At 36.6% G+C, this 72,089-nt stretch overlaps 1 pseudogene; it reads left to right on the forward strand.

The window, feature by feature from the left end:
• Positions 1-15,472: 15,472 nt before the first annotated feature.
• On the forward strand, positions 15,473-41,783 carry LOC122749509 (annotated as a pseudogene).
• The last annotated feature ends 30,306 nt before the right edge of the window (positions 41,784-72,089 follow it).

The raw sequence follows: 72,089 nt of genomic DNA on the forward strand, positions 1-72,089 counted from the left end.
GAAAATGAGGGGTAATTCAGGAAATGGACCTTCACCTAGATGATTCCATTTGGAGTGTCCTCAGTGTAGCTCCAGCTGTATATCCTTCTCTTTCTGTGGCTTTATAAATCTCCTTTTGTTAACTGTTGAATGATCTCCAAGTACCTCCTATTGCTCCAATATTAAATTAACCTGAGTATTTTGTTCCAGTATTAAATATGGTACTAGCCTTCTTGTGGGATGAGGGAACCCAATTCCCAAGGAATCCTTAAACTTGATGGAGGAGGCAAAAAGGGGTTAATAGATAAACTGATGCTTGAGTCCTTATTAATAGTACCTAAAATGATTAACAGAGAAACTAAGGTTTGTGTTCTTATAGTAACCAAAAGAGCTTGTCTCTATCAACTCTCAATTGAGACTGTAACTAGGGACCATTAACCATTAATAGTCATTAATATCCTTAGATGACAAGGACACCTAGAAACCAGATCTTAAGTAAAGAGATATCAAAAACACAGAGACCCTCTGGGTCTGACAAGTTTAAGCATGTCTTTAGGAACATGCTCAGAAAGGATCAAATGTGTCAGGTTTACCTTATGATGTGTGAACCCCAAAAAGGTACCTACCTTGGGAGTTATCTTAGGACCCCAGGAAGTCCAAATTAGGATAAAACCTCCCATGAACCTCCCACAAGGAGGAGATTAAGATAATGAGGAGATATCCTACTTTTTCTCACCATAAATATAACCATTTCCATCTCCCAAATTGAGACATCTATCTCCTTTGAGTGCTTTTCCCTGTGGTCTCACAGCATTCTAATAAAACTTAGGAAACTGAGTCACTGAGTCTTGTGATTCTTTTGGGATGCCTCTTGATCAATTCAATCAATTAATTCTATCCCTACTATTACATCAAACTTTCTCAAGGGAAAAGCACCTCAGAAATGTCTCTCACCTCAGAAATGGGTATTGCCCAGCTGGACCCCAGTACACAGATAAGCAATACCAAGGTCTATAAAATGATATGCAGGATATGGATGGATTCTGCATATCCTACTAATACCCCATTATTTAAAGATCCAAGTTATCTTATCTTTCCCAGTTTTTGCATTTCTTTTTGCTTTGTAATTTCCTTCCCATTGTTTTGTAAATATACAAAAGATCAGGTCTTCTCTTATTCCAGCAGGAGAGTCTCCATTGTGATTCTATCCCTGAGCCATATATTACTCTCTCCTAATAAATCTTTTTATTTTACAAGATTACTGATGAGCCTTCAATTCTTTGGGTGAGTTACTCCACCCCCCACCCCTCCATCCAGGTTGCAAGTCTCCCTAACTGCCTGAGCCAGGCCAGGTCAGAACATCCAATGTTTGGATACTGTCTGACAAGGTTTAAGTGTTAATCCTTTTTGTTTGTTTTTTTTTCTGGGGCAATGAGGGTTAAGTGATTTGCTCAGGGTCACACAGCTAGTAAGTGTCAAGTATCAGGCCAGATTTGAATTTGGGTCCCCCTGAATCCAGGGCCAGTGCTTTATCTACTGTGACACCTAGCTGCCCCTATTTTAAGTATTAGTCCTTTACAATCCAGTTTTTGACCTTTATTGCACCCAAACTGCTCTTTCCAAAGTCATTAATGTTATCTTAGTTGCCAGATCCAATGGTTTTTTTTCTCAAATTTCATTCTGTTTGACCTCTGTACAGCCTTTGACACTGTTGATCATCTTCTCCTCTTTGATATTGTCTTTTCTAGGTTTTTGGGATACCACTGTCTCCTGTTTTTTCTACCTATCTGACTATTCCTTCTCAGTCTCCTTTGCTGAGTCCTCTTTGCAATGTTCCTTAGGGTTTGGTCCTGGGCCCTCTTCTCTTTTCCCTCTGTACTAGGTGACCTCATCAGTTCCCATGGATTTAATTAGCATCTCACTGTTATATCTTTGTGTATAAGTGTGTGTTTGTGTTATGGGAGAGAGGAGATGGTCCTTAAGTATTCCTCAATAAAAAATTATACTATCTCACACAGTCCAATTAGGATAAAAGTGGTCTTTTATTTGGTGTTAGGGAAAGTGACTGAGTAGGAAGTCAAAGACTTCACCCATCAGGAAAGAGGGCTTAGAAACATTCTCCTCCATGAACACAGGGAAGGCAAAGGCTTTTATAGAGAATAAAGAGGCTGTCCACTTGAAAACTGAAAGATCCCTTTGGGGTGGGTGGGGAAAGCTTGGATGCTTGTCATATTCCTGAGAGTCTAGGGGGATTTTTTGAAGTGATGGTCCTTAACTTTGGGGTTATCTCTGTCTCCTAGAACCTTCAGGTGGTAGCTACACTTAATTGACTTTCCTGCTATAGAATTTTAGCTCCCCTTACTTCTTTTTGTTTGTTTGGTTTTGTTTTCTTTGGTGAGGAAATTGGGGTTAAGTGACTTGCCCAGAGTCACACAACTAGTAAGTGTCAGGTGTTTGAGGTCGGATTTGAACTCAGGTCCTTCTGAATCCAGGGCCGGTGCTCTATCCAGTGTGCCACCTAGCTACCCCTCTCCCCTTACTTCTTAGTGTTATGGGGGAAAATGGGGTACAGGTTTAGGGTTAGGGGTAGGGGTTCTTATGAATTGCTCTTTAAAGAATTACACCCTCTTGCACACAAAAGCAGTTATAATAAGTTGGTAGTTTGTTTAAGGGCAAGGGAAGTAAAGGGGGGTGGGGGAGGGAAACCATGAAAGAAATCTTTGGACTTCTCATGGGGAGATTGGTACCTCAGAGTCACGTGCTTTGTTCCATACCTATCTCCTCAAGCAGGAGACTGGAAGGTACTTTTATAGAGGACTGATGGGGGGAGAGGTGACCATTTGACTTGTGGAAAGTTCCTTTAGTGAGGGAGGACCATCCACCACTGGTGGTGGCTAGAGGAGTTGGGTGAGGAGTGGAGGACCATCCTCCACTGGTAGTGACTAGAGGAATTGGGTGAGGGGTAGCTATGGATCTCTCAATCCATCTCTCTTTTCAGGACACGAAGGCTGCAGCCATACCCAAAGACATCTCCCAGGAGTAAGGGAGATCAGAATGAAGGGTGGAGGTCCCGAAGCTAGCTCAGTCCGATCTGGTTCAGCTTATCTCTCTAGGTGTATCTATCCTCTTGTTTAGTTTCTCAAGGAGAAGATTCCTCAATGTGCCCCAGAGAACTTCTGGGAAACTTTGGGCCCACATTAGTTATGTCTGTCCTGATATCTAGTTAGTCTATCTACACTTTAATAGTCCCTTGATTCCTCTATATGTCTGTACTGTTATCTGGTCAACTCTGGTTTTGCTTCCCACAGGAGAAATTTCTTCTGATTTATTCTAAGCCTCATTGTTATGGGAATGCAGTGAGACCCCAAGAAATCTAAAGATCCCTGCCCCCCAAGGCCAAGGGAAAAATAACTCTCCCACCTCAGGTATAATGTGTGGCAGGACATGACCCCATGCTGATAAGCAATACAAAGGTCTGCAAGAGGACATGCAGGTTATGATGGATACTGCATATTATCCAAAAATATTTTTTTATGAAACCCTGTGTTAATAGGAGCAAAATGTCCTTCAACTTGTATGGAGCAAACTGCCTCAGTTTACCCAAATAACTCGAGGAGACCACCAAGTCAAGCAGAGACAGATTTATTACATCCTCATGAGGACGGGCAAAACCCAATTACACATTGAAGTCTTGGAAAGATATGCCCAATCCTCTAGGTTTTTATAGTAATCTTGAAAAGGACTGTCCCCACGTACACCTAGGGTGGATGAGCTCACAATCTAACATCCAATCCTGTCTCATCCAAGGTGCGTGTTCAGCTCGTGATCAATGTATGGAGACATGCATACGTGTTCCAGGAGCAAGGGGGAAAAGGGGAGGGGGAACAACGTCAAACCAAAGGAAAAGGAAACAGGGGAGTGAGAGTCAGATGTTTCAAATCTCACAGTTCCCACTGACTCCCCTCTCCAGGCCCCTGTCTCTAAAGATAAGGATGACAGGGTTAAAATTTATCTTCGGCTATGTTGGGAAGTCAAAGAAATAATTGGCAATTAAACTTAAAGGAGACAGTGAGAATTTGACAAGCAATAAACTTCTAACAAACTATACTGGGGCAGGTCTGGGTACCTTCCAGACCCCATGGTCAGAGTTTAATCTGACTCAAATCCATAATCATATCACACAAACTGAACTCCAAACTGAACCCTGATGGCTAGCAGATAAAAGACCCTACCGAGTGACTTCTTTTCCCTCAGGATAGTAAGTCCCCATCTTATGGGGCCATCTGGGCATCCTCATTCTTGCTAAACCCCTTTTTGGAATCCTGTAATCTTATCATGATGCTTCTGTATTTCCTCCACACTTGTCATAACTGAAATTGTTAAACTGCTTTTTGCTGCTGGGTTGATTTCTGCATCATACTATTGAAACTGACAATGTCCTGTACTCAGTGGACTAAAATCTTATATACCCTCAGAAAGAGTTGAGTCCCCAGAGCTTCACTCTCAGGAGGGGAGTCTCCATATGATCATGTGTTATATATTTCTTCTTGGGACAAGATATTAAATTGTTATTATGTTTTTCCTATCCATTCTCTGATCTGGTTTCTGTGAGGTAACTACTTCTGGTAAGAGAGGCAGAAATAGCCTTCTATGTTCTGGGTGAACAAATTGTAGGAGATATTATTGATGTCTCTGACCTGTTTATTATCTTGTAGGAGGATGGGTATGAAAACTATATTTAATATTCAACAGTCCTGTGCGGTTTTCATTCATGATTTTGATGTGGGGAAATTGGGGTAGAGGGTTTGGGTAGGGGTAGGGGTAGGGGTTTGGGATCCTTAGGAATTCCTCTTTAAAGAATTATACCCTCTTGCACACAAAAGCAATTAGAATAAGATAGTTTATTTAGGGGTTTGGGAAGGGAAGGGAAACCTAGAGAGAAATCCTTGGACTTCTCATGGGGAGAAGGCATGGTACAGAGTGTGGCTCTGAGATACCAATTTCCTTGAGCAGGAGACTGGCAGATACTTTTATAGAGGACTGATGGGTGTGACCATCTCACTGTGGAAAAGTTCCCCCACTGGTGGTGGCAGGAGGAGTTCGGTGAGGGGTGGCTACAGATCTCTCAAGCCATCTCTCCTCAGGACACAAAGGCAGCAGCCACACCTAATCTTATCTCCCCAGGGTTGAGGGAGACTAGAATGAAGGGTGGAGGGCCCCAAGACAGCTCAGTCCAATCTGGCTCCACTTATTTCTTTGGGTATGTCTGTCCTTTGGATTAGTTTCTCAAGGAGAAGGTTCTTTGATGTGCTCCAGAGAACTTTTGGGGTGCTCTGGGCCCATAACAATTTCTTGAAATATAGCTCTGGAAAAAACAAGCTTTAAAAAACATGGTTTTAAAAGTCTCCAATAATTTTCTTGACCAGCCCATTTTGTTTGAAATGGAGTTACTTGACTAGCCTTTAAACCCACATCTCTCTGGCTTTCATTAAAAGGCCAATGACCCCAGCCCAAGCCTCAGTGACTCATTGTTTCAGTTCAATGGGTTAGAATGAGTGTAGATAGCAATTGTTTTGTTCTGGCCAGAAACTATGAGGGTTTTCCTCTCCCATAATGATATTTTTGTAATGGCAAATTTGACCATCTTTTGTCTTATTTCCTTCGCCCTTAGTAATTGAATGGGCATTGTCTTAGACAAACTGAGGCATTGGGAAGGACCTTAATTTGTAAAGGCCATAGTCATTATGGTATTGGGACCACAAGCAGTATTTTTGATTTTTGTTTTGCCATTGGACTTCAATGACTCTGGTGGAAAGAGTGAGGCTGACATTTTGTGCGGCTGCCTCACTTAAAACCAGTTCATTTTCAAGTCAAGACATCAGTCTCTTGATGTGGACAAACCATAAAAGCCTCAATTTCCACATCTGTACAATTGGTATAAGAACATCACCTACTTCAGAAGTTTTTTTGTGAGGATTAAATGAAACAATGTATGTAAAGATGTTGCTAAACCTTATGGCACCTTATACATGTTAGATATTAATTAAAAGAATAGTTAATGTTATTCATTATTATTCTTAGCTAAAAGAAAAGAAAACATAGACTGAAAAATAATTATATAACATGGAATAAACATACGGTATGTGAGATAATAAAAAAGCTTTAAAATCTTTTAACTCTAAAAATTCTTTTCTCTCGTCATTTTTGTTGTTATTTCTTCTTTTTCTTCTTCTTTTTTTTTTTACAAGTGTGAGAATCAGAATGCCACCACCCTCCTGAGAAAGACATTGTGAGAACCAGGGCAGCTCCGCCTTGAGGAGAAAGCATGTGACTTGGCATCTGGCAATTGCCTGGCATCCGGAAGTTATGTCTATTCATAGACTGCCTGTAAGTCATGTTAATCAATGGATCAGCCAATTAGCTTGGAGCTGTGTGTGGGAACCCCCCTCTTCTGGTCCCACAGGAAACTTTCACTGGAACAGACAGAGGATCAGCCTTTCATTTGGGAACCAGCTGTTGGTGCCAGGGGCAGGAAGAGTAGGCAGAGTAGACAGATTTCTTTCTTTCTCCATGTGTTTCTCTTTACTAACCCCTAATATACTTTAATAAATACTTAATGCCCAAAGACAGGTGCTATGAGTTTTGAATTTAAGGTGACTACACATTAGATTTTAGACATCACAGATTTTTTAACCATTACATATGTATAAGGGTATGATTATAGATCACAGACAGGTTGTGAACAAGGTAGATCTCTACTGAAAATCCAATAACATGTTTTTGGACTAACATAGTAGATGCTGGTTGGATTTATGAGTGAAGGGTGTTATGATGAATATATAAACCACCTGGAATTTGGTGAACCTGCCTTATTATCCAAAAGATCAAAATCCCCTCCAACTGTTTAACCTTTTAATATCCCTCAAGGTTCTTTTTCCTGTTTACATTTTTATGCTTCTCTAGGGTCTTGTATTTGAAAGTCAAATTTTCTATTCCATTCAGGTCTTTCATCACAAATTCTTTTGGCTGTAGTCCTAGTTCCTTTGCCCTCCAGAATATCACATTCCATGCTCTCCAATTCTTTAATGTAGAAGCTGCCAGGTCTTATGTTATCCTGACTGTCACTCCACAGTACTTGAATTCCCTTTTTCTAGCTGCCTACAATATTTTCTCCTTGACCTGGGATCTCTGGGATTTGACTATAATATTCCTGGAAATTTTCCTTTTGGGAATCTCTTTCAGGAGGTGGTGGGTGGATTCTTTCAATTTCTATTTGACCTTCTGCTTCTAGAATATCAGGGCAATTTTTCCTGACAATTTCTTGGAAGATGATATCTAAGCTCTTTTTCTGACCATGGTTTTCAGGTAGTCCAATGATTTTCAAATTATCTCTCCTGGATCATTTTCCAGGTCAGCTGTTTTTCCAAGGAGATATTTCATATTGTTCACTATTTTTTTATTCATTTGGATTTACCTTATTGTGTCTTGATTTTTCATAAAGTCATTAGCTTCTGTTTGCTCTGTCCTAATTCTTCTGCAATGATTTTCTTCAGAGAGGTTCTGTGCCTCCTTTTCCATTTGGCTGTTTTGCCTTTTCAAACTGTTGACTTTTTTTTATGACCCTTTTGTATCACTCTCATTTCTCTTTCCATTTTTTCCTCTACCTCTCTAACTTTTCCCTCTACCTCTCTTACTTTATCTTCAAAGTCCTTTTGAACACCTCTATGGCCTTAGATCAATTAAAATTTTTCTTGGAAGTTTTGGATGTAGGAGTTTTGACTTTTTTATTTTCTTCTGAGGGTGTATTTTGATCTACCTTGTCACCAAAGAAGCATTCAATGGTCTGCTGCTTTCTCTGCCTGCTCATCTTGATGACCTATTTTTTGGCTTTTAACTCCTTGTTACAGTGGAGCACTGCTTCTAGGATATACTGTCCCAAGCTACAGTTGGTATAATTTAATGAGAGGCTTGTTGTCTGCCTGCCTGGCCTGTAAGTAACCATGGCCTTCTTTCTCTTTAATTGGAAGCAGAAATCTGATTGAAATCTGATTCTCTATGGTTGGAAGCTTGGTGTCCTTGTGCCCCTCCCCCACTGTGTTGCTGCCACTTGAGTCTGCTTACTGGTTCAGAATGTGGGTGCTTCACCTTAGCTCCAGCAGAGACCACAGCTATTTCCCCCAGCCAACCACTGGACCCTCTCACAGGCCCATGAGCCAAGTTTCAAAATAGCTGCTGATGCTGATAGTTTTGAGGTTCTGGAGGCGCAGCCTGCCTGGGGATGCATCTGCACTGCATATGTTATTGTGCTCTTCTCTCAGCCTGGTTCCACAGACCTTCCCTCTCACCCTTTTAAGAAATCTTTGGCTGGAAAATGGTTTCCCTCTGTTCTTTTATATGAATTGGTCTAAGGCCATAGAGGTGCTCCAAAAGGACTTTGAGGGTAGCTAATTAAGATACTCTATATAAAACAGTTCTCAAAATGATGCATGACTTTTTAAAAAAAGAAATAAGAACCTTTTGCTCTAAATTTCTTAGATAATCAAAACTCTCTTTATCTTGATTAAATTTTACCTGGGGAGATGGACCCCAGGATGTATTTCTGGGAATACATGCACAGGTATTCAATACAATTAAATTTGGTACAATGTTAAGTACTTTTATTGCGTATCTGCCATGTGCTAGGAAAGGTTTCAGGCACTGAGTACTTTATCCAGAGATAAAAATGCAAACAGGCCCTGCTCCTCAAGGAGTTTCCATTTTATTGAGGAAAAATGAGACATTAGATGAATAAAAATAACTGTATACAAAGTAATGTAGTATACCCATGTGCTGCCCTCTTATTTTTAAATTACTAATTACATTATTATTAATTACTATTTATGTGGGGACATAAAGCTTATACATAATTCAAAGAGAGTGCTCTTTGGCAATAGCAAGGAAGCCAACTAAGATAAGAGGAGGAGGTATGAGATCTTTATTCTGGCACTCGGGCTTCTTCCTTCCATTCGTTGAGTTTTAGACTTTATGCTTGTTATAAAGGAAATCAGGTCCTTTGGCAGAAGACAATGAAAAATGCAGTTCTAGTTGCCATGTAAGAGGCAAGAAGAAGGGAAATGCTGCCTTAAACTGAATTGAGACTACTAGAGATCAGTCTATTAAATACTCCTCACTTTTCCAACCATATCATTTGTGTAAGGCCAGATGTCTTCATCTAAAACCACATATTGTAACAGTCTGAATGCAGAAACACATATTAGAATACAGCTGCCATCTTGATTCCACTTCCAGCGACAGTTGCTTTGTCAGTTCTTATAATTGTAGTGAGGTAACCCTCTATCATCTTGGTCTTCCAAAGTCAATCTGAGTCACTGATAGACAAGCTTCTTTTTGGAAAGTCATTAAGTTTAACAAGCATTTATTAAGTGTTTTCTAGGCACTGAAGTTAAGTCCTTGGTTCTTGATAACTATATTGGAATCCCCAGAACACTCAGAATTTTCCAGGTTGTTCATGATATAATTACCTGTTACCTGGCTCAGGAGACCATGTGGAAGCAGCATGTCAGGGAGCCAGAAGTGGGCCTTCTATGAGAATAGCTGCACTCTTCCTGCTGTTCTTCACTCACCACACCAGCTAGTCTAAACTTTTCCTCCACTTCTCCAGTCTCCCCTGCACACCTTCTCAGTTGAGATCTTGTCTTATAATTCACCAAAAAACCAAACAAACAATGTTGCCCGCAGAAACCCCTCAACAAAAGTAAACCTGAAGTCATTCACAGAGCTTTCTCGATTCTCTTTTTCTCAGTGTACATTACTCAGATGTCTCTCCCTACTTTCTTGTCTTACATAAATTGACCATTCTCTTTGCCAAGACAAATCTCTATCTACTATTAATCTTCTCCCCTTCCATCTTCTTCAGCAAGATTATCTCCACTATCATTTTGCCCTTTTTTGGGGGGGGTGGGTATCCTCAGAATTTAGCACAGTGCCTAGCACATAGCAAGAATGAATAAATGCTTGTTGAATAAAAGACTGACTGAAATATGATAGGAGACAGAGTTGATTTCCCCTTCCTTTTCCTTTTTCTCAGACCCCTAAAATTAGTATTTGTGTTATATTTTTAAAAAAGGAAAACAAAAGAAAAAACACCAAAATATAAAGAACCATATGATTTTTTAACTCTCCAAGTAATTTATGTACCCCCATTACATTAGCTTCCATTATATTACTTTATACTCAACAAAACTATGACCTTGATCATTCTTTAAATATAATTAAAGATTATACAAATTGCTCCCCTACATTATTTGAAATTCTAGGATTGATACATTTGAAGAACTATTCACCTGGTTAGCCCAAAGTAACTGCAATTCTATTAATTCTTGAAATTAGGTTGTCTACTCTTTTGACTTAAATGATTGTATCTATCTCCTCTATTTGTGGAATAAGCAGTTCACAAGAAAAATGCAGATTAAAAGGATATGGGGGGAGTGAGAATTCATAGGAGATCAAAAGATGTACATGGTTTTTATTTATGCTGAATTATTAGAAGGTCTAGGACAAGGCCCTTTTTCTCAGATAAAAACAAACTAGATGGTTACCTTATCAAGACTTAAGCCTAGCCTCCCAGTAGTTGGGTATTTTAATGCCACATTTTTCTTAAATTTGGTTTAAGATGAAGAGACCTTAATATATACCACTTCTTACTCCCTATGGCTGTGCTATAATCAGATAATCACAAGGGAGAAATGAAGTGCCATTTAATATAATTTTAAGACCATTTTTTTCAGATAGAAAATCACAGTGGAACAAAGATAGATGAGCTTTGGAGGAGAGGGACAAACGTAGAAAATCATGTGTTTTTTTTTTGTTGTTGTGTTGTTTTTTTCATTAAAACGCAATCCTAGCTTAGGTTTCTCAGTAGAAATGATAGAGCAGGAACAGGGAGGTGAAAAAAAAATTTTCCCCCTTAGGAATCCCTTCTGAGTCACTGAACAGTGCAACTAAGTGTCATAAGAAGGCAAATGTGTTAAGTTTGAGTTAAAATGTGTACTATTCTGTTTATAAAATCAATAATATATAATATTAAAATTGTTTTCAGTAAACATGCAAAAAAAATGCCCAAACCAACCAGGCAAAACAGCAATCTGTTCTATGACCATCTCAGGGTGATACAAGTAAGAAAAAAGGAAGGATACAGAAAAATGGATACAAACTCAATGCTTGTTCCAAAATTTGAGGGGTCAAGATCAAATTCATTTACAAATACTATTTTTTTAAAGGAGGGAACTTATTTAGGTGTGAGGATAGGAGAAAGAAAGAGGGAAAAAGAGAATATAGTTAAAGTTTGACATTCAGGTATGCTTGAAATTCTTTTCATCAGTTTGTATGGAGGGGAAAAAAACAAAATTTTTCTGGGTTTGTAAAATCTGGAAGTGTCATATTCCATTTTATAGGTAAAAAGGAATAGCATTCTCTTCTGAACTTTTAGATATATTACCATTAAACATTTTACAGGTCATATTCCTTTTTATAACTGAAGGTATAACCTGGGGATTCGCTTTAGCTTTTACCACGGCAAGTGACAGATGAATTAAGCAGACGTCTTAATAAAATCAGGACCCAGGTTGGGAGTGCATCCTGGTTCCTAGTTAAGTACTACCTCTGAAGAGAGAGTAACTAGAACCACATCCCAGAATATAGTTTTACCAGGAATTTTTCAGAAGATAAAAGTGACTGAGAAATCTCTTTCATTAATTTGCTTGAAAAATAGCTTTTCCTCCCCTCCCTCCCCACTCCCTTCCCGCCAAGAGTTTAAATATCTTTTTTCTCAGAGAAATTAAATTAAAGTAGAAAAAGAAAAACTATCAATTAGAGAAACCACCATAAGAAAGGTCATTAATATTTGCTAAACTTTTAAGTACCTCCAGAGACTGCAGAGAAGGGAATTGATAGAGGGTAAATTTCCTCTGCTTCTGAGGAATTAATGCTCAGTAAAGCCTTAAAAATCCTAGGAATCAGGAATGCCAAAGTATCTATATCCAGGCTGTCTTTAAAGCTCTCTTGCTATGAGTCTTCAGAATAATGGGACAGTGTCCAGAAATGACCAGTATGGCTTCCCTTTTCATATAAATGTCATGCTTTTAAATATATTCTCACAATGACAAGCATACAATAGCATTACATTGCACACCATTTAACCTATGCAAATTCAGTGATAAAAGCTTAACAGGAATAATGATTCCCCATGTCACAATGGTTCATAAATATGCTTGTTGCTCTTGTAGCCCAGATCTCTTGGTGTATTGTACCCTTGTAGAGACTGTTCTGGTTGTTCCACAAAGATAAGGATGCTATGGATTTATCTCTTACCTGAAGCTTTGGCTGAGCCTTTGTGATAAAAGAAAATGCCCAGTTCAATCACATGTAAACCAATTCTGCCTGTTGGGTGGTCAACCTATTGCTTCTTTTTTTCTAGGAGTACGGAAAAAAGGTAAGTGGTGTGTGTGTGTGATGGTGTTTATAGGTTAAAGGAGAAGACTAGAAAAAGACTTTCCTACAATTTAGTCCTTTAGATCAGCTCTATCTACCCTGTATGGTAACTGATTCAGGAGTCTTAAGTTAGTTTTTATTGGAATAAGAAAGTAATGATTATCCTAGCTAATTAAAAGTGGCAAAGACAATTACCAAAGATGAAAGTGACATTAACTTATAACTAGAAGACTGAACTACAAATGTGTGCCCATCAATGGGAATGTATTACAAGAAAGAATTTTTGGTCTTTGTCTATTGTTCAAACCTTCATCTGAAGGATGATCTTCTGATGAAGGACTCAAAAATGGACAACTTAAAGAATTTGATGAGTATTTTTGATGTGAATACTCTTACACTTTATGGCAGTAATTTTAGAATCTACTCTTTGCATTAAATATGGTTCCACTATACTTATGTAATTCCAATAAAGTGAGAGAATCATACTTGTAGACAGTTACTCTTCTTTAGAGCAAAATTAAATAGTAGAAAAAACTGACATATGACTAGATCTCATTTCTTTTCAGAATTTCAGTGCTTGATTTTTATTCTGTAAACATTATGGGAATAAAACATCTTACAAGGAGGTGTCCTTAATGTTGGCAATATATACAATACAACCCCAAAGGGGCAAAAAGGACACCCCATGTCTAAGTGAGAGCTAAATACTGAATAAGGGTGGAATATTCTTGAGATATTTTTTCAGGGAGTATTCACTAACTTTCATTTTACTCATAAGAATAGATGGATTGGAGGGGAAGAGAAGCACGTATGTATTTAAAAATTTAGCATTCTCTTATGGGGGGAAGCTAGGTAGTGCAGTGGATAAAGCATTGGCCCTGGATTCAGGAGGACCTGAGTTCAAATCCAGCCTCAGACACTTGACACTTGACACTTACTAGCTGTTGTGAGCCCTGGCAAGTCACTTATTGCCCATTGCCCTGGAAAAAAAATTATTCTCCTGGTCAATGTTAACCCAATATATTTACATATGGTTGCTAAAGTCCTCTCCCCCCTCTCCCTTCACCTTTTTGTTCATTGAAAAACTTTGGAGTGGGGGTAGATAAAGGCTTTGTTAGCAATTGCTGTGGCATAAAAAGATACTAGAATGAAAGGTTCTAATTTTTACACTTTTAATTCATGACTATATATATACCATGAATATACAAGATACCAAATAAATGGAAAAGAAATGAAGCTAATAAATGATTAACCTCATTAGTTTTTTTTTTATCAGCTCCCAGTAAAAACAAAATGAAAAATAAAGACTTTTTTGTGTTTACTGGCAATCAATACCAAGTTTGTGCTAACTGTCTTATAGAGCTACAAACACATTTTTCTTTGAGTTGTAACCTGCCCCCTTATTCCATTTCCATTCTGTGCCAATCAACTAATGTCCAACACACAAGTCCTATTTCTTAGAGTTGTATAGTTCAAAATGGAACTATCCTATAATATTTGCAAAACAGAAAAGGATACCAGTCTTCCCTACGAGGGGCACTACACTAATGTGGTACTAAGCTCAAAGTCCTGTAGAAATTGTAAAGCAATGCAAACCTCTCTTAATGGAATTTAGCGCTCTCCTTCCCCAATGGGGAAGACCAGATTAATGGAAAGGACAGTTCTGTAGAGAATGCAAGGCCAGGTTTTTTAAGATTTAAATCCCTTTCTTCCTAAGAGGGAGGGTAAACCAGCCAAAGACAAATGTCTCCAAGTTTAATGAAAGGGTTTTTTTTAAAATTATCAGGAAGAAAAAGAAAATTTTAAATGCTGCATGGGTACTATCCAGCCTTATGCGAATAGGACGCCAGGTAGTAGATTGTGTGTATTTATATACATTTTAAACAAAGGCAATTAAGGAATTTCAGAGGGAAAGGTGGACTTGGTTAGTGGTTCCATTCTTAAGGGGAGGGAGGAGTGAAAATCCAGGGGTCAAAGAGGTGGACCTTTGATATACAAAATCAGAAAGCATCCTTGGTGATAAGCAGTTCACAGTTCAAGGCTTGATTAGGAGATGTTCTTGATAAGAGATCTCTCAAAAAAACAGTCTCATAACCAGAGTTGGGGGAGAGCTGGAGACTATAAGACCATAAAGGGGATATGTTCCGTCTCATAACTTTCAGTCAGTCCCTCTGAGGGGAAAGACTTTCAGGTAGGTGTGGTTTAATCTCTGTTGTCCTCTATTCAGAGTCTGAGGTCCAAACTTTATTGACTCTGGGCTGGCCTTAAAAGAGGTCATGCAAGGCTCCATAGTTAGGCTCCCTTGAGTGGGGGGCCTCTGGGACCCCCCAAACCCATTATTTTTCTCACATGTTCAATGTCCTAGTTCACAGATTAGGGGCAAGTGGGATAAAAACCCTACCTAAGAAAGAGATCCTTCTATAGGTTTAGTGTTGGTTCTCAATTTCATAACTAGAATAGCCACTAGGGACACCTTTTTAAAAAATTAGGATAAAGCTAGATAAAGAGAATCAATCTCAAAGATAAAGAACAGGTTTTCATTTTAGTTTATCAAGTAGTTAATAGCAGAGTCTTTATTTACTTCTCAGATTTGCAGGACAGGTTGTTTTATGTTTTTACTTCTAGTTATTTATTTTATATTTGGAGAAGTCTAACATATAGAGACAGGGTGGCAAAGTGTACTGGTTCTCAAAGTGTCCATCCAAGGACTCTTGGGCATCCCCAAGACTCTTCAAGGTGGTGTAAGCAAGGTAAAATTATTTTCATATAATGCTAACTAAACATTTAATTTCTAATACAGTAAATATACAATGGATTATAATTATGTTTACAAAAACTATTTTTAAGAAGAGGGGATTCTAAATTTTTTTATATAATGAAGGGAGGTGGGCAGAGCAAAGATGGTGAAGAAATGCAGTGCATGGCCTGTGCTCTCCCCAAAACCTCTCAATAACTGTAAATAATGCCATAAGACAATTCCTGGAGCAGCAGAACACAGAAAAGGATGGGATCAAATAATTTCCTAGCCAAAGACAAACTTAGAATGTTTGGCAAGAAAGATCCATCCCACCCAGTTGAGAGTGGTGCACAATACAGCACAGACCTGGCCACGCAAAACAAGGAGCAGGTCTTGGGAGTCACTGAATCAGCAGAGGCAGTATCTATTCTGGAGCTCTCAACCCACAGATGTAAGGTGTTAAAAAAACAAACAAAACAACTGGTACAGAATGAGATTACAGAGGCTCTTTTGCTCAAACTGGGGGTCAGGACTCTGTTGCTTTGTCTATATTTGGATCCAGATTGTAGTCCTTGTTGGCAGGGTGCTGAGGAACACTAGCACATCAGAGCTTGTGGCCACCAGTCAAGTAGGGACCCCCTTCACAGTTCCAGGGCAGAAGAAGTGTGCAGAAGAGTAAAGGTCAGGAGAGTAGTAAACACCCATTTCCTTAATTATCATACCACTTTGAAGACTGAAAAACTTAAGGTCTTTAGAAGTATTTCTGAAAATAGATGCACAAAACCCCTGAAGCTTGGGACAGTGCAACCTCCACCCTGGAAGCAGAGCTTCACTTTAGTAAAGAGTTAAAAGTCAAGAAAATGGGATGGGGAAATGACCACAGAATGTTACTATTGTGACCAGGAAGATCAAAACACACACTCAGAAGAAGATAATAAAGTCAAAGCTCCTACACCAAAGCCTCCAAGAAATATATGAATTGGTCACAGGCCATGGAAGAGCTTAAAAAGGATTTTAAAAATCAAGTAAGAGAGGTAGAGGAAAAATTGGGAAGAGAAATGAGAGTGATACAAGAAAATCATGAAAAAAGAGTCAATAGCTTGGTAAAGGAAACACAAAAATATGCTGAAGAAAAAACTCCTTAAAAAAGTTGAATGGGGCAAATAGAAAAGGAGGTACACAAGTTCAATGAAGAAATAATCCCTTAAAAATTATAATAATACGGGGCAGCTAGAGGGCGCAGTGGATGGAGCACCGGCCCTGGAGTCAGGAGTACCTGAGTTCAAATCTGGCCTCAGACACTTAACACTTACTATGGGCAGGTCACTTAACCCCAATTGCCTCACTAAAAAAAAAAAAAAATATATAATTAGCAAATGGAAGCTAATGGGCTTCATGAGAAATCAGAAAAAAATAAAAATAAAATGAAACACATGAAAAAAAAAATAGAAGACAATGTGAAAAATCTTATTGGAAAAACAAATGACCTGAAAATAGATCCAATAGAGAAAATTTAAAAAACTGTTGGCCTAGCTAAAAGCCATGATTAAAAAAAGAGCCTAGATGTTATCTTTCAAGGGAATTATCAAGAAAACTGCTCTGATATTCTAAAACCAGAGGGTTAAATAGAAATTGAAAGAATGTACCCAATCACCCCTTGAAAGAGATCCAAAAATGAAAACGCCCAAGATTATTATAGCCAAATTCCACAGCTTCAGGTCAAGGAGAAAATATTGCAGGAGCCAGAGAGAAACAATTCAAGTGTCATGGAACCACAGTCAGGATAACAATGGATTTAGCAGCTTCTACATTACAGGATTTGAGGACTTAGAATAAAATATTCTAGAGTGCAAAGGATCTAGGATTACAACCAAGAATCACCAACCCAGAAAAACTGTGTATAATCCTTCAGGGGGAAAAATGGGCATTCAATGAAATAGAGGACTTTCATGCATTCTTGATGAAAAAAACCAAACAAACAGCACTGAGTAGAAAATTTGACTTTCAAATATAAGACTCTAGAGAAGCCTAAAAGGAAACAGGAAACAGAAACCATAAGGGATATTAAATATGGTTAAACTATTTACATTCCTACATGGGAAGATGATACTTGTAAGTCATAAGAACTTCTCATTATTAGGCAGTTGGAAGGGAGTATATGTAGCCAGAGGGCACAGGAATGAGTTGAATATGAAAGAATATTATCTGAAAAAATAAAATTAAGGGTAAGAGGAATGCATTGGGAGAAAAGGAAAAGGAGAGGTAGAATGGGGGTAAATTATCTCACATAAGAGGCAAATGGAGGGGAAGATTGGGCATGGGAGGGGGAATGAGTGAACCTTACTCTTATTAGAATTGTCTCAAAGAGGGAATAACATACACTCTACAATTGAATATATAAATCTATCTTACCTTGCAAGAAAGTAGGAGGTGATAGAAAGGAGGGTAATCGAGGGAGGAGAAGTCAGAAGCAAAACATTTTGAGGAGGGACAGGGTGAAAGGAGAGAATAGAATAAGTGGAGGGGGAAGGTGGAGGCAAATACAGTTAGCAATAGTGCCTGTGGAAAAAAAATTAAAGCGAGTTTCTCTGAATATGTCCTTATAAAATTGATAAATTGATCAAAAGATATGAATAATTTTTCAGATGAAGAATCAAAGCTATCTATAGCCACTATGGGAAAAGAAAACATGCTTTTTTCACTGTTGATTGGAGAAATGCAATCAAACAATCCGGGGACTACCTCATACCTATTAGTGTGTCTGATAGGACAGAAGAGGAAAGAGAAATAGAGGGGATATGGGGAAAATGAGGAATTAATGCACTACTGGTGGAGTTGTAAAATGAGTCAACCATTCTTAGAGCAATTTGGAACTCTGCCCAAAGGGGTTCTAAAACCATGCATACTCTTTGACTTAGCAATACCACTATTAGGTGTGCATCCAAAAAGAGACTGAAAAAGGAAAAGGTCCTATATGTACAAAATATTTACAGCAGCTCTTTTTCTGGTGGCAAATAATTGGAAATTGAAGGAATGGCTGAACAAATTGTGGCATGTAATTATAATGGAATACTACTTTGGCTATAAGAAAGAGAGCAGGATGCTCTCAGAAAAAACCTGGAAAGACTTAAATGACTGATACAAAGTAATTGCAATATTGTAAGATGATCAGTGTAAATGACTTAGTTGTTCTCAGCAATACAATAATCCTTAGAGAACTCTGAAGGATTTATGATGAAATCCTGTGTATCACAGAGAAAGAACTGATGGTGTCTGACTATAGATTGAAGCATATTTTTAACTTCATTTTTCTTGGTTTTTTTGTCTGTTTTCTTTCACAATATGACTAATATGGAAATGTTTTGCATGACTATGCATATATAACCTATATTGAATTGCTTGCCTTCTCAATGTGGGGAGGTGAGGGAAGGGAATTTGGAACTCAAAATTTAAAAAGTAAATGCTAAAATTGTTTTTACATGTAATCGAGAAAAATATAATAAATTAAATTTTAAAACAAGCTTTGTTTTAAAAAAGATTGTAAAAATCCTGAGATCAAATAATTTGAGAACCAGTGATATAGTGGATAGGGAGCTGGCATCTTATCAAGTGTACTTGGATTCAAGTATTGCTTTTTACACACACTAGCAGTGTTACTCTAGGTAAGTCCCTAAACCTCTCAGGGCCCCAAGACAATTGTCTCAAGACTATAAATAGCAGAAGAGTTGATGATCTGCATTCATAATGGAAGTTTCCTTGTTCAGAGTCCTCTACAGGTTCAGAAAAACATGTATTATTCTGTTAAATTTGTTATCCATAGCTCTAACTTTTTCATAAATATAGTCACTATATTTATGGAGGGTAGCTAGGTGGTACAGTGGACAGAGAGCTGGCCCTGGAGTCCAGAGCTCATGAGTTCAAATCAGGCCTCACACACTTATAAACTGTGTGACCCTGGGCAAGTCATTTAACCCTGCTTGCCTCAGTTCCTCATCTACAAAATGAGGTAGAGAAGGAAATGGCAAACTACTCCAGATCTTTGACAAGAAAATTCCAAATCAGGTCATGGAGAGTCAGACATTACTGAAACAATTTAACAACATCACATCTTTATGGATCAGAGTATAAATCTTGAGATGTTGCATTGATTTATTTGGGGTAATTTTTCAAAAATGTCACCCAGATATCAAGTTTCAGGAGGAAATTTTAATATAAACTGAATTTGTTTCATCTTTAATATTATCACTAAGAAAAATGCTCATTTCTTCTTTTAGATCAAGAATCCTTTGAAGTACTTTAGCTGAAAAAAGTCAGAGTATTTTCCAAGAATATAGTGCTCTGGGGGTAGCTAGGTGGCACAATGGATAAATCACTGGTCCTGGATTCAGGAGGACCTGAGTTCAAATCTGGCCTCAGAAGCTGTGTGACTCTGGGCAAGTCACTTAACCCCATTGCCACACAAAAACAAAACAAACAAACAACCCCCCCCCCCGCAAGAATATCATGCTCTATACTCTATGCTGATATCATTTCATTTTTATACAGTTTTTCTTTTAATATGCTGCCTCTTTTATGAAGTTGATTACTCTTTTATTTTTCTTTTTAGTGAGGCAATTGGGGTTAAGTGACTTGCCCAGGGTCACACAGCTAGTAAGTGTTAAGTGTCTGAGGCCGGATTTGAACTCAGGTACTCCTGAATCCAGGGCCGGTGCTCTATCCACTGCGCCACCTAGCTGCCCCAAAGTTGATTACTCTTGCACCAACTTGAAACGCTGTCTCTAGTTCCCCACTCACATTTCTTGATATGAATGATTGTCTTTAAAGCTTGTAATATGTCCAAATTGCATGAGAAGCAACATTTTGGAGTACTGCTGTAGACCTGAATTTCATCTTGACATTTAGTAAGCTGAGTCAATGCAGAGTCTAATATAAATCCCCCACATTATATCATTTTCATTGTAAAGTGTGTTACTGAAAATTTCTCTTGATGTAACATTACCATTAATAGCATCACAGTGACAAACCTTCTCTAACATCTGCTTCCATAATATGCTTTACACATATAATCAGGTATCTTGTACCACATGTTAATTCACTTACTTCCAATGTGAAAGGAAATTTTACTTATTCAATTAATGGATCACAAAGGTCTTTTTATATAAATTAGGCAATTCTCCTTTCCACTAGACTATCAGTAAATGTAACCATCTTTTTGACCATATCAGTAGCTGCAGAGAGCATCAGGGTTTCTTGTACTTAATGCATATATTTATATATGCTTTATATATAAAGTCACTTAACTTTATATATAAGTTGCTTACATTATCATCATGCAAGATGTTTTTTCATATCACAGGCATGACTTGAAAAAAGTGTGCTTTTCTGCTTATTATAGGTGTCTATTTTAATCTGGAATAATTTCTTACCTTTCCAATCTGTGCTGTTTGCACACTTGCAAGATGTTATTTCAATTTGTGATGTTTCGTATTATCTAGAGCTAAAGTATTCATACAAAGCAAGTATAATAGCCTTTCCTCTCCATTAATAATATGAAACCCAGTGAGAAATATACTGGCATTTTATTTAGGCTTTTTATTTTGTTTTTCTGTGTTTCTTCAAATCTCAAATATGATTGAATATTCTAAACATAAGTAAACTTCAGTGCAGGAGTTGGTAGAATTCCTTTGAATATTAATCAGCTATATTTGCTACCACTATTTGCTGTTGTCCCTTCTCCCAGTAGGTAAAGAGGCTTATTGAACTGGTTTCCTTTGCCTAGTATCTTCAAAGTACAGTTATAAGCAGATTATCTATCTATCTATCTATCTATCTATCTATCTATCTATCTATCTATCTATCTATCTATCTATCATCCATCCACTTATCTAACTATCATCTATCGTTTTTTGCAATACACACTTGTGTGTGATCATATATATGTATGTTGCAATTTTACAAGTGAAAAGTTAGTAGGAAATTAGAGTGACTACAAAACAACAATGTAGAATGCACTTAAAAATAAAATGTAAAAAGAAAGTATACCTAAAAAATGGAAATTCAACATTCATTAGTATTTCATCTTTAAACAATTTTAAGTAACAAATGTTAAATCATAATACCTTATGCTGAAGAGATTTCAGCACCAGCCCTAAAATTTGTATATTTTTACGTGTGTGTTTGACTTATTTGCCATCTTTCAAGTGTCTAATTCAAATTTGTCACAGATCACAATCCCAGTATGGGAGAAAGCAGCACTATCCTAGATTTAGAAAGTATCCTTTACATTGTGCTAAGCCCAAGACTTATAATTAATAAAACACAAAGGCCATAGAATATTAGTTTTTTCCCAAAAATAAGGAAAACAACCTTAGCTTCTAGTTTTCACTTTATTGAAATCTCTAGAAATGATATCCATCAATATAATAGCAAATAGGGCTATAATGCAGCAGATTGCCATATGGATGGAATGAAAGTAGTTTGAACAAACAAACATATGTAGCACCGCTCTTGCTCTGTCTTCATTTCCTTCTTCCCTCTTTCCTACCCTACTCATTGATTAGAATGGTGAGGCTTTGGCTATCAGATGAGGAATAAAAGATATGTAAACTGAAGTGACAAGATGTGGCAGCAAGAGAGAAGTGCCTGGTAAAATCTATACCTTGGAGTAGGGGTTCATAATTTTGTTGTGTGTCAGGGAGCCTTTTGGCAGCCTGGTGAAATGAATGGACCCCCTTTTTTTTGGTGAGGCAATTGGGGTTAAGTGACTTGCCCAAGGTCACACAGCTAGTAAGTGTTAAGAGTCTGAGGCCAGATTTGAACTCATGACCTTCTGAATCCAGGGCTGGTGCTCTGTCCACTGCACCACCTAGCTGCCTCCTGGACCCCTTTTTAAGATAATTTTTTATTTGTTTTTTAAACTCATCTTTGAAGAAAATGTTAGTTTTCAGCTAAAGCTTAATAAAAATTAAGGCAATTTGTCCCCCATCCAAGTTCATTACTCCCTGAAATGTAAGTACCCATGACTTACAGGCTGTGAGGGATTGCTAAACCTCTGCTTCTGGAAACTTGAATTTCAGAGCTCATGGTTAGAGACTGGAGTAGGGAGAAGAGGAGGCAAGATGGAGAAGAGTGCAGAGAATGCTCCATCTCAACCTGGGCTTTGTCATCTTCACCCTTGCTTCACAAATAAGTTAGCCACAATGGGAAGCAGTTTGTACCACCACCTATAGGAGATCAAGAGGAAAGGACTAGCTAGAGGAGCATCAAGTTATTAGGTCCTGGACCTGAGTCCATACCCTGTACCATGAGGAAGAGGAATTAAGTCCTAGATCTAAAATTCCTGATTTCTCAATAGTGACTGGATTGATTGGATACCATGAGTCAAATATTAGTTGAACATTATGTTATATTGACCATTATTGCCCACAGGTCTTTTAACTACTAATGATTTTCTATAGCAGAACACACTTTCAAGGTCATACAATCAACCATAGTGTGTAGAGAATAAAATGTGCATCTGTTTTTATTATTTGTTAATTATATACTAACATGTATATTTTAAATATCCCCATGATCTTGACAAAATTGATGGGGGTGGGAGACATGATGAAATTGTTTATTTCATATGTTAACTTACTGTTATTTGTTGGCTTTGTATGAGATTATGCTTTATTATATTGAGTATTAGTGGTGCAAATCCATAGAAAAATTTCGTGGCTGATTTCCATAGACTGTAGTTAGACTTACTATAGAAGGAATCCTTGTACAGACTGATAGCAAGACAAACAGTTCCTATTGCTTTCTTCATACAACAGTCAACCTTTCAGTTGTACTTTTAAGTGACACACGATATATTTCATCTTATAGTTCTGTATTGAATCAGTTTATTATACAGAAAGAAGTATATACCTTATTTGCCATTATTATTATTCCTGTGATTTGAAGGCCTGGAATAATATACTTTCCATGAAGAATAGCCAGGTGTACATTTTTCTGAATTTTGATCCAAATGGTACAAATATTTGCTTTCTTGAAATTTATCACACCAAAACAAAATTTTGAAAATGAAATATTAAAGTCACATAAAAAATCCTAAAACAGATTCACTCTCTGTCTAAATATTGAAGAAGGCTTTAAAAAATGTTTGGGGAGAAAAAAAAAGAAAAAGATCAAGTGTTTAATTAGGTGATCATCTTGCTACCTGGAGAGCAAACAATAAACAGATTATTAACTGGTTATATGAGTCAATTGATGAGAGTAAACAGAGTCCAAATCAATACCACTAGAGAATGAATGATGTGGTGTGGCACCTGTTTTATTACAGCCTTAATGTAGCTCCTCCTTTTTTATTAAATGCTCCTGTCTGGGAATAAACTGAGTAGTTTATGTTGCAACATTTAAATAATATGAAAAAATATATAAACATACATGTGGTGCTTCCAACTCTTCACACAGCAACCCTTGGTGGGAATACCCTAAGTGGAAACCATTGACTAAAGTGATAAATGAAATGAATAATTCTTTAGATCGAAAACATTTTACAGATGAAGTCTGTGAAAACACAAACCAGGAACAGAAAGCAATCAGTGTTGAATATTTTTTGAGGTGTGTGATAGGCAAGAGTAAGGCAGAAAATCAAAACGGCAATAAAGACACAACAAAAAAGGACGTTAAAATCTACAAACAAGATTTTAAAATCAATAGATAGTGCTTCTGGGGACCTTGCTTATTACTTTAAAAATTTATATTGCCTTGGCTTTAGGGACTTTAGGGGCTAAATTCTGGAGGGAAATCAAATAAACAAATAAGCTAAACTTCAGAAAGTAAGATAAACTACCCTTAATACAACTTAATTTCAACTCAACTTTTAAAGAAAGAAATTCTCATAAACATCAGTATGCAATAAATTAAAATATAGGCTAAATGAATCCAAAGAGAAATCAGATATTAGCTATTCAAACCATTTCCCTGAAGTGTAAACATTTATTAAGAACCTACTATGTGCAAGGTACTATTATAGTTCTTGATTCTTGACAATTGATCATACAGTGTCTTTTTGAAGATATTTAAAGACAGGAAATAACTACTTTTCAAAAAAGTCCAGGCAATTTTGGGACAGTTTAAATAAAAAAAAAATTTCCTTCTGTCCTTTCATTGAACCTGAAGTAGAAGAATAGTTTTGGGACCACACAGCTAGTATTTTCTGTGAGCTACTATAGAGCTTGCTGAAACTGAAATCTATTGGGGGCCTATACTCATAATCTTATCTGCATTGGTCATTAGCATTTTGGAAGCTGAACTACACAACATAAAGACACAGTTTGTGTAAGAAAGAATTATTTAATGAAAATGGTAAAATAGGTGTATTACAAGGGCAATTCTTAGAATCTAAATTGTAATAATGACTACCTTGTGAACATATAGTGGTATAGGTTGGTATTTTTTAGTCTTATGGTATGCTTCAGGAAATTTCTATCACAGTAAAAGAGATGTAACTATTAAATTATGAAAATAGAATTCTTAGTCACAGTCCTAAAAATATAAGGCATACAATTAATTTTAAAAGGAGGTAGGCTATAGATTAGCCTTCTTGGGTACAAATGTTCTTCCCTTGATACATGGCCACACTTATTCACCAATGCCCAGTAGAACAAGATTATTGATTGCTACTTTGCTTTCCAGAAAAGTGTTTCCTATCCACCTCTACCCATAAAGCAGTTGAGAAGACATGATGCTCCCTACTCTTGCATGCTGTGGATGAGAATAAAGGTAGGACAGAGACAAAGAGCATCCAGTCCTCACTTAAACTGAAAGGGAAAACGGAAATCAAAAGGAAGGCCTCAGAAGACCTGTATCATGGAGCCCATATACTGTTGGTAAATCAAGTTATGTGCTCCAATTCATGGTTTTTTTTTTTCTTTGCTAGATCAAAGTCTGTTTCTCATTTCCTCTTCCAAGGGCAGGGCAGTTGCTCCCATATCGTATATTCTGAACCTTGCCATCTATGAAATTCCATGGAGTTTTCATTTTTAAATAGAAAATGTTCTGCCCAGTTAATGAACAGAAATTTGCCTCCTCTATCAAGTGTACTTGATTCATTGGGATTGATAGTTTTAAATCAAGGAGGCACTTTCCTATTCATAAAATAATACTGATCTCTCAATCATGTGATCATAGATTTTAACTTGGAAGATAATTCAGAAGTGATCAAATACAACTCCTTAACTTCATCTCCACCTTTTACCAATGAAGAAATAATCAATGACTTACTGAGAACCTGTAAAAACCGAAATGAGGGGGTATTTGGGATGAGGATTATTCTATGCCTATTTCCTAGTCTGTAACCTCCAATTCCAAGTAGCTAGATATCAATTCTGTGTTAGTTCTTAACTATATTATTGCTAAGTATGGCTGAGCTGGAAGTCTCATAAAAGTCCCACTGTTTCAAGGTTGATGATACTCATCAATTTGCCCACCATGTCTAAGTAGGCAAGTTCCTAGCATAAAAGCCTGGTAACAGCATGTAAGTAGAGTAACTTGACAAAATTAACACTATAAGCAATGAAAATATAGATATATGTACAGAAAATTGTAATTATGATTTAATATCATCTAAAAAACCTCACTGTGTGACAGGTGGTACTTTTATATATTTAAAATATTACTATTAGATGGTTTACTTCTGATTTTAATCCATGGTCATCAGAATGCAGTTAGTTTTATTAACTAGAAATTGATGACTACTTAAAGGATAATAGTGTTCACTAATTTAAGAAAAAAAAAACATATGGTTGACTAGGGTTAGGATTGTGCTCACACATTTCATATTTTGCCAGATGTTTTCCATTATTTATCTGCTAAATTGATTTTAATCCTTAGATTTTCTTATATAGATTCTTATATAGCATCTCAGTTTTTGAAGTTACCTCAGAGGTCATCCAATCTAAACCATACTTAAAAATTATTTTTATATCAGTTCTAACAAGTCATCATTCAAAGTATCCTATATGTACTTGAAGACTTCAGGGTGGGGTGAGAAGGATGGGACTACTCTTTGACCCCCAAAGGTAGTCTCTTCTACATTTGGACAAATAATTATCAGGAATTTTCCCCTTATATGAAGCTAAAATTTTCCTTTATGCTGTTATTTCATTTAAATTTTAATGAAATTTATTAGTTACCTACCATATATAAGTATTATGCTAAGTATTAGGAATAAAAAACACAAATAAGATATGTCCTTTGTCCTCAAGAAGCTTATAGTCTAGTAGGGGAGATAAAATAACTACTTATTTAAGTAATCATAAGCTTACTACAAGCCTAATTTCTAAGAAATTCTGGAAGCTAGCAGTTAGGTGATACAGTGGATAAAGCACTGACCCTGGATTCAGGAGGACCTGAGTTTCAAATCTAGCCTCAGACACTTGACACTTACTAGCTGTGTGACCCTGGGCAAGTCGCTTAACCCTCATTTCCACACTCCCCCCCCCAAATTGCAGAAATTCTTGAAGCTAAATAAATAGTAGAAAACATGCAAGAGTTATATTAACTCACATATTTATGCAGATTGTCCTATTTGAGAGTATTTCAACATTTCATAAGTCAATCAGATAATAAAAGGTCATCTAAATCTAGATAAGTGTGAGAAATAATTATTGCTTATATATTGGGGTGAACCCTGTGACTCTCCCCTTTTTTCTTAGTCTTTTTTCCCCTTTCCCCCCACTACAAGGTCCAGTTCTCCTTGAAAGTGGGATTCATCTGCATCAAGGAGTCTTGGGTGGAGACAGATCTGTTTGTCCTGATGGACTTATGAGATTTAGTCTGTACCAAACCACACCTAGGTGGAAACCATTGTGCCCCCATCAGCTTGGATGCAGGTCTGCATTCTTTCTGTGATGTCTTCTTTTTTTACCAAGATTTGAGTGATCTATACCCAGAATTCATTTTAATATAACACACCTCCAATCATGTCAACCAATTAGATTCAATTGCTATGTGATGGACCTCCTATAGTTAGTTAGAAGGGTATATAAACTGTGACCCTATTGCCATTAGGGGTCTTTGGTTTGAGAGAGATGCCCATAGACCATTCTTTTATTAATAACCTATTAGCCTATTAATAAAATGATTAAATTACCCAGAAACTATGTATCTCATATTTTTAATCATCACATAAGTAACAAATATAAATATAGTCAGATAAAAAATCTCTGTACACATATGTTTGTGTTTTAAAAAATGGTGTTGCCAGATATCATCATTCCAGTATCATATCATATGTCAATATTGTTACCAACATTGTCATCAAGTGATTGATGTGAAGTGATCAAGTGATTGATAATGTGCTACTAATTGATAAAAATATTAATGTTTAACATAATAATACCAGTAACACAGAAACTTGGGCATATTATTTTGGAACAAACTTTTATATTTTTTGTTTTGGACCTATGATTTCAACAGTGTAAGTAATTCTCAGTGTGAAATCTCTTGGAGAGTTGCCAGGGGCACTGAGAGGTTTGTTGTCTCATCCATTCTCACACAACAGGCATGTGTCAGAAGCAAGAATTCTGACTTCAAAGACAGTCCTCTATGCTTTATACTATGCTATCTTACCATTCCTTAAGAACCCCGAATCCCAAGATTGTTTTTGACAATAATGAAATTTCCAGATGACTTGAACATCCTCTTCCCTTAGGAATATTCTACAAGGAATTCCTTGTGGAATAAAGATACAAAGCGTTCTTGAAAATTTGGCCTACATATTCAGTAAAATCCTTTATATTTCTCTGATCATCAAAGAAACACAAAACATTTATAGTTAATTATAAATTATTTGTTACTTGAATCTTCATCTAAAGTCTTGTTTTGATGTGTCATCATAGTATAAAGATGAATCTGGACCCTGGAAGGTTTTGTCACCAGTATGAAAGCTCTGGGAAGTCCTATCCAATTGGAAGGGCTTTATTTATGGTCCTGTGAGATCTATATTCCCAAAACTAGTCTAAGTTGGATGAAATTTATCTACAGGTTGGCTGAAGGTTGCTTACGTTTTTGGCTACAGCATCTGGTAAGTTTAGAAATTTAGGATTTTCAGGAATTTTAGGAGGAATTTAAATCTGTATTATTGAAGAGACTATCCACATTGACAAAAATACAGTTCATGAGACTTGGTTTAACAATAAAATTTTTTAAAAAAGAAACTAAAAATAGTAGAAAGAAAACATGGGATCGATTCTTGCCTCTCACTTGTTCTAGCTATAGGTGAGTCAAAAGAAGATGGGCCTTTAACCAACAATGTTTTTTCTTCCTCTTTCTCTTTACTAGCTATTATATGCATATTTGCAAAACAAAGAATTTGATCCTTCAGTTTGAATTTTCCCAAAAGAATTCAGGAGCTGAATTTTGAATTCTAAGTCAATAAATATTTCAGTTTTGAGTCTATAAGCTGTGATAAATTGGGCACAGAGAGAAATGTTTGTAATAAAATGCAGATTGAATTCAATTCATGGATAAGATGTTTTCTAGAATTCTAGGAATACAAAATGACGTGTCATAATGGGCTTAACATTTTGTATGCTACAAACAAGACATCAGATGTAATTATTCACTTTAAAGGATCTATATTTCTTCTGTTGACCTGGCATTCTTTGAAGTATACCTTAGTTTATGTGATTAGATGTGATTTTCAGCAGACAACAAAATATTTAAAATGAAACCTACATGTGGTAGGAAGCAGCTATGGCATAGTAGAACTAACAGTACCCTGGGAGTCTAAGTAAAAAAAAAATGTTTGGGAAACTGGGCAAATAGTAGTTCCTGGAATTGTAGACATGATTCTGGAACCCTGAAATCCCAGACTACTAAATAGATTTTTCTAATGAGATCTTCTCTCCTTGAGATTTTTAAATCTTATTTGTGAATCAAAGAACCCTTTTATCCTTGTATAGTCTAGCATCTAACAAATCTATATTGTTTTCCCAATTTATAATTTTTAAATTGCTTGAGTAGATATATTTGAGCACTATTATGCTTTTTATTTTTGTGTAGTAAACATCTTGTGGGAGGAAACAGGGAACCTGACCTGTCTCAGTGTACCATTAATTTCCCCATTAGAGCTATTGTAAAATGTAGCTTTTATTTGAACTCTTCCATACTCCTAGATTGAAAATATCTGATGTAATAAAAAAAATTACATGTAGCTGAAATAAAAAGATATAATTCTATAATCTAAAACCACTCTAGGATATAGAAAAATATAAGAATGAGCACCAAACCAGGGTCCTCCCCTGCTCAACCCAAAGATGCAAATAATAGTCTACTTTGGAAAATGGAATGAGATTTTTTAAATCCATGATTTTATTTAAGTATAGATAGATATTCTTATAACTTGGGCTACCGAAGGTGCCTGTGACCCCAATTTAAACTCTTATACCAAGTTTGTTGCCTTTGCTTATGTTGCCTGGTCCCTAAGTTGCATGGCTAAATAGTATTAATATGCTGTACATAAGCTAGTTGGGTCCTGACCCTGGTAACGCACCACATATGTGACAATTTGAGGTTTGAAAGTGATTTAAAGTTTTGTCTAAAAAAGGTATCCCAGCAAAACTCATCATAATATTTCAGAGGAAAAAAATGAGATTTCCATAAGAAAGAGGACTTTCAGGCATTTGTGATGAAAAGACCTGAACTGAATAGAAAATTTGACTTTCAAATGCAAGACCCTGGAGAAGCATAAAAACGTAAATAAAAAAGTATTTCTCTTCTCCCACCAAAATCTGTTTGGTTCCTCTACATCTATGGTCCTGAAAGTATTTTTATTCATGGAATTATATTATGGTTAGGGATATACATGTGATATTCCATACAATTTGTGGAATACCTTGTTAAACTTCTGGCATACTTGTACCATGGCACATCTTTTAGGGATTCCTGTTCTATGTATGTGCTGCCATTTCATTAAGGGTAAAAATACATTTATAACAAAACATTTTTTAGTACTTTAGCAACTAAATTTCCTAAGATAAGGTTAGAAGAGAGTATATATATATATATATATATATATATATATATATATATATATATATATATATATATATATATATCAGGCTTCTAGTGTATTGTGTTTAGTTTCTTGTAGGATAAGAAAAATACTCACTCAAAATATTTGCCTTAGGACCAAAACAAAGTATTTTTTCCCCTGTGCTGTATCTTTCAACAATGTTATAAAGTACTGTGTATATATATATATATATACACACACACACACACATGTATATATGCATATATATGCTTACACATGCACATTATATGCCCATTTATATGTTTGTGTGTTCTTAGTCTCCTATAATCACTAGTTACATATTCCTACTATGGCAAATAAATGCTCCTAATTTCTTTGTGTTTACTAAAGCAGGGGAGAATCAGTGGTGTCATAGAGACTTTAGATCTTTATTATATGAGTGATAAGGAGGGGAAAACAGAAGCAAAGTGATCAAAGCAAATTCCTATCCCCAATCTCATTAAAAATTGAATGTCTTTATACCAATTGTGTGACATATGTAAAGAATTTGTTATAAACCTAATATTTAGGATTATGGACACAACAGAAAGTAACTTCATCATTTTTCATTATTCATTTTCAATGCATCTCTTTTTCTTAAACCAGAAAAGGAGATAGAGCTTTTAATTTATGTAATGCTCTTTCCCAAGGACTAGTAAGAGTTGGAGCTCTGGGATTAACATGGCATGGGTGTTTTTGTCTGTAGTTACTTCTGCTTCTCAGTGTTTTGGGGAGCTACGAAGGGAAGTGGGATGTGTTGGGGAGGGGAAGAGATAGTGACTTTGGATGCCACTCCCTTTGTCCTTCTAGGTGGCTTTCCAATCCATGGGTGTTTGTATAATATGTCTCTATTTTGTCTGTCTTCCTCTGTTATTTAAAGAAAAAAAAAATTCTTAAAGTATGTATCAATGCCTAGATGTAGCTTTGAAGGGGAGGCAAGAGAGGGGTAGCCCTCAGGAGAAGGAGACTTAAATTCCTATTTAAAGAACTCCTCCTGGCTTGGGGCTTGTATTCAAAGAAAAGGGAAAAAAATATTGATTTTTCTTAATAACTTCCTAAAGAAATACTAGATTAATGGGGATATTCCCAGGATTAACAAGTGAGTTAGGCTAGGGGTTAGTTAGGAAGAAAATTAATGAAGAGAAAGTCTCACCAAATAAGGATTGAGTCTCCAGGTAGCTCACCTCAAACAAAGATGGGAGGGAGAAAAATGACTGACAGTTCTGCTTGCCTTTCCACAAGTGGCCACCCAGTGTTACTTTTTCCTTCTATTATGAAAAAAAAATTTACAGAACAATGTTGAGAGTTGACACAGGACCTTGAAAGCTATCTACTATGAACTGTAAATGACATCTTCTCTGGCAGTGCGATTAGGCAATACACTCACATAATCTTTGCTTGAAGACCTCCTCTGAGAGGAAACCTACAACTTCCAAGGATAACCCAATATAGCGTTGGATGGGTTTTATTCAGGGAAGTTTTTCCTTACATCAATCTTTTTTTTTAAATTTAATTAATTTAAATTTTACATTTTCCCCAATTACATGTAAAAGAATTTTTTTGAGTTCCCTTCTCTCTCCTCTCCTGAAGCCTGCAAGCAATCTGATATAGGTTATACATTACAATCATGTTAAACATATTTCCAAAAAAATCATCCTTACATCAGTCTTAAATCTGCCTCTCCACGTCTTCCATCTATTAACCTCATTTACCCAAGTAATACAAATTTAATGTCTTTTGCCATAAGATAACCCTTTTACATACTTGCTATAGCTCTCCTGTCCCTCCTAAGTTGTCTCTAGATTAAACTCATACAAGTTCCTGTGAATTTCATATGTATTGATTTCCAGACTTATCTTAGAGCTGAGCCTTGCTTCATTTTTTATTTTCTCAGAGGACCATTTAGAAATTGCTCTCCTAAAGCAAGGATGAAAGAAAAATTGGAGATCAAAATATATGGTGGTTAAAAAAAGGAAATTCCAATTAATGGTACTGGGACACTGGTCTGGCTCTCCTACAAACTCATTGTAACATTTTAAGAAAAGGATTTATCACCTTTTAATTTTTTAGAGGAATATACCAATTTCAACAAGTTTAATTATCTTTCATTTTTGTCATCCCTTTCTTTTTTTTTTTTTTGCAGGGCAATGGGGGTTAAGTGACTTGCCCAGGTCACACAGCCAGTAAGTGGTCAAGTGTCTGAGGCCAGATTTGAACTCAGGACTCGTGAATTCCAGGGCCAGTGCTTTATCCACTGCGCCACCTAGCCGCCCCAATCCTTTCTTTTTAAAATTTTAATTTATCTTATTCTGAAATTTAAGAAATAAAACATCCTTCAGAAGAAATATGGGTAGGCTTCATAATTAATAAAATTGGTGAAAAAAAGCAGGTACTGCTGATTATAATTTCACAAAGGACAATGGTAACTGTTTGAATCTAAGGCAAACTATTCAACATCATGGTAATAAAAGTCTATGCGCCAACCACTGATACAAAGTTGATCAGTTCAATGAAGATCTACAATAGCTTCTAGAAATAACACCAAAAAAGCTGTCCAATTCTTCATAGGGGATTGGAATGCTAAGGAAGGAAGTTAAAAGATAATTGGTATATCAGTAAAGTTTGGCTATTAGAGTACAAGGAAGCTGGGAAGAGAATAATAGGGTTCTGTCAACAAAACCAGCTGGTTGTAGCAAACACTCTTTTTCAACAACCCAAAAGGTGACTCTATGCAAGGATATTACCAGATGGTCAATATCAAAATCATATTTATTATGTACTTATACAGTCAAGTAAAAGAAGACCTAAAACTGACTGTGACCTCAGATCATGAGCTTCTTATTGCAAAATTCAGACTTAAATTGAGAAAAGTAGGGGAAAACCATCAGAACATATAGTATGACCTAAATAACATCCCTTATAAAATATGAAGTTCCAAGTGATAAACAAATGTAAAGAATTAGATTTAGAGTGCCTGAAGAACTATGAACAGAGCTTAATGATTTTGTACAGGAAGCAACAACAACAACAAAAATTCCAAAGGAAAAGAAGAGCAAGAAAGCAAAATAGCTGTCTGGAAGAGGCTTTACAAATAGTTTGAGGAATGAAGAAAGTGAAAGGTAAAAGAGAAAAGGAAAGATATACCCAACTGAAATGTCAGAATTCTAGAGAATAGCAAGGAGAGATAAAATGGTTTTCTTAAAAAGTGAAAAGAATTAATTGTTATTTGAGGTTTTTATGCCTCGGTGCCACACTGGCCTGGGGCTTCGCAAACCGCATGGTGCTCCATCCACTGGTTGTAGCCATTGGCAGGGGCTCTGGCACCTCACATCATCACCTCTCTCCAAACGCCTACATGGGGCCTGGCAAAATTATAGTGATTGGAAGCCTAGTTGAGGGCAGTCATGTGACTTTCAGAGCAGCTATCCATTGGATGGGGCTGTGTGGGGTGTTTCTAGGTTTGGGGGAGGAAAATTGGGCATTCAAGGTGGAAGCTGGAAAGCGACAGGCATTCTGCTGCGTATTTCAGATGATTCCTCGGCGGTGGTATTTTTTCAGGTATTATAATTTCCCTTTCCCCATTTTATTTCCTTTCCCTTGATCCTACTGATCCTGTTTGTGTTTTTTTTTTTAAGTTCATTCTTATTAAAATAAATCTTGTTCTGTTTTGAGGGAGGCTGCTGTCTCCTTCCTTGCCCCAATTACTGCAGCAAGCAGCTTAGCTAGCACTCCCCAATTAAAAATTGGTCCCCCACAAAAGCAATGCAAAGATTTGAAAGCTATGCCAAAAGGCTATAAAACTTTGGTCCAGAAATACCATTACTATGTCTGTATTCCCAAAATATCATAAAAAAGGGAAAAAGGACCCACATGTACAAACATATTTATAGCAGCTCTCTTTGTGGTGACAAAGAATTGGAAATTGAGGGATGCCCATCAATTGGGGGAATGGCTGAATAAATTGTGGTATATGAATATAATGGAATACTATTCTATAGAAAATGACAAGCAGGTGGACTTCAGAAAAAAACCTCAAAAGACTTACATGAACTGATGCCAAGGGAAGTGAGCAGAACCAGTAGAACATTATTCATAGTAACAGCAACATGTATGATAATTAACTGTGATATACTTAACCTCTTCTCAACAATACAATGATCTAAGACAATAACAAAAGATTCATGATAGAAAATGCTGTCCCTATCCAGAAAAAGAACTATGGAGTCTGAAGTGCAGATTGAAACATACGATTTTTCACTTTATTTGCTGTTTTTTCTTTCTTGTGGGTTTTTTCCTTTTATTCTGATTCTTCTTTCACAACATGACCAATGTGGAAATATGTCATATTGCTTGCTATCTTGGAAAAGGGGAAGGGAGAAGAGGGAGGGAGAAAAACTTGGCAATCAAAATCTTACAAAAATGAATGTTGAAAACTATTTTTATATGTAATTGGAAAATATGAAACACTATTTAAAAAAGGAAAAAGCAATGCAAAGAAGTAGAAGAAAACACTAGAATGGGAAAGAAAAGAGAAAATGAGAAATATCAAAGGAAAATTTCATGCAACAATGGCATGAAGAAAGACAAAAAATGGTAGGGATTTAAGAGAAGTAGAAGAGATTAAGAAGAGGTAGTAAAGAATACACTAAAGAATTATACAAGAAAGATCCTATTACTGATTACCAAAATGATGTGATTACTGATCTAAAGCCAGACATCCTGTAGATTGAAGTCAAGTAGGCCTTAGCAAGCATTGCTAATAATAGTGGAGGTGATTGAATTCTAGCTCAGATATTTAACACTTTTTAAGATAATGCTGTTAAAGTGCTGCACTCCATATGCCAGTAAATTTGGAAAACTCAGCAGTGGCTACTGGATTAGAAAAGGATCAGTTTACATCCCAATCCTAAAGAGGGTAAGGCCAAGGGATGTTATAAGTTACCAAACAATTGCACTCATTCCACATATTAGCAACATCATGTTTAAAATCCTGCAAGCTAGACTTCAGCAATATGTAAACCAAGGATTACCAGAAGAGGTGGAGGAGTTAGAGGGCAATTACCAACATTCCTTGGATTAGAGAAAGTGATGGAATTCTGGGGGGAAAAAAATCTACATTTGCTTCACTGAACTACTCTAAAGCTTTTGACTGTGTTGATGACAACTAAATGTGGCAAGTCCTCAAAGAGAAAGGAGTACCTATCAGATCATCTTATTTGTCTCCTGAGTAACATTTATGCAGGCCAAGAACAACATTTAAGATTGAACATGGAGCAACTTGTTGTGGTTTAATATTGGAAAAGGAGTATACACACCCATACATACACACATATACACATATATACACACACCCACATATGTATTATGTGTATATGTGTGTATATGTACATAATGTGAACGGCCAGGCTGGATGAATCAAAAGCCAGAATTAAGGTTGCCAAGAGAAATATCAACAATTTCCAATGTGAAGATGATACCACTCTGATGGGAGAAAGTGAAAAAGAATTAAGAAGCCTCTTGATGAGAGTGGAAAGAGGTGAGTATAAAAGCTGGGTTGAAACTTAAAAGAAACTTAAAAGAAAACTATATCTTGACTACTGGTCTATCACTTCCTCGCAAATAGAGGGAAATAAATGGAAGCAGGTTCATATTTTCTAGTTTGGATTCAAAGATCACTGCAGATGGAGACCATAGCCATGAAATTTTAAAATGCCTGCTCCTTGGAAGGAAAGCTATGGAAAATCTGGACAGCATACCAAAAAAACAGAGAACATCACCTTACTGACAAAGGTCTTTATAATCAATGCTATAGTTTTCCCAGTAGTAATATATAGCTATGAGAGTTGGACCACAAGGAAAGCTGAGTGCTGTAGAAGTGATGCTTTCAGATTATGCTGGAGAAGACTTTTGAGAGTCTCTTCTATAGCAAGGAGATCAAATCAATCAATACTTAAAGAAATGAATTCAGACTATTCATTGGAAGATAAAATATTGAAGCTGAAACTTAAATTCTTTGGATACATAAAGAGAAGACAGCACTTATTGGAAAAATAAACTCTGATTTTAGGAAAGATAGAATGCAAAAAGAAAAGGGGATGGCAGAAGATGAGATGGATAGATATTGCCATGGAATCAACAAACATAAATTTGGTCAGACTTTGGGAAATAGTGGAGAATAAAAGGGCCTGATGTACTATGGTCCATGGGGTCATGAAGAGTTAGACAATTGAATTACTGAACAACAAAAATTTCAGTTATAGTAGTTAACTTTGTAATCCTTTGTATTTTATTTTATGTAGTTTAAAAATATTATTCCAGAAAGGGGTGTATCAGTTACACCAGACTGCCAAAGGGACTGACATCCAAAAAAAGGGTTTAAAACCCTTGCTCTAACGGAATATGTTCTTTGGTACAAAAATGCTTCCAACAATTAGCTAGTTTTCTTTCCCAGATTATTTCTTTAGATTTTTTTTTTTACTTTAGAAATTTTGTTTAAATAAGGGAGTTTCTATTACTGATAATACTCCTCTGATAACTTTCTTTGAAAAACCTGTAGATTCTTATTTTCTTTGATCATGGAACCCATTTAATATTTGAACTATCAGGATGTGAGTAGCATAGGCTGAAATATCAAGCAGAAATAACAAGAGCATCATAAGAGTAAGTTTGAAAGTATTAATTAAGATGACTATGGACCTTCTGGGAGTATCCCCAATCTTCAAGCAAAATTAGTCTTGTAAAACCAAGGGATCCAAACTCATGCAAAGGTGTAAAGGATGATTTTATACAATTGAATGATACTTGAAAGATGTGATGGATTGTCCATATATGCAATGAGTATACATCATTATCGGTACTCATGCAAAAGTTATACAACTATTTTGAGAGCTATATATAGGATTGATTCACATTTAGGTAGGGGTAGATATAGATGATACCTAATTTCCTTTCTAATTCTCAGATACTATAATTTAATGAATCATTGCATGGAGAATTTGAGCTCTGATACAAGATCCTAAGCATTCATATGGACATCAAGCATTCATGCCAAAAGAGAGCCTTATTGAACCTTTTAAGTAACTGGCATAACAGAAAAAGCTCAGCTATGAGGTGGAAGAGGTCCAGAAAAAATGACAGGGCTTGAGACACATCCCATGTCATACTCCCTTTCTACAATTTTTTCCTTTAACTTTAGCTTCCCTCCCCCTGCCCTACCCCTGGAAAGTTAAATAGTCTGATCCAATTTTAAAATGGAAAATATAAGGCTTATATGTCTTCAATTATTTGGAAGCCTGGATTCAACTTGGTCTACTTAGCCCCAATGGTGTAGAATTAGGAGTTATTGGCTAGAACAAGAAGAACTAGATGCAGATATTCTTTTGTTTTGGTTTTTTGTGGGGCATTGGGGTTAAGTGACTTGCCTAGGGTCACACAGCTAGTAAGTGTCAAGCATCTGAGGCCAGATTTGAACTCAGGTACTCCTGACTCCAGGGCCAGTGCTGCACCACCTAGCTTCCCCACAGTTATTCTTTTGATATAAGGAAGATATTGGGGCTGGAATTTCAACTTCATTAGTATTTTGACTCTCAAAATGAGGATTGGCACCTTCTCAGCAACTTATTCTTGGACAGGTTTGCCTAACTTTAGAGGTTAAATGACTGCCTAGATCACCTAGGTATTATACAATCAAAGGCAGGATTAGAAATCAGGTTTTCCAAAGTTTCAGAACCACTATGTTCAACATGCTCTGCAAGCTCTGTTTCTTAAAGAAAAGCTTCTTAAGAATTAAAAAAGTGGAATGGGTTGATTCAAGAAGGAGTGGATTCCCCCAAATTACAGGGAGCTCTTTAAACAGAAGTTAGATTGGAGGGATATTATAGAACAATGGGTTCTTATATTGTTTGTGTGTCATACATTCCTATCTGAAGAAGTTTACAAGATTACAAGGAAACCAAATTATACTGAAATGCACATATATCATGTATGCATGTGTATATAAAATATATGTATATTTGTATGCAAATGTAATTTGCTTACCTTTGTTAATTCTACCAATTATATATACATATATATGTGCATATATACATATATGCATAGCACACATATATTTGTGTATATTTCATGGACCTCAGGTTAAGAACCCCTGGAAAGGTATTCTTGTTCAAGTATAGTTGGACAGTTGCACTAGATGACTTCTGTGTTTCTTTCAAATCTGAGATTCTATGATTCTGGAGGGTTTGACATAACATCCTTTGCCTTGACTATTCATTCTGTTGGCTCTCTACATGTTGTTCCTTTATTGTTGCTCATTGAGAACATCAGTGATATGGATCAGCTAGGTGGCACAGGGCAGAAAGTACTGGTTCTGAAGTTGGGAGGACCTGAGTTTCAAATATCACCTCAGAACCTACTTAATCAAATCACTTAAACCCCAATTGTCTTAAACATCTGGGCCCATCTTGCAAATGGCTCTGGAGGAGAGAGTGACATTGGTGACCTTGCACTGACCTCTCTCACAATTCACTGCAGGTAATGACATCAGTCCAATGCCGTGGTCCTCTTTGAGAGTGAAGGGACAAACATTAACATGTGATATGGTACTTTTCTGTACTACCTCCTACAATCCTGTAATCTGTAATCTATAATATTTAGAGGGTACCTATTTTTTTTTCTCCACATGGATATGCATCAAAGGATTCAAGGGAAAAAAGATCAAGAAAATCTACCATGTTTTTCACAGAATGATGACTCTCCATGAAATTATATTGCTTAGTTTCTCCATGAGAGTTTGTTTATTTCCACAGGTGTTTCATTACATGGCTGGGATACAACAAGATTTTTTTTAACTAAATTTATTTTTTTCTATTAACAAAAATTTTTCTTCCTTTCTTCTTCCCCTCACCAAATGGTTGATTGTTGTCCCTCATACTCAAAGAGGACCAAAATGCCATCATGGATGTTGGGGTCAAGGTACAATGTATCTGACTGTGGTTCATTAGACTACTATGATCTCAGAAGGCTTTACCACAAGTCAGGCATAAATAGTCCATATGAACATTTGGACTGGAGATCTCTGTAAATTTGTGAATTTCATACTTCTGTGAGCTACTGCATTTTGATGTGCTAATAGAGCACAGTGTATTCTTTGATGTGGCCTGCCTGCGGGCAGTCCGTGCCTTCCATGTCTCACAATTGATTCCAAAGTTCTTCAGAGAACTTGAGAGTGTCCCTTATATTGCTTCTTCTCCGTGTTATGTCAATTCTCTATAACATAGTCTTTAGACCAATTTATGTTTGGCTTTCAAAAAAGGTGGCCATCCCATTAGAGTTGTACTTTCTCCAGTAGAGTTTGAGTGCTTGGAAGTTCAACTTGAGAAAGGACTCAGTGTTAGGTATGATGCTGATTGGTGGAGACCTTCTGTTTTCTTGTGTTATTGCCAGGCCAAAATTAGGTACAAGTGAGAATAATCAATCCTACTCTATTGCATCTGACAACATTGCGAAAACATCATGCAAAAACATGGGAGCAAGTACATAGCCCACTTTACTTCACCTGTGCTGGGAAAGTGAGAGAGCATTATCCTTTATCCAGAACCTTTGCAAGCATGACGTTATGGAATTGCTATACAATACTGATGATCTTCTCTGGGCAACCAAATTTTGTGTTTTCCACAAGCCCTGAGTATTTGAAATGTTTTCATTGGGTCTTTGGCTCATAAATAGCCTTCAGGGCATTATAAAAAGTGCTTTGGATGGTTACTAGCAACATAAAACTGAACTTCCTTCTTTCCTAATTGATCCTAAGAATCCTGCATCTTTCTAAGCGTTGCTTGTACTTTGCCTTTGATAGAATTAGATGCTACCTTCTTAGAGACAGATGAACTATCCCACTGTTAAACCCTGTGGTGTTCTCAGTTTTTATTTAGCAGCTTTTGAATGTCCCCTCATTTTCTTCAAATCAACTGGTCCAAGCACTTTGTGCCACAGATTACCTTTATAACTCTCATGTCCTGTCTGTCTCTTTTCCTTAAAATGATATAGTCTAATAAATGTCAATGTTTGCTTGGACAGTGCATCCATGATGTTTAATTGCATTAGGTAAACAAAATACAGTGTTGGGTGATGAGGTCATGAGATGTACAAGTCTTCAGTAGTAAGTGGCTATTCTATTGTCTTTTTCGTTCTCCATTCCTCCAAGGATTCTCTGCCATGTCTGATAGTCTGTGCCTATGCTGGTGTTAAAGTCACTTAGAATTGTAAGCTTGTCCTCTTTTGGCACATTGATGGTGAGGGTCTGCAGGTCTTCATAAAATTTTTCTTTGGCTCAGGAAGACCACCCGGATCTGGCCGTCCCAGCCGAGTACCTACGTGTCCATCCCTGCCGCTGCTCTGGGTCCCTCCGTGGCTCCCAAGGTCCGCACAGTATTTCCCCCGATGCCGGTCTTGCTGGGCTCCTCCTCCGCGGCAGACTTGCAGGGGCCGTAGCCGGAAACTGCGTCGTTGCTGGGGCGCCCGCTCTTCCCGTCAGTCCGGCCATGGGCTCCTGGCTCCCGCGTGCTGCTGCTGCTGCCCTCCTGGGACTTTGTGTTCCTGGGTCTGTGGCCAGAGCCAGGCAATGGGCAAGATAACAACAGCATGGTCCAGCTGCCAGGTGGGACATTCCAGATGGGGACAAATTCTCCAGATGGCAAAGATGGGGAAGGGCCTATGCGGGAAGTAACAGTGAAGCCCTTTGCTATTGACAAATACCCTGTCACCACAGAGATTTCAGGGAATTTGTCAGGCAGAAGAAATACCAGACAGAAGCTGAATCCTTTGGGTGGAGTTTTGTCTTTGAAGACTTTGTATCTGATGAGCTGAAAAAGAAAGTGACCCAGAAGCTGGAGTCTGCAACCCTGGTGGCTCCCGGTGGAGAAGGCATTTTGAGGCAGCCTGCAGGTCCAGGGCTCTGGCACACCCGAGACCGGCTAGACTTCCCCGTGCTGCATGTGAGCTGGAACGACGCCCAAGCTTTCTTCGCCTGGCGAGGCAAGCTGCTACCCACAGAGGAGGAATGGGAATTTGCTGCCCTGGGAGGGCTGAAGGGTCGAGTGTACCCCTGGGGGGAACCAGTTCCAGCTGAACCGCAACCAACCTGTGGCAGGGCAAGTTCCCCAGGCTGACACAGCGGAGGATGGTTTCCACAGAGCCTCACCCGTAGATGCTTTCCCCTTCCCAAAACAACTATGGACTCTATGACCTCATGGGCAATGTGTGGGAGTGGACAGCATCGACATAAGTGGACCTCCCATTCCCGGCCAAGATAGGAAAGTTTTGAGGGAGCATCCTGGATCGACACAGCCGAAGGTTCAGCCAAACCACCGAGCCCGAGTCACCACCAGGATGGGCAACACTCCAGACTCTGCCTCTGACAACTTGGGCTTCCGCTGTGCAGCTAGCCCAGGCCGGCCTCCTGGGGAACTGTGAACAGAGACCAAGAGATAAGGGGGAGAATCCCTGCCCCCTGCCCTGCCTCCACAGCTAGCCAGGGCTCTCAACTCAGCCAATGCCTTATCAACAGAACATCAGGCCCAGACAAAGGGACAAACTGAAGTTAACTCCAAATTTCATCCTGGCCACATCAACCATTCTCCCTTTCTCAATCCCTCATCCTCCCCCCCCCCAATTCTCCACTGACTTCCACTGTGTCAAGAACTCTGGTGAGGGCTGAGAATGACCAGGACCCACACGACTAGGCCCATCACCAACTCAGGAACCAAAACCCTTGGTATTAACTATAGTTTAGTTGCAACAAACACACCTACCTGCACATTGGATGGAGAAATGAAACTTGTAGTCAAGAATCATGGATTGTTGGAAATGAAGTGGACTTTCAATACCATACAGTTTAAAAGTTCTAACTCATTGGAGCCCCAGGGTACTAATTTGGCCAGGAAATACATTGTAAGAACCCTAAAATACTGGTCCAGAGGGTAGGGGTGGGAGCATATGAGGTTATGAAATATTTGCTGAGCATCACAGGGTTAGGGAAAATCTTGGAATGAAATAGAAGAAATTGTTTTTTTAATACCAAAAAAAAATTTTTTTTCTTTGACTTTAACTATGATGACCCACCATCATGGTGGGAGTATGCAAATGCACACTGATGATGGTGGTTTTGCAAGTGGCAATCACAGTGTCATAAACCTATCATTCATTCCTTTTGGTACACATACAAGCTCGTTAATTGGATTATTCTTGCTTGCAAAATTTATGCCAGCTTCACAGTGTTCCCCATCACTGAAGCCACTCCAGGAAAATATGTATTGAGCTCCAACTTGGTAAGCTGGTCTTCCTTTGCTACCCTTGTTTAATTCCGGGCTGATATTTGGATGCAATATCTGCTTATTCTCTCACAAGAGCTGTTCATCTTTTAGGTCTACTGGATTTTATGTTTGTCCATAATCATGCATGCATTTATGTATCAATGGTAAATGGGATTATCTTCACCAAAGTGTTTTGTATTTTTTGTTTGTTTGTTTGTTTCAACCAGAGTAGGAACCCCTCCTGCTGTGGTAACCATACCAGGATTAGGTTAGTGAAGCAGTCAATTTTTATGCTGCCCTATCTAGCCCCTTCCTCATCCCAAGAGTAAACAGTGTGGTTCTTCAAAAAAAAGACTGTTTAGGGGGGCAGCTAGGTGGCAGCCCTGGATTCAGGAGGACCTGAGTTCAAATCCGACCTCAGACATTTGACACTTACTAGCTGTGTGACCCTGGGCAAGTCATTTAACCCTTATTGCCCCACAAAAAAGACTGCTTATACAGGTAGGGGCTACTGAATCCCACTCTGCTTCAAACAAGTGAGAAGAGGACTCTATGGCATAAGGCTACCTGTATTCAAGGTTGTAACTATAGCTCTCAAAGTATTAGCAACTGCTGTTTTGTCACTTACCTCTCACCAAAGGACTTTGAGGAAGGTAAAAAATGGTAAAAATAGTATGAGTTATGTCTTTTGATTTGCACATAAATTGAACTTAAGTGAACAAAGATAAAAACAACATATTTTCTTTTTTGGGTGGGACAATGAGGGTTAAGTGACTTGCCCAAGTTTACACAGCTAGTAAGTGTCAAGTGTCTGAGGCCAGATTTGAACTCAGGTCCTCCTGAATCCAGGGTCAGTGCTTTATCCACTGCACTACCTACCTGCCCCTAAAACAATATACTTTCAACGAATATTAATAATCAAGTAAAATAAATTTCCATATGGTTAAATTAAATTTTTTTTGTTTTGCTTTGCATATTGAGTTCATATTACCTTTCTGTCAGTAAGTAGATAGCAATTTGTCATCATTAGTCTCTAGAATCATGACTGAACATTAGGTTGTTCAGAATTCTCAGTCTTCAAATTGTTCAGTTTTAAAATGCTACTGGAAGGGTGGGGGAGGGGAACTAGGTGTACAATGGATAAAGTACCAGCCCTGGATCAGGAGGATTTAAGTTCGATTCTGACCTCAGACACTTGACACTTACTAGCTGTGTGACCCTGGGCAAGTCACTTAACCTACATTGCCCAGCCCTCAAAAATTTTAAAAATAAATTTAAAAAAATAAAATGTTATTGTTTAAACTTTGTTCTTTTGGTTCTTTTCATTTCACTCTTCATCAGGTCATAGAAGTTTTTACCAGATTACTCTGAAACTCCCTCACTATTTCTTTTATCTATCTATCTATCTATCTATCTATCTATCTATCTATCTACATCTATCCTATCTAATTATTTATTTATTTAACAGGGCAATGAGGGTTAAGTGACTTGCCCAGGGTCACATAGCTAATAAGTGTCAAGTGTCTGAGGTCGGATTTGAACTCAGGTCCTCCTGAATCCAGGCTGGTCCCTATCTACTGTGACACCTAGCTGCCCACTCCCTCATTATTTCTTATAACAAAATAGTATTTCATTACATTCATAAACTATAATTTATTTAGCCATTCTCTAATTTAGAGGCACTTTTTAGTTTCTAGTTTTTTGCCACCACAAAAAGAGCTTTTATTTTTGTACATATAGGACCCTTTCCTCTTTATTTGAAAGATAAGGCCTAGTCATGGTATTGGTGGGTCATAAGGTATGCACAATTTAGTAACCTTGGGTCCATAGTTCCAAAATGCTTTCCAGAATGGCTATACCAATAAAAACCTATATCAGCAGTACATTAGTGTGCCTTTTTTCCCACAGCCCATCCAACATTTGTCCTTATCCTTTTTGTCCACTTTTCCAATCTAATAAATGTCAAGTGGAACCTCAGAATTGCTTTAATTTGATGCAACAAGGTATAACTGGTTCATGAATAGCTATGCTTATTATTTTGACATCAGCTAACAACAAGAGATAGGAATGGGCTGAGATACAATATGGAACAAGAAGTAGTTGGAACCCATAATATTGACATTATACACTAAAATTATTTGTAACCTTGAAACTTGAATTTTCAGATCCAGAGGGATTTATGTGAATATTATCCATAACATTTTCACATTTAATTATTGGCTCTCTCTTCTGTCAATATAAACACAGACAATATAAGAGGAAGTCTCTAGTAGTGGAAAGGGACTTGGAGTCAGGAGATCTGGGAAAAATATCAGCTCTTGCTCTAGCTGTGTAATAATGGGCATATATTATTTAGTCTTTGAGCCACAGTTTCTTTACCTATAAAATAGGCTGAATAACATTTTGATCACCTACTGCTGAGGATTTTTGTGAAGTGTGTTTTTTTAACTTTATTATACCATAACACATAAATTGTTACTAATGATATACCAAAGAGTCTCCTGTGAAAATAATGCAAATAGAACCAGTGGCTTTGTGAGAATATTTTTTGTTTTTGTTGGTTATATTTATATGTGATAAATTTCACCTGCATAAGTGTAGAAAACTGAGGCCCTAAGCTATGAGTTAGAAGTACTTTCTGTGGCTATGATAGCCTAATGTCCAATAGGATTATTAAACTATCTAGCCAAGTTGTTAGTGCACTGAAGCACATAAAGAGTTTGAAGTAAGTTTGAAGACTTTTTAAACTATTTAACTGTAAAATCCTCAGCTAGTCCGTATATTCTGATAACAAAATGTAATTGATGAAAGTACTGTGTGTATTCTTCTGACTGTCCCCTCTAGATTCCTTGTAATCCTTTTGCTTTGGATCCTACCCCACTCTATTTATTCAGGTTAGAAAAGTAATAGAGTTGGATGTTACATCTAGTTCTGTATGGTATATACAAGAAATACATCTATTGCTGTCTCATTTTAATATACTTTTTAAATGATAAAAAATACTCTTATCAGAGTCAATTTGTTTTTAAGAACTTTTTTTTAATTCTTTAAGGCCAATGTATTTCCATTGTCAGGTTTAGAATTTGTCTGTTTGCTTTGTTTTGGTAATTTGAATATGAATAATAGATTTGATTCTTTTTTAACCATCATGCAGCTCTGTGTGAATGTTGATTCAACAATAATTTACAGACCTTTATGTTGAGCCTATTGTGTTCTAGGCACTGGGAATATGAAGACAAAACTGTAAAGGGACTTTTATTACATTGGAAATATACACATAAATAAAAAATATGTACTTCATGTATAGCCTTAGATAAGTCACTTAATTTCATTGGCCTCCATTTCAAGTTTCCTAAATGAAGAGGATTGGGGGAAATCCTCCATTTCAGCTTCAGATCCTATTTGTTACACAGGTATGTTCCTAGCACATTACCTGTTACATTGTAATAATTAATAAATACTTATTACATTAAATGAAAAAAGCAAACATATACATCTTATTTGAGGACAGGAAGAGCATTAGCAAGTAGAAAGTTAGAGAAGGCTTTTCAGGAAGAGCTTGTTATCTGAGCTGAAACTTGAAGAAAGACAAAAATAGAATCCCCTCTCTGCTCAGGTGCGTTTCAGGGCATAAGAGAAAGAGCAATTGGCAAAGAAAAGGGTGGTTAGGCTTTGCTATCTGAACAGAGATAGCCAAGTTTCCATGATGGAAGATGATTGAACAGAAGTAAAAAAAGATGCTGGGACATAGGGAGTTTTGGTTATTAATAAATCAGGGTTTCAGTGGGAAGAGGAGGAAAAGAACCTTCAGAGAGGTGTAGAAGTTAATAACTGAGGAGACAATCCAAGAAAAACAATTTTATTAGCTAAGCAAACATAATAAATGGGTCAGTAGACTCCCCAGTTAGTCTAAAGACTCTGAATACAGAATTAGACAGATGTTTTATGTATTAAAAACAATCAAATCAACCAATTAATTATAAGAAAACAATGATGATACAAAGCCGTGATACAAAATTAGGGTAATCTGATTTCTAATTGGATGAAAGATTAGGGGCTTTAGAAGGTAGGAGGGAGAAAACTAAGTTTAGTGGATATGGGGGGGCAAGTAGCTTATGGGGCTTTCTATTCTCAGAACAGATGGATACTGGTATATTGTATCCACCTTCATTTATAGAACAATTGCTGACCAATCATCTAGTTTCCCATGGACTGAATTATAGAAAAACAAGATAGAGAATTCATGTAGCAGCACAACATGGAAACAGTGGTTCATGAGATAGGACTGATTGGTTCTCTTTGATTCTCCACTAAAACCAATTCTATTTTATAAATGTTCTTCACTCCATCACATTAGCGCATAGAGTTGAGTTATTTAGGGATAAGAGTATAGGGGAATATAGGAGGGAAAGGGAGTTTTTACCATGATGAATAGTGACCCAAGAGATTAAGGGAATAGAAGATGTGTGTGTAAGACATATGACTTAATATCAGATAACTGGGGGGTACCATATATACCAGAGTATTGTGATTATAGAACACAAGAGGTGTTCTTGCCACATCATTTTAATGAAGCAATTTAGGATGAAGAAAGAACTCCAGACAACTCAAGGTGGGTCAGTTAGAAAGGGGTAGAACTAAATTTCATGCAGTAACAACTCTGTAGCTTCATTATAAGATGGCAGGAAATGATATACATTGTGAAGATATCTTGCTTGAAGAGCAATTTATGCACTTCATTCTCAGTTGGGCCTGGTATCTGAGGGTCTGATTTGTTGTGGTTCTAGCTCTGGTGCCTGAAGCCCAGTTCCTTTCAAATACAAGCAAAATTCTATACATATTTTCAAGTGAATTGCTTCATCAACAACAAACTGTGAGCTCAATATGTTTTTTTTATAGGGATAGCAGATAGCTGTGAAAACTCTAGTCTTCTAGTTGATCTGTCTCTCAAATCCTTATGACATATAACCCTCTCTTCTACAGCCACTCTCAGAGGTGTGCACTCTTTAGACTGCACCACAACCCCAAAACTAATCCTTAATAATCTTTTATTCTGAAATTTTCTTTTTTGTCCATCTATCTTTCACTCTTCCTCCTCTTCTTAAATTTATTATTTGCCTCTAGAGCCTCCACCCTTTCATGTTCTTCAGTTCTTCAATCCTTGTCTCATTTTCATTTTCTCTGTAATCCTTCCTTTGTATATAGGCCAGAACAGCATTCATGTGCTGGTGGGAATACTGAGTCAGTGATTTTGTTTCTAGCAGAGAAGTATAACAAAGGCAATGTGCAGAACCAGGACAGAGACAGAAGACCTACTGGCTTTTGCCTAGCTTTTTTTGTTCTTGCCTTTAGGTTCATTTTCAGGTCAGTCAAACTACTATAAACCTCATCACCTATGAATGATGACACAAATCCTACTTGGTTTTGCTGAATGGAGGTCAATGAAATGGTTTCAGGGATGCAGGATGATAATCAGTGATTTGGAGGTAGGAATAGAGAGAGACAATCTGGAGTTCAGATTTCCTTTCTATAGCGGGGCTCCCAGTGAGGAATTCCTTTACCAATTTGATTTGTCACCTTTTCTGTAACATACAGTCTTAGAGAGTTGTTCCAAAGCACTGAGAGGTTAAATAACTTCCCCCCAAGGTCACAAAGCAAACATATCAGAGTTAGGACTTGAATGCAGACTGTCCTGGCTCTGAGGCCAGTCCTCCTTTCTACTATGTCACTTCCCTCCAAGGGATTTAAACAGTGAGTTTACTGAAGAGTTATATAGAATTTTATAATCCAAGCTAGATAGTTGTCCTGCTCAGGACCTTAAGTTGGCACTAATGAGCAAAGCTGTCAAAAGAATATACTTAATCTTAGCCTCAGTCACTTTTAACCTTTAGTGGCTGCTTGGCTGACTGGAGTGGTTCAGAGTCCTCCGAAATCACAATGCCCAGAGAGATAATATGATGAAGAATAGCAGTTGTTATCTGAAACTCAGCAGAAAGCAGTTCACAGCAGCAGGACACGATATTACCATAGGATACTGGATGTTATGTGGCTTCATCAGTATGAATTGCCCTAGGTACATATTTGGCCATCACACACAAGTGACCAGGACAACTCACACTTAGCATTACAAAGCTACTGTGTTTTTCTGGGGATGTCATCATGTTCTTCTTCAGCTGCTTTCTGTTGGGTTTCATATCGTATCTACTGGGCATCATGTTTATGCCCTTTGCTGAGTCCTGTCTAGCACATTATTTCTCTGTCTTCACATTATTTCTTATTGGACATGTTGTTTCTGACCTCCTTTGGGCATTTTCTATGGCTCTCCTGGTCACTGTAGGGTATGGCTGCTCTTTGTAACATCAGCTATTGTGTAGAAGCTAGTAAGTCTATCCCTAACAAGGGAGAGCTAAAATTCTTTTAGAAAATGGACAATGACTCAGCCAGCACATTCAGCTAGGCAACAAAACAAGACAAACAAAATAAACAAACAAAAAACCCACAAAAAAGCAGAACACTCCAAGCTGATAAAATCTATTATTTTAGCTCTTTTTCATGGTATCAATCCATGGTCCATATACTGAGCCAAATGTTGTACTTGGGGTTTGGAATTCAAATCTCTCTTTGTCAGTTTATATATTCTCAACAGGTATTATCTTCCATCCTTGAGTGTCTTAGTTCCCTTGTCATTTTTACCATTTATTGCCTTGTCCATTTTGAACCCTTGATGGTTCCACTATATTCATTCTCTGCTTCCACATATGAACTCCTGAATACTGCTTCTAGATGACAATTAATCCATCAGTCAACAAGTGTTGCTGGTAATATAGGTATGAGTAATGAACAATTTCCATTTGCAGTGAACTTACATTCTAATGAGAGAGACAAGCACACACACATATAAAACACATTAATAATGTATTATAAATACAATTGAATAATGAATAAATTATATGTAAACACATATAGGCACAAAGGTAGTTAAATAAAGGTAGTTCGGGAGTGAGAATACTAGCAACTGGGGATCATTAAGGCCTTTATACCAAAGAGGGTATTGAACATTTTTTTTCAATTGTTTAAACTTTTAATTGAAAATTGAAGGTTAAGGAAAGCAGCACTGTTTCTTTTTCTTTTATCCTTGATTTTGTTAGAATTAATTATATTTTAATTTTAAAAATTTTGAGTGTGTAAGTTCTATCAGTCCTTTTCCCATACCTCTGCCCTCCACCCCCCAGGCACTAAATAGTCAGATATGTCATAGATTACAATTACATAAAACAGTTCTATATTGCTCACTTTTTATAAGAAAACTCAAATAAAAGAAAGAAAAAAAGAAAGAAAGTGGAAAAATAGTATGCTTCAGTCTGTGTTCAGTCATTATCAGTTCTTTCTCTGGAGGCAGATATATATGCTTCATCATTAGTCTTTTGGGATTGTCTTGAATCATTGTATTGCTGAGAATAGCTGAGTCATCTTCAGTTCTTCATCAAAACCTATTGTTGTACAACATTCTCCTAGTTCTGTTCACTTCAATATATATCAATCCATGTAACTCTTTCCAGGCATTTCTGAAATTATCCTGTTTGTCATTCCTTATAGAACAATAACATTCCATTACAAATCTTATACCACATCTTATTTAGCCATTCCTCAACTGATGGCATCCCATTGATTTCTAATTCTTAGCCATCACAAAAAGAGCAGCTACAAATATTTTTGTACAAATAATAGGTCCTTTTTCTCTTTTTTGGAAGTCTTTGGGATATAAACCTAGCAGAGATGTTGCTGTATCAAAGGATATGCACAGTTTTATAGTCCTTTGGGCATAGTTCCAAATTGCTCTCCCAGAGCAATTCTATAACTCCACTAACAGATGAATTACTTGTCCTAGTTTTCCCACATCCCCATCAACATCCACCATTTTCTTTTTTATTTCATCATATTAGATATTCTGATGGGGTGAGATGATACCTCAGGGTTGTTTTAATTTGTGTTTCTCTGATCAATAGTGATTTAGGACATTTTTTCATAAAACTATAGATATCTTTGACTTCTTTGTCTGAAAACTGTTTCATATCCTTTGAACTATTCTCAATTGGGGAATGACTTGTATTTCTTAGAAATTTGACATCAGTTCTCTATATATTTGAGAAATGAGAGCTTTATCAGTGATACTTGTTGCAAAAATTCTTTCCAGTTTTCTGCTTTTTTCATGATCTTGGATGTATTGGTTTTGTTTGTGCAAAAGCTGTTTCATTTTTTATAATCATAATTATCTATTTTATACTTTGTGATACTCTCTGTATCTTCTTTGGTTCTAAATTTTCCCTGTCTATAAATTTGACAAGTAACCTATTCCATGGTCTTTAATTTACTTATGGTATTACCCTTTATGTGTAAATCATAAAACCATTTTGACCTATTTTGGTATGAGATGTTGGTCTATACCTAGTTTCTTGCCAAACTATTTTTGGGTTTATCATTTACTAGGTTACTATAGTCATTTACTACAGTGCAATTCATATATATATATATACACACACACACCTATATCTTATATATTCTTTTCCACTAATCTACTACTCCATTTCTTAGCCAGTACCAGATTACTTTGATAATTACTGCTTTAATAATACAGTTTGAGATCTGCTTTGGTTAGATCACATTCTTTCATATTTTTTCACTGATTCCTTTGATATCCTTGAGATTTTGCTATTCCAGATGAATTTTGTTATTTTTCTAGATCAATAAAATAATTTTTTGATAATTTGCATGGTTTGAACTAAATAATGGATTAATTTAGGTAGGATTGTCATTTGTTCTATATTGACTTAACCTATCCATTAGCAATAATATTTTCCCAATTGTTTTATATTTGACTTTATTTGTGTTAAATTATTTTATAGTTTGTGTTCATATAATTCTTGGGTTTGTCTTGGAAGGTAAACTCCCAAGTATTTTATATTATCTATATTATCTATATCTTTCTCTTATATAATTGTAATTTATCTATTTCTGCTGAACTTGTTGGAAATATATAAAAATTCTGATGATTTATGTAGGTTTATTTTGTATTCTGCAATTTTGCTAAAATTGTTAATAATTTCAAGTAGTTTTTTAGCTGATTATCTAGAATTCTTTAGTATAATATCATATCATCTAAAAAGAGAGTTTTGTTTCTTCATGGCCTATTCTAATTAATTTAATTTATTTTTCTCCTCTTGTTACTATAGCTAAGGTTTCTAGTAAATATTAAATAATAGAGGTGATAATGGGGCATCCTTGTGTCACCCCTGATTGTATTGGGAGAGGCTTCTAGGTTATCACCCATTACTGATAATGCTTGCTGAGTGTTTTTAGGTAAATATTACTCTTCATTTTAAGGTAATCTCCATTTATTTCTATGTTCTCTAGTGTTGTTTTTTTTAATGGGAATGGGTGCTATATTTTGTCAAAAGCTTTTCTGAATCTACTGAGACAACCATGTGATTTCTTTTGGTTTTGTTATTGATGTGGTTGATTATGTTGATAGTTTTCCTAATATTGAACTAGCTCTGCATTCTTGATATAAATCCCACCTGGTCATAGTATGTGATCCTTGTTATATATTGTTGCAATCTCTTTGCTAATATTCTATTTAGAATTTTTGCATCAATATTCATTAGGGAGATTGGTCTATAATTATATTTCTCTGTTTTGGCTCTTCCTGATTTGGGTATCAGCCCTCATATTTGTTTCATAAAAGGAATTTGGTAGTACTCCTTTACCTATTTTCACAAATAGTTTATATAGTATTGGGATTAATTGTTCTTTAAGTGGTAGAATTCACTTATGAATCCATCTGTTACTGGGGATTTTTTCTTAGAAAGTTCATTGATGGCTTATTCAATTCTTTTTCTAAGATTGTATTTTATTTCTTCTGTTATCTGAGTGATTTATATTTTTGTGAGTTATCCTCCATTTCATTTAGATTGTCAAATTTATTGACATATAATTGAGCAAAATACCTCCCAACAATTGTTTTAATTTCCATTTCATTTTTGATACTAGTAATTTGGTTTTTCTTCTTTCCTTTTTAAAAAGCAAATTAGAGGCAGGTAGGTGGTACAGTGGATAAAGCACTGGCCTTGGATTCAGGAGGGCCTGAGTTCAAATTCATCCTCAGACACTTACTAGCTGTGTGACTTTGGGCAAGTCACTTAACCCTCATTGCTCCACAAAATTAAAAAAAAATTAACCAGTGGTTTATCCCTTTTACTGTTTCCCCCCCATAAAAGCAGTTTCTAGTTCAATGGTTTTCTTACTTTCAATTTTATTAACCTCTCTTGATTTTCAGGATTTCTAATTTGGTGTTTAATTGGGACTTTTAAATTTGCTAATTTTCTAGTTTTTTTTAGTTGCATGCCCAATTAATGGATCTGCTTTTTCTCTATTTTATTGATATAAACGATTTGAGATATAAATTTCCTCCTAAGTACTGATTTGGCTGCATCCTATAAATTTTGATACATTCTCTCATTGTTGTCATTTCTTTAATGAAATTATCGATTCTTTATATGACTTGTTTTTGACCCTCTTGATTTTCTAGGAATAGATTATTTAATTTGAAATTAATTTTTAATTTCTCTTTCCATTGCCCACCATAGAATGTAATTTTGTTTTATTATTATGTGAAAAGGATGTGTTCACTGTTTCTGCTTTTCTGCGTTTGGTTGTGAGGTTTTTATGTCCTTGTACATGATCAATTTTTGTGTAGATGCCATCTATTACTAAGAAAAAAAAAGTACATTCTTTTCTATTCCCATTCAATTTTCTCCTGAGATCTATATCTAACTTTTTGTTTGTTTGTTTTTGTTTTTTTGTGAGGCAATTGGGGTTAAATGACTTGTCCAGGGTCACACAGCTAGTAAGTGTTAAGTGTCTGAGTCTGGATTTGAACTCAGGTCCTCCTGACTCCAGGGCTAGTGCTCTATTCACTGCATGACCTAGCTGCCCCCTATATCTAACTTTTCTAGAATGTTTATTCACTTCCTTAACTTCTTTCTTGATTATTTTTTTGTTAGATTTATCCCTCTCTGAGAGATTAGTTATCCACTAATATAGTTTTTTTTATTTCCTCCTGTAACTCATTCAAACTTCTTTAAAATTTTAGATGCTGTACCACGTAGTTCATATATGTTAAGTATTGATATGACTTTATTGTCTATGGTAGCTTTCAGGAAGATATAGTTTCCTTCTTTACCTCATTTAATTAGATCCAGTTTTCCTTTTGCTTTATCTGAAATTATGATTGATATTCCTTCTTTTTTTGCTAGAACAGAAGTATAATAGATTCTGTTCCAGCCCCTTACCTTAACCCTTTACCTTTACTCTCTGTTTCAAATGTGTTTATTGTAAACCACATAGTGTAGGATTTGGTTTTTAATCCATTCTGCTGAGTTACACCATTCACATTTATAGTAATGATAACCTAACTTTGTATTTCCATCCAAGATATTTTTCAGCTTTTTTATCCCCCCTTTCTCTTACTCCCCTACCCTTTCCCTCCTCACAAGTGTTTTTATGTCTGAGCACTACCTTCTCCAATATACCCTCCATTTTTTTCAGTCCCTCTTAACCCTTCTATTATTCCTGTCCCCTTTTTACTTTATTACAGAATAAGATAGATTTCTATATCCCTCTGAGTGTGTATTATTCCTTCTTTGAGTCAATTTTGATGAGAGTATGGTTTAAGTTTTGCCCACCTCTTAATCTTCTCCTCCATTATAATAGTCTCTTTGTTCCTTTGTGTATCATCTCATCAATGTCACCTTATATCCATACCCTTTCTCTACATAAACTCCCACCAATTGCTCTTATAAGTAATAAAGTTGTTAAGAGATACAAATATTATCCTGCTATATAGCAATAAAAACAGTTAAATTTTATTAATATTTTTCTTTTCTATTTCTTTTTTACCTTTTTATGTTTCCCTTGAGTGTTGCATTTTTATTCAGTTATGGCCTTTTAATCAGAAATGTTTGAAAGTCTTCTATTTCATTAATTTCCATTCCTTCCCCACTCCCCACCCCCCAAAGATTATATTCAATTTTACTGGGTAGGTGATTCTCAGTTATAAACCTAACTCCTTTGCCTTTTGGCATATCATATTCCAAGCCCTCTGGTTCTTTAATGTGGAAGCTGCGAAATCCTGTGTAATCCTGATTGCAACTCCACGATACTTGAATTGTTTCTTTTGGGCTGCTTGTAATACTTTCTCCTTGATCTGGCTTGGAATCTGGCTAGTATGTTCCTGGGAATTTTCATTTTGGGATTTCTTTCAGGCAGTGATTGGTGGATTTTTTCCATTTCTACTTTGCCCTCTAGTTCTAATATATCAGGACAATTGTCTTTGATAATTTCTTGAAAGATATTGTACACGTTTTTTTCTTTTTATCATGTCTTTTAGGTAGTCCAATAATTCTTATATTAATTCCCCTGAATCCATTTTCTAGATCAATTGTTTTTCCAATGAGAAATTCACATTTTCTTCTATTTTAAAATTTTGTTTAATTGTATCTTGATATTATATAGAGCTATTAGTTTTCACTTGTTCTATCTAATTTTAAAGGAAGTATGTTCTTTAGTGACCTTTTGTTCTTCCTTTTCCATTTGGCTAATATTGTTTTACGGAGTCATTTTCCTCTGTACATTTTTGTATATCATTTACCATGCTATTGACTCTTTTTTTTCATGATTTTCTTTCATTAGTCTCATTTCTTTTCCAAATTTTTCTTCCACTTCTTTAATTTGCTTTTTAAAATCCTTTAAAATTCTTCCAGGAATTCTTTTTTGGCTTGAGACTCAATTACATTTTTCTTGAAACTTCACCTGTATTCCTCTAAATTTATGCCTTGATCCTCCCTATCACCATAGTAACTTTCTACAGTCAAACTCTTTCTTGTTTTCTTGCTCATTTTTATGCTTTTTTTTTGGTGGGATTGGTTGAGGGTTGGGGCCACCTGCTGCTTAGTTGTTATGGAAAAAGAGTATCTTTGCAGGTAGGCCCCAGGGGCAGGATCTCATTGTCCTCACCCAGGGCAGGCTTTTACTACTGTTTAGCAGTAAAGTCAAGGCCTTATTGATGGCCCTTGCTGGGGATGATGTCACTAGTGTGGGGCCTTGCTATGCTAGCCCAGACTGCTCACTTGCCTAAGGAGCTGCTGCTTTGCAGGAGAGTATGGTCTCACTGGTGGATTCTCTAGGCTTAGAGCCCTGCTACAGGTGCTCTGCTGTGAGCCTCCCTGCTGAAGTCATTGCATCAGTTGCTGGATCATATTCCCTTCCCACCCAGGTAAGACAGTCTTTTCCTGCTGGGCTGATAAGCTGCTTATCTGTTCTTGGCACAACTCAGAGAGGCAGTTATCTATTTGTTTGGAGGGAAAATTTTGGAAGGCTTCAGAGGATTCCTTCCTCACTCTGCCATCTTAGCACCAGAAGTATATTGAACTGTTTTTAAAGGATAAGAGGGTCTCTATGAGGTAGAAGTAAAGAGGCATGGACAATGGTTAAGGAAAAAGCTGAGAAATGGAGTGTTGTGTGTGAGGAATGGAGAGAAAGCCAGTTTGTCTGTATCAAAAATGCGACTTGGGAGTAGTATGCTTTAAAACTGGAAATGTAGGTTAGGGTCAGCTTGTGTAACAAAATAATGGGCTTTTGCCAATGCCCAAATGCCCCAGATTGATTTGGATTGATTGGATTGACTGAGAGTGATTGACTTCACTGACTAACCCACTTAAAGTTAATTCAATTGAAGCTGCACCTACCTGACTCTGAAGAGGGTATTGTTCTCAGCTCACCTCAACATGGGACCACCCTCAAGTCTAGTGAACCAATGGATTTGGGTGATGCTATCCAATTAGCTTGAAGCAGTGTGTAAGGACTTCCTCTTTTGGGGATGCAGGAAGAGCTTTCTCACACAATTCTTTTGAACAGCTGGTGGTGTGAGAATTGAGGATGCTAGGCTAGATAGTTTTTTTTTTTTTTGGCTTTCTAACCCAGGTGTTCTCTCTTTCTTCTAATAAATGGTTAATGCCCCCAAATTGGTGCTAAAGCTTCTAATTTATAAGTCAACCCTAGCTAACTTTCCCTACACTTGGGACAGGAATAAGGCAATCACACATATAGTTTTACTCTCCACACTTGTGAAGAACATTTAAAAATTAAACATGAGAATTTGTATTTTATCTCCAAACCATTAAAAACCAATAGATTTTATATAGTCCCACAAAAGGATGTGGTGAAACAAATTTCCAGTAAAAGACAACTTAGAAGGTCAGAAGAAAAGGTCTGTCCCACCAGGGTCAATATATAGCACCAGCCAGTGCAAACTGGGCCACAGCAAACCAGGAGTAGGAGGCCTTGGGAGTGACTGAATCAGCAGCAGTCATAGCAGCTACTTTCAGAGCTCTCAGCTAACAGATGGTAAGATGTAAAATAACTGGTTAGAAGGAGAATAGAGGGTTCCTTTGCTGGCACTGGGGTCAGGACTCTGTTACTTTGCCCATTCTTGGATTTGGGATGTAGTACATTGTGCTAGTTCTAGGGTAAGGATGAGCACTAGCCTACCAGAATTTGTGGCCACAATGAAGTAGGGACCATCCTCACAATTCCAGGGCAGAGAAGAGGGCTTGTGGTCACTTACAGACTAGAGCATCAGCCAGAAGAGTAGGAAACACACCTCTCCTTAGATCATATTACCTTAAAAGAACTGAAAATTTACAGGTATTTGAAAGTATCTCTGAAAACAGCTTCACAAAACCCATTGTAATGATTGGAAGGATGCCACCTGCTGTAGATTTACTGTAGGAAAGCCCCACCATGAGGATAAGGGCTCTGAGGGCAAGGCCATGCAGCTTTTCTTTGTCATCAGGAAGTGACATTTGCTTGTGGAAGGAAGAGGGGGCGAGGCTGGCTCTCTCGCTCACTTTCCTCAGGACTCGGGTGGAGAAGGAAGCTAGAAATGCACTCTCCCTTTAATAGACAGATGAATTTAGGCCTTTCTCTTTCTTTTCACCAAATTCTTATTCTCCTTAATAAATGCTTAAAAGTCTAACTCTTGCTAAAGCTTATAATTTATTGGCAACCACTCACTAAATATTTTAGACAGACTAGCTAGAATTTATCCCCTTACACCATGAAGCTTAGGACAGTGGAACCCTCTACCCTGGAAGAAAAGCCCCAGCTTTATCAAAGAATTTAAAGTAAAGAAATAGGCTGGGAAAATAAGCAAACAACAGAAAAAAATTTCAGAGTATAGAAAGGTTACTGCGGTGACCAAGAAGATCAAAACATACACTCAGAAGAAGACAATAAGTCTTACATGTAAAGCCTCCAAGAAAAAAATACTAATTGGTCTCAGGTCATGGGAGAGCTCAAAAAAGATTTTGAAAATGAAGTAAGAGATGTAGAAGGAAAATTGGGAAGAGAAACAAGAGTGATGCAAGAAAATCATGAAAAAAATCAACAGCTTAATATAGGCACAAAAAATACTGAAGAAAATAACACCTTAAAAAAAACACACCAGAATGGACCAAATGATAAAAGAGGTACAAAAAGCCAATGAGAAAAAAAAGATACCTTGAAAAGCACAACTGACCAAATGGAAAAAAGATATACAAAAAATAACTAAAGAGAAGAACTCCTTTAAAAAGTAGAATCGGCCAAATGGAAAAGGAGATACACAAACTTCCTGAAGAAAATAATTCCTGAGGAATTAGAATTAAGTGAGTGGAAGCTAATGACTGTTTGAGACCTCAAGAAACAATAAAAGAAAACCAAAAGAATGAAAAAAGAATAGAAGAAAATGTGAAATATCTCAGTGTAAAGACAACTGACCTGGAAAATAGATCTAGGAGAGATAATTTAAGAATCATTAGACTTCCTTGAAAGCCATGATCAAAAAATGAGAGCAGACACCATACTTCAATAAGTTATCAAAGAAAACTGCCCTGATATTATAGAACCAGAGGGCAAAATAGAAATTAGAAAAAAACACCACTCTATTGATCACCTCCTGAAAGAAATCCCCAAATAAAAACTCCCTGGAATATTATAGCCAAATTTCAAAGCTCCCAGGTCAATGAGAAAATGTTACAAGCAGCCAGGAAGAAACAAATAAAATGTGGTGGAGACATAGTCAGGATAGCTGAAGATTTAGCAGCTTCTACATTACAGGATTTTATAGTTTGTAATATGATATCCCAGAGGGCAAAGAAGCTAGGATTAAAATCAAGAATCCCTACCTACCCAGCAAAACTGAGTATAATCCTTCATGAAGAAAAGTGGATATTCAATGGAATTGAGGACTTTAAAGCACTCCTGAAAAAAGAAACCAGAGCTGAATGGAAAATTCAGCTTTTAGAAAGAAGACTTAAGAGAAGCATAACAAGGTAAATAGGAAAGGGAAATAATAAGGGACTTAAGGTTAAACTGTTTACATTCCTACATGGGAAGATGATGCTTGTAACTCATAAAAACTTTCTCATTGTTGGGGCAATTATGTAGACAGAGGATATAAGTGTGAGTTGAATATAATGGGATGATATCTAAAAATAAATTTAAGTGTTGAGAAAGAATAATGTACTAGAAGAAAGGGAAAGGGAAAGGTAGAATAGGGTAAGTTATCTGATATAAAAGATGGCTAAAAGAGATTTTCCTGTGAATGAAAAGATGGGAGAGCTGGTGGGGAATGCTTGAACTCTCATTGGAATTGGCTCAAAGAGGGAATAACATACACACTCAATTGGGTATAGCAATCTATATTACTCTACAGGAAAGTAGGAGGGAAAAGGGAATAAGATAAGGGTGTTGCTCATAGAAGGGAAGACAGATTGGGGGAAGCAATACTTAGAAGCAAACACAAATGTACAGGGTGAAAGGAGAGAGAGTATAGAATGGGGGGAAATAAGATGGAAGGAAATACAGGTAGCAGTCATAACTGTGAAAAAAGTTTAAACCAAGTTTCTCTGATAACTGCCTTATCTCTCAAATATATAGTGAAATTAGTAAAATAAAAAAAAAGAGCCATTACCAAGTTTCTCTGATAATGGCCTTATCTCTCAAATATATAGTGAAATTAGTAAAATTAAAAAAAAATAAAAGCTGTTCCTCATTGATAAATGAGTAAAAAAAATGTCAGTTCTCAGATGATGTAATCAAAGCTGTCTAGAGCCATATGAGAAAATGCTCTAAATCACTATTGATTAGAGAAATGCAAATGCCTTACACCTGTTAGATTGGCTAATATGATAGAAAAGGAAAATGACAAATATTGGACGTGATGTGGAAAATTCACTCTTGGTGGAGTTCTGAACTGATTCAACCATTAAGTAGAGCAACTGTGAGCTTTGCCCAAAGACATAAAACCATGCACACCCTTTGACCCAGAAATACCATTACTAAGTCCGTATCACAAAAGAGATAAAAAATAAAAAGGAAAAGGGCCTCTATGTTAAAAAGATATTTATAGCAGCTCTTTTCTGGTGGCAAAGAATTGGAAATTGAAAGGATGCCCATCAATTAGAGAAATGGGTGAAATAGTTGTGGCATATGATTGTAATGGAGTACTATTTTGTTATAAGAGGTGATGACTAGATGCCCTTAGAAAAACCTGGACTTACATGAACTGAGGCAAAGCAAACTGAGGAGAATTAGGAGAAAATTTTACATAGTAATGGCAACATTGTAGGATGATCAAATGTTAATGACTTAGCTGTTCTCAGAAAAACAATGATCTAAGACAATTCTGAAGGATTTATAATTTTTAAAAATGCTATCCATCCCCAGAGAAAGATCCATTGAAGTCTGAATACAGATTGAAGCACACTTTTTTACTTTATTTTTCTTGTGTTTTTTTTAAATTTTGTTCTATGTTTTCTTTTGCAACATGACAAATATGGAAATTTATTTTGCAAGACTAAACATCTATAGCCTAAATCAAATTGCTTGCCTTCTCAATAAAGGAGGTATGGAGGTAGGGAGAGAATTTGGAAATCAAAATTTAAAATATATGTTGAAAATTATTTTTACGTGTAATTGGGGAAAAATAAAATACTAAATAAAAAAAAGTATAGAGGAAGAGGACTCGGGACACAATATAGGGAAATACTACAATTAAGGGGCATGCTATAGAAGGAAAGCTAGTAAAGAATAATGAGAAGCTGTCAGATAGCTAAGAGGAGACCTAGTAGAAAGTAATGCCATGAAAACCCAGAGAGGATAGTGTCCACCAGGATTGGGGTGGTGGTGGTCAACCATGTCAAATTCAGATAAGTTGAGAAATATGAAGATGGGAAAAAGACAAGCTTGGTAATTAAAAGTTTCTTTGGAGTCGGCAGGTTTAGGTCAGTGATAAGGTCAGAATCTAGATTTATAAAGGGTTGAGGAGTAAGAAGAGAAAAAGGTATATATAGCTTTTAATTTTCCTCTAGAAGTTTGTATGAGAAAAGGGAGAAATTTTTAGAATGATAATTTGATGCAATGGAAGGGTGTAATGAAGGGTGGTTCACACCCCCCCCCTTTTTGAGGATGGAGGAGAATGGGCATGGTTGAAAGTAGTAGTGAAAGAAACATTTAGATAGAGGATGAAGATGCAAAACAGAAATCATGGCTTAGAATGAAATCTGCTGAAGAAGATGGGAGGGTATTGGAACTGATTTCAGTGTTGAAAGGTTGGCAGTGGTATGGAGAAGGGCTACCTCTTTGTTAGAGGCTGGTGGAAAGAAGAGTGTGGAAAATGATGTTAAGGACTTTTTTTGGGGGGGGGGGTCAGGGCAATGAGGGTTAAGTGACTTGCCCAAGGTCACACAGCTGATAAGTGTAAAGTGTCTGAGTCTGGATTCAAACTCAGGTCCTCCTGAGTCCAGGGCTGGTGCTTTATCCACTTCACCACCTAGCTGCCCCCATGGACTTTTTTATGAAGAGAATGGGTGGCCAACTGGAACAGTGCTACTGTAGAGCAATCTTTTTATTCATTTCTAATTGAAAAATACCTTTAAACTTTGTGATACACACAAGCCCCAACAGTACTTATATAGTCCCTGCCTGGCTTTTTCCTCCTTAATAATATCAATTTTAAAAACTGATACCTTGTATCTGTGTTCTTAGATCACTGCTTCCCCCTCTGGTACTACCATGGACACCTGATGTCTTTTATCTGTTTAAATGGAGGTAAAAATAGAGTAACCTCTTTGCTCCTCCCACCTATCTCTTGTTAGTATAGAAATATTCCTGTCAGTTACTGAATTAAAAGGTGCATTCTCCACTGTTGAATGAAGTAGGACTTTCTTAATTCAGTGATTTGATTCTGAGCAGTTGTGTGAGCTAGACCAGAAAAGATAACTTTCTATTTATCAAACTGGGGTCAGCCTCTGTGTCAGATCTTTTCTAGTAGTTATCTAGCTAGAGAGATATTTCATCCTGAAGGTGGGCCTATGTAGAAGCCAGGGTCCTGGAAGTTGGGCATGTGATTAGACTCATGGGACACAATAGAACAGAAGTACAGCAGGAGGTAGGACTTCTACAATTTGGGGCTCTTGCCTTCTTTTCTTATTACTCTTTTGTTTTCAACTGGCAATGAAAATATATATTTTTCATACTGCCATTTCTACCTTCCCCTTCCATGGCCCAAGAGAGTGGTGATTCTTTAGCCATAAATAACTGGCATAGCCTAGCCTTGTTCTTCTTTATGGACTTGAAGATAAGATAGGAGTCTGTTCCTCCTCTGCTCATGTTTGTCCCATCCCCCACACCTCCTTTTTTTCCTTTCTGGTTGGAAAGTCAACACAGCCTTACATTCAGGCAGAAAGGCTGAAAAATTATTTGGTTCAACAAATAATTGTGCATTTTATGTTATTAAGATTATTGCTAAGCATATTATTTTCATTACATAGCAGTCATTTTGCTAGATTAGTATGCTCTGATACTGCTAAGCATTCTTTCCCTCACAGTCTATTGTCTGAGATGTACTCCTTGTAAATTGAGTATTTTATTCCTTGTGTTTTTATCCCCAGAAACCAGAGCAGTGCCTGACATATACTAGGCACTTAATAAATGCTTATTTCATTTCTATTAAATGCTTGCCTCTCAAGAGCAGATATTTTTAACATTTTGGTGTGTCATGGACCTCTTTGCAGTCTAGTGAAGTCTATAGTCCATCTTTGGGTAATATTTTTAAGTCTATAAAATAAAATAGATAGCATTGCTAAGGAAATGATTAATATTGAAACAGTTCTTTCTCTCTCTCTCTCTCTCTCTCTATATATATATATATATATATATATATATATTTAGAATAAGATAGTAGTTTATTTTGGGGAAACCAAGAGAAATCCTTGGACCTCTCTTGGGGAGAAAGGCATAGAGCATGGCTCTGAGATACCAATCTCCTCAAAATATTTTTTAAAGCCCAAGTTATTAGACCTCAGGTAAAGAACCTGTGTTAGAACAATATTGTGTGCTTATCTTGTGGCATTCAGCCATGACGAAAGACTAAAGAAAGATCCCAATTTTGTCCTCACAAAATGTTGGTAGTGGATCTGACTCAATGTAGCTAAAGGAGGTTCAGTATCTCCCTTTCCCAGTAGGCAGGCTAGCACACTCCATCTTCCTATTTCACTGAGAAAATTGGAGTCATCTATTTTGATCCTCCTTGCCTCTCCCACTACACTCTTTAGAATGTGTGTGTGTGTGTGTGTGATCACCCATCCTTTCTGTTGGTTTCATGGGATGAAGTGGTGCCTCTTCCTAACAAAGGTAAGTCTTTTTCATACCCTTTACAAATTTCCTTGGACCCACGTTCAGCTGTCTTGTGTGGCATTGCCTCATTGATCATTGTCTTCTTAAATCTTTATTCTTTTTTTTTTTTTTTAGTGAGGCAATTGGGGTTAAGTGACTTGCCCAGGGTCACACAGCTAGTAAGTGTTAAGTGTCTGAGGCCGGATTTGAACTCAGGTACTCCTGACTCCAGGGCCGGTGCTCTATCCACTGTGCCATCTAGCTGCCCCAATCTTTATTCTTCTATTAGCTCCTTCCCTACTTCCTGTAAACATGCTTAAAAACTGAAACCTTAAAAAACCCTTCCCTTGAATATGTTATCTCCTCTAGTTACTGCTCTGTATCTCTTTCCTTTTCAGATAAAAAATATATATAGAAGCAGTCCTTTATGGTTACTGTTCCTTCTTTCCCATCACCCATTTTGCAAACCTTTGTAATCTGGCTTTCTAACAACTATACTTTGAAATTTAAGGTTGCCAATATTCTTTTTAATTATCTGCTAAGTTGATCAATCCATCAATTAGTCAGTAATTTTGTCAATAAGCATTTATTAAGCACCTCCTATATTCCAAGGGCTTAATAAGCTCAGCAGCTTTTTTTTCAATCCTCATCTCTTTTTATCTTTTTTTGCATCTTTTGATGCTGTTAACCCAGCCGCTGCTGTTCTCCCTGCTTCATATCTCACCCCAATGAGCCAAAGCACTCTTTTCCTTTGACTTTTGTGATACCACTAATGAACCTCCTTTTTGTCTATTCTTTCCCATATTCCTTTGATGGATCATTATCTATCTTTCATATTGTAAGCACGGATAAACTCTAGGGCTCTGTCTGGAGCCCTGTTTCTTTATCTGTATAGTACAATCTTTCCTTTTGTAAGCTAATTAGCTATGAGGTGCTCAACTGTCATAGCCACACAGATGATGTGAAAATATATAGTCAGCATTAATCTGTCTCCTAAATTCCACTCCCACACCAAAAAACACTTGCTGGATATCCCATCTGCACCTCAAATTCAACCTGTTCAAAATTGAGTTCATCATTCCCCACTTTCTCCTATAACTTTTCTTCTTGCAAGTTTCCTTATTTATGCCAATGGCATTACTATTCTCCTGGTCACTCAGGTTTGTAACATCAGTATCATTTTTTCTTTTTTTACTCTTTTCTCCGCTTGTATTTAAGTAGCTAAGGATAGTTGATTTTACCTTTAAAAAATCTCTTACATCTTCCCTTTTCCTTCTACTTACAAAACTGTCATCACCTCTTATCTGGACTACTACAATAAGATCTGAATTGATATCCCTTTGTAATTATAGCAATCTCTACTTTTCCAAACACACAACTGTAAAATCAATTTTCCTAAAGCAGAGATATGATGATGTGACTATCCGGATTGAAAGCCTTCAGTGGCTTTCTATTGCCTAGAGAGCAAGAATTCTTAAGCTGAGATCCATAAACTTACTTTTCTTTGAAACGTTTTGATGCTTTTATCTCAATATAATTATTTCCTGTGTTTTTGTGTGAAGGAATCCATAAGCTTAAACCAGCTGCCAAAGGGTTCCATGAAATACAGAAAGATTAAGAATAGCAGCATTGGATAAAATGCACATTCTTTGATTTGGCATCTAAATTCTTCCACAATCTGATTCCAACCTAGCTCTCCAGGGTTTTAAAAATCACTCCCTTTTATGTGCAATATGCATTATAGCCAAACTGGACTATATCTAAGTAACCAAATGCTTCCCTCTACTGTACGTTTTCCCAAGTTGTTGCCTATGCCTGTAATAATATAATATTAACCTTATCTTTTGAAATCTTAATTTCCTTCAAGATTCATTTCAGGTACTGAGAAGCATTCCCTAATTCTCCAAGCTATTAGTATCCTCTCTTTCCTTAAATGTTTCAAGAGGTTATTGTATGATCTTACCATTCTCTGATTCACTCTTTATTTTGTTGTTTTCTTCCAGTAGAATGTATGGGCAGCTATGTGGTATAGTAGAGTACTGGGGCTGGGGTCAGAAAGACCCTGAGCAGAAATCCAGCCTCAGACACTTACTACTTACTAGCTGGATGAGCCCAGACAAGTCAGTTAAGGCTGTTTGCCTTTCCTTATCTGTAAAATGAACTGGAAAGGCAATGAAAAACCACTCTAGTATCTTGGCTAAGAAAACTCCAAATGAGATCACAAAACGTTGCTCATGACTGAACAAATAGAATGTAAGTTCTTTGAGGGAAGGCTCCATTTTACTTTTGTCTTTGTACCCACATTGCCTATCACCATGCTCCACAAGTAGGAAGGACTTAATAAGTGTTTTGTTTTTTTTAATTGGGAGGAAAAAAAACATAATAAAGATCACTGGGGCATGGTGGAAATAGCATTGTTGTTGAGTCATGTCTGACTCTTTATGACCCCATATGGAATTTTCTTTTTAAAGATACTGGAGTGCTTTGCCATTTCCTTCTCCAATGGATTAAGGGAAACAGAAGTTAAGTGATTTTCTTAAGGTCACACAGTTAGTGAGTGTCTGAGGCTGGATTTGAATTTAGGTCTTTCTGACTCCAAGTTTAGCACTGTATCACCTAGCTGCCTAAGAAATACCATAGCCATTGTCAACAGATTTACTGAGGTTAATAGATGAATTTTAAAATAACATTCACTTTCTTTCTTTCCTCAAAAAACATCAAAATAGGCAACTCAAATTAAACATACATAGAGTGGTGGACTTCGAGTCAGGATGACCTGTGTTTAAATCTTGTCTTTGTTACATACTGGTTCTGAGTGCACATATACTTAAAGGCAAACAGATACAAATCACTTCACCTGTCAGCCTCTTTGTCTTCATTTGTAAACTGTCTTCAGTATCTAAATTTATTATTCTTACTTTGATAACATCTTTGTGATATTAGTATTGGTTTGGATTCTCCCTTTCATGTAGTATTCTTCTGAGATATTTTTCCTTTGAACAACTGGCTTGTAAGCTCAGGAAATGTAAAGTAATTTTGATATTATTTAATCATTATTTAATCATTGCCTTGAAACCATAATCAGGAATATAATAATATTACAGAAAGTTCATTCATGCATTTCAAAATTAAATGTAAATGATTTTGTTATCTTCTCCTTCAGATATTCTATGTCACTGTTTTCTTCCGTATGATAGCTAATTCAACTTCGGGCACATGGATATATGTTTATAAGTCAAAAGAAATGATTCAAAGCCTGTTGTACCTTCCTTAAATCAATTAGAATTTAGCTAAATTCAGAGAAAATTTCGGAATAGTACTAGGTAATATTTCAAGTTCCAAGAAGAAAATAAAGAGTGTTTGGATATGACTCTAAGTTCCAGAGGACCAAGGTATGTTTCACAAATTTGAAAGTGCTTTAGGCATATGAATCAGTGTCTCCCTAAGTCTACCACTTCTCAGGTGCTAGCCAAAAGAACCCCCCTTTCCAGTTGTTGAACTTGCTAGATTGAGGTGCTTTAATTTTACCACATTTATCTTCTGTCTCTTGCCACATTCCAGGCTCTCTTAGACCTTTCAGCCATGGTGGTTTAGCAGTAAGACTTGGTGGTTTACAGCACCGTTCCTTGTTGGATCACTCTTTTTACCCACTAAGACCTTAGCTCATTCCTACCACTCTCTATTCTCCAGCTGCTGCCAACTCTTTTCTCTGAACCTCACCAACCTACTTATTCTTTGGAAATGGACACAAAACTTATCTCAGAATTATAGGTAGGAATATTTTCATTTCAGGTAAAAGAGGACACATTAAAAACCTTAAAAGTATAGAAGAAAAGAAAAATAAGAATTATAAGTGAAATGCACAAATTGAGCAATTTTATTACCTACTTATTAAATCATAAATATATTCATATTTCTTTTAAACACCACTTATCTTCAGTTTCTTAAGTAAGTTTTTTGCATATCCAAGTATTTATTTTTGTTGATAATTGTTGAATGTATAATAAAATGAAAATACTTTTAAAAAAGATGTGGTGGTGGTGGGGCAGCTAGGTGGTACAGTGGATAAAGCACCAGCTCTGGATTCAGGAGGACCTGAGTTCAAATCTGGAATCAGACACTTGACACTTACTAGCTGGATGACCCTGGGAAAGTCATTTAACCCTCATTGCGTCTCACAAAAAAATGTGGTGGTAAGAAGAGTAATGCTAACCTAAACACCATAGGGAAAGTCATAATAGGAGAAGATGAGATCAGACAGATCTTGAATCCTCCATTTGGTAAGGAAGGCAGTCTTGAAAACAAAACTTTGGAGGTGGTACCTCCCTCCCAGGTCTCCTGGCCTTGATCTATCTATCTACCCACAGTATGAATACAAGATAGATAGAGGGAGGGGAGCTGAAAGAGAGGGGTTAGAGCAGACAGTGATCTATATAACCAGTGTCACAGAACTGAGAGGCACATATAAGAATGGAATTTTGTATGGGTGGGGGGATATACCCCGCCCCCTCTCCCCATAATTGGCACCAGAAGCCAGAACTCTATTGGTCTAGTGTTAATTATGGCTTTGCCTTTCTCTTTGATTTGATCCCTGAAAATAGCACCAGTAAATTTACTAAAGTGTTTTAAAGAGGTTTACTACTAGGAATGACAAAAAAAATTATGACAGATATTGCTGTAATGAATTGGCCCTTCATTCACACTTAATTAGGTCTTGTTGCTTCCCTTTTCCTTGACCAATAATACTTTCCTCACCCAAAGTCTCATTTTCTTGTCATCCTCAGAGTCAGCAGGCCCAATTCTATATGGCCTGGACACTGACAATTGAGTACTAGACCTTCAGCAGCAGAATTTAATCTGGCAAAACTATTTAGAATCCTAAACCTTCTGAAACCTCTCTAACCCTTAACTACTTGTAGGATTCAAGACTTGTGGCAGAATGCTTTCTTCCTTTTTCCTTCCCCTCTCTTCTAGACTTGTATCCCATGAAGATTTTATATCACCTCCCTCATCCTAGATTCTTTGGCCATAGGCCTGAAGAAATTGTTCTTGATTTCTGGCCTCAAAGATGAGAAAGACTTTTCTGTATCTGGCCTCCAAATGTTTTCCCCTTTGGAATATGACCTTTCTTCATTTCACATATTCAGATTATACCCAAAACTTATCACCTGCACTCTCTTCCTTCTCTTCTTCCTTCTGTTACTGGAACTTGGATTCTGCTCCAGGGCCCCTGGGATCTTCATAGGTGATTAGTCTATTCTCATAGAATGTGGGGCTAAATCATCTGTGGAAAAAAAACAAACCCAATAGCTTCTTATCCTTCCATTGATTGATAATAAGGATCCACAAACAGAAGGGCATCCAATTTTAGGGAGAGGAACGAGAGACAAGGAGTGAGGATTGCTGACTTCCTGTTGAGAAGTACTAAGGTGGTTGCATGTAGACCTTGATCCATGATATGAACTGGGAGGTGTGCTATCTTCCTGGAACATGGATCAAATATATTACTGAGAATCTCTTGAGGATTATCACACCTTATGACCATGATGCACTTCTGGTAATGGAGACCAATGATACTATATGGTGCCATGTGATCATAAGATCATATGATACCATAGGATCATAGAATAATATACTTAGAGCGAGAAGGGACCTAAAAAGTTATGTAATTTACTTCCCTTATTTACAGAGGAGGAAACAGATCCAGAGAAATTTTTTAAATGAAAATAGCTTTCTTATAGTGCTTTAAGGTTTGCAAAGTACTTTGTAAACATTATTTCACTTGATCATTAAAATGATACCCAGGGTACCAGCTGCTATTATCTCATTTTTTACAGATGAAGAAACTGAGGCAAGCATATGTTAAGTGACTTGCTCAGAGGTAATAATAACAATAACTAACATTTAATATTATACTCATTATGGGCTTGGTATTATGCTAAGCATTTAGCAATTCTTATCTCATTTTTTTGCCTCACAACAACCTTGGAAATCAAGATAACTGTCAATGACCAAGCATTCAGTGGAATACATTGCTCTTTTAAAGCTGCTTAAGTAGAAATTATAAGACTTGGAAGGAAATGACCACTTATTGGAATTTATGATGGAGAAAAGAGGAGCAAAATGGTAGAGTGTTGAAGTTGTAGTCAGTAAGATCTGGATTGAAATATTCAAATACTACTTATGATACTATCAGAGTGACTTTTGACCTTTCTGAACCTCAGATATGTTTCTTAAGACTTACCTACTAAGTTATAAATTAGTCATAATATGTTGGATGAGAGAGCTCCCATACCAGTGCAATCATAGATCTTTGTTTTATTGATAGGAGAGAAAATCTGATATATCTTAATATAAAGTCTAGATTTTGGGAGAACATCTGTCAAGAGTTTAGAAAAACTATAGGTAAGATACCAATGTCTTAAATTGTATGGAAGTTAGCTCAATAAGAGTAGGATTCTTGTAGGAACAAAATAATAAGGACACAAATACCAATGGTGCTTATGAAGAAGAAAAGAAGAAGCTGACTGAATTAATGAATTGATGAAAAGCATTTATCAGAGCTTACAATATGTTAAACATTGTGCTAAATACTGAACACCTAAAGACAAACTTGAAGTCATCCTCTGTTCCCAAGAAGATTACAGTATAATGAGGGTAAGGTAGGGGGAGATTCAATAATTATAAGGGAGTGGTGTTCAGGGTAGGGCATTTTGGCATGGAAAGTTACAAGGATGCTGAGTGGAGCCCTAGGGAAATAGACATCCCCATGGTTGAACAATACAGATCTCATTGATATATACTTTCAAAATATACACAGAAGTAGGAAGTAAGGGTTAAATAGCTGAGGAGAATACAAAAGAATGGTACCATCACATAAAATATATATGTAGGAATACTCTAGTTCAGAATAAATCTATGCTTGCACTAATTGCAAAGGTAGCAAAATGGCTTATTTTAGATAAACTGGGATAAAAGAAGATCAAAAGACAAAGACGCTGCTTATGGTAGATGAAAAGATAATAACAGATGATAGAGAAAAGACAGAACTATTCAACTACTATTTTGTTTCTATTTTTTCTTCCAGGGAACATGATGTTCACATTGGAAAGAATAATGAAAATAGTTAACACTGAGTTGGCACCCAAGGTAAGTAAGAATTCGATAAAAACAGTAGGATCAGAAAAATTACATCCCAGGGTTCTGAAAGAGTTTACAGATGTAATTATTTATCTTTCTCAGTAATTATTGAAAAATCATTGACAACAGTACTAGAGAGAGGTAAATGTGGCTATGATTTTCAAATGAGATTTTAAAAAGTATAGGCCAGTGATCTGGAGTTTTACCTTTGGCAAAATTATACAATCTATTAAAGAGATGGTTTGTAGACTCTAAAAAAAGGAAAGCAGGATGAACTGAGAATCTACACAGACTATTGAAGCATAGGTCATGCCACATGAGCCTTATTTCTTTTTGTGATAGGGTATAAAGGGGGAATGCCATAGACATTATACATCAGTGTTTCATCAAGGCATTTGACCAAGTCTCTCATGATATGATACGGACAAGTTAGAGAAAGGTAGACTAGATGACAATAAAGTTAGGTGGACTGAAAATTTCTTGAATGATAAACAACCTAAGACAAATACATTAATGTCACGAAGGAGAGGAATCTTTAGTGGAGTGCCCGAGGGTTCTATTTTGTTTTCATTTTCCATTCAAGATTTTAACCAACATCATGACTGAAAGTATAGAAGGACCATTTATCAAATTTGTAGATGACATGAAGCTTGGAAGAAGATATAACACTTGATTTCAGAAATGGAACAATAAGACTTCAACACTCTAGAATTCATTGCTGGCATAGTGCCTGGCATGTATTAAACATGATGTTTATTTCTGACTGATTGACTTAGGTCAAAAAATACAACTGTTAACATACAATATAGGTTACTCATTCTTATCACAGTTCATGTTTACATAGTGCTCTAAACTTTACAAGATTGTTTCAAATATATTTTCCACCATTAGTTATCACAACAGTTCTATATGGTGGGTGATATTATTATTTCCATTTTCCAAATGAGGAAACAGTTTAAGAGAGGTAGATGTCTTGGCCAGGATCACACAGCTAGTATTCACAGTGGGGATTGAATCCACATCATCTTGAGTCCAAGTATAGTGCTCTATGAACTACTACCATGAAAAAAGTAATTTGGATTTATGAAACATATATGTAACAACTGTGACATGGAAGTGAAGAGGGGAAAAAAGCATTCTAGTCACTTCTACTAATGAAGAAATGGCTGTGCTAGGTCCTTGTAAGAGCACATTTGGAGAACTGTACTTTGTCCTGAACACTACATTTTGGGAATTAAGAAGTTGGAACATGTCCAAAGTAATGCAGACCAGAGAAAGAAGGGAAAGGAAAGCATGCCCTATGAAAATTGGTTGAAGGAAATGGGGATATTTTCCCTGGAGAAGTGAAGATTTAGAGGAATAAGTTAGTTGTATTCAGGTATTTAAGGCCTAATATGAGGAAGAGAGATGATTTTAACTTATTTTGCTTAGACTAAGAGGTCAAAATTAGGACTACTGTATGGAAGTTTTAAAATGAGCACATTTTGGGGCAGCTAGGTGGCGCAGCGGATAGAGCACCGGCCCTGGATTCAGGAGTACCTGAGTTCAAATCCGACCTCAGACACTTAACACTTACTAGCTGTGTGACCCTGGGCAAGTCACT

The sequence above is a fragment of the Dromiciops gliroides genome, chromosome 1 (assembly GCF_019393635.1).
Source record: "Dromiciops gliroides isolate mDroGli1 chromosome 1, mDroGli1.pri, whole genome shotgun sequence".
Classification (NCBI taxonomy): domain Eukaryota; kingdom Metazoa; phylum Chordata; class Mammalia; order Microbiotheria; family Microbiotheriidae; genus Dromiciops; species Dromiciops gliroides.